The sequence below is a fragment of the Pituophis catenifer genome, unplaced genomic scaffold (genome assembly GCF_029215685.1).
Source record: "Pituophis catenifer annectens isolate HBS135680 unplaced genomic scaffold, rPitCat1.0.hap2 SCAF_2, whole genome shotgun sequence".
Lineage (NCBI taxonomy): Eukaryota > Metazoa > Chordata > Lepidosauria > Squamata > Colubridae > Pituophis > Pituophis catenifer.
Genome location: NW_027256882.1, coordinates 96,618,284 through 96,684,434, shown reverse-complemented (window position 1 = coordinate 96,684,434; position 66,151 = coordinate 96,618,284). Strand labels below are relative to the sequence as shown.

At 38.1% G+C, this 66,151-nt stretch overlaps 3 protein-coding genes across 5 annotated transcripts; 1 reads left to right on the top strand and 2 right to left on the bottom strand.

The window, feature by feature from the left end:
- The first annotated feature begins 5,697 nt into the window (after positions 1–5,697).
- On the top strand, positions 5,698–27,261 carry MYOZ3 (myozenin 3). 3 transcript variants are annotated; one of them, XM_070933869.1, is made up of 8 exons: positions 5,698–5,859; positions 12,794–12,919; positions 14,152–14,244; positions 15,765–15,919; positions 16,610–16,678; positions 18,410–18,560; positions 20,644–20,821; positions 26,232–27,261. In XM_070933869.1, exons 2-8 carry the CDS (start codon positions 12,913–12,915, stop codon positions 26,401–26,403), a joined length of 825 nt encoding a protein of 274 aa, XP_070789970.1. In that variant the 5' UTR covers positions 5,698–5,859; positions 12,794–12,912; the 3' UTR covers positions 26,404–27,261. The 3 variants fall into 3 exon arrangements, with proteins under 3 accessions (XP_070789970.1, XP_070789969.1, XP_070789971.1); XM_070933868.1 differs by having other exon boundaries at positions 12,794–12,922; XM_070933870.1 differs by lacking the exon at positions 12,794–12,919 and having other exon boundaries at positions 26,232–27,260.
- A 1,477-nt stretch (positions 27,262–28,738) lies between these two features.
- On the bottom strand, positions 28,739–39,459 carry RBM22 (RNA binding motif protein 22). Its single transcript, XM_070933867.1, has 11 exons — positions 39,396–39,459; positions 38,836–38,889; positions 38,262–38,291; positions 37,329–37,461; positions 34,398–34,498; positions 34,058–34,230; positions 33,211–33,411; positions 32,312–32,476; positions 32,080–32,168; positions 30,854–30,988; positions 28,739–29,669 (listed from the first exon to the last, which is right to left on the bottom strand). Exons 1-11 carry the CDS (start codon positions 39,447–39,449, stop codon positions 29,539–29,541), a joined length of 1,266 nt encoding a protein of 421 aa, XP_070789968.1. The 5' UTR covers positions 39,450–39,459; the 3' UTR covers positions 28,739–29,538.
- Positions 39,460–44,336: 4,877 nt separating this feature from the next.
- Positions 44,337–64,051, bottom strand: DCTN4 (dynactin subunit 4). Its single transcript, XM_070937219.1, has 13 exons — positions 63,892–64,051; positions 60,730–60,800; positions 59,689–59,867; positions 59,290–59,333; positions 57,967–58,074; positions 55,435–55,508; positions 54,906–55,018; positions 54,670–54,779; positions 53,492–53,565; positions 50,448–50,502; positions 48,740–48,847; positions 48,210–48,307; positions 44,337–46,181 (listed from the first exon to the last, which is right to left on the bottom strand). The coding sequence occupies exons 1-13, from the start codon at positions 64,024–64,026 to the stop codon at positions 45,968–45,970; spliced, it is 1,383 nt and encodes a 460-aa protein (XP_070793320.1). The 5' UTR covers positions 64,027–64,051; the 3' UTR covers positions 44,337–45,967.
- Positions 64,052–66,151: the final 2,100 nt, after the last annotated feature.

Below are 66,151 nucleotides of genomic sequence, written 5' to 3'. Positions count from 1 at the left end.
ACTCATGAGAAACTAAGCTGAATAATATATAAAATAGGATAATATTTCTCTATTTATATTACACTTGCTATTTTCTTGCACTAACATAACCATAAAATGGAAACGTAGATGTTTCTTTTTTGCCTCCATGTACTTCCTATAATATCATCATTCCCTGTAATGAAATAAAAATAATAATTAGCATTAGATGTTATGTGCTTTTAACTAAGGTAGAACTCAAAATAAAAACTTGATTGTTTCAAACATCCACCCATCTGCCCACGTAATTTTTAGTTGGAGCTTCGGAAAAATTAGCATTACATTGGCTCTTTTTAGACACAAATGTAGAGCTCTTTTAAAATGTAGTTTTTCAATCCATCTTTAGCAGATTTTTTAAAAGAATAATACACCCATCTAAAAAAAACTCTTGATATTACAGTTAATTTATTTTATGTAGTTAACAAGTGACAATTACAATTAATATATACCAAGAAATAAAAGCTAGATTCTTCTAATATTGTGTTGCTGAGTCTGTCCCAAATGAATGTGTGATTTTCTGCTGTTTCTACTAGCCAGGAGTATACTGTGGCCACACTTTCTCTTGGTTGTACTGCAAGACAAGTGCCATTTCTCCTACTTCTATATCTTTTTGAGTTCTCTATGGGGTACTTCTGGGTGCTATTGACTTATTGCCAATGCTATCACTTGCTCTCAGCTCTTATTGTTCCCTTTTCTTCAACCCATGGCCAACTAACAGGCTGCCCAGATGCTCCCTGCAAATCCTTCACCCTGCCTGTGACCAGTCATTTGGGCTGCTTTTTTGAACCAGAGGGCACGGTGGCCTAGCAGTTAAGACACTGAGCTTAGCTCCTGCCAACCTAGCAATTCGAAAGCATGCAAGTGCGAGTAGATAAATAGGTACCACTTCAGCGGAAAGGTAACAGCATTCCGTTTATCTCGGCATATAGTCTTGCTGGCCATATGCCCATGGAAATGTCTTTAGACAATGCTGTCTCCCTTGGCTAAGAAACAGAGGTGAGGACCATTCCCTAGAATCAGCATGACTGGACAAAGGAAATCTTTACCTTACCTTAGACAAGGGCTTAGCAGGTTACATACACAGGTTACACACGAGGTAGAGAAACACAAGCAGAAGTGAGTGAGAACTCTTAGGAGAATGTGTCCTGCCTACACCCCTCTTCCACATGTACTTTTGTCAAACAGGCCTCATTTTTATCTAGAAGCCTTTCAGGAGAACATTAGATGTGTGTTTAAACCTGTGTTCTTAACCGATTTATTCTCCAAAGCACCTGAGAGCAAGACAAGAAGTAACAGGTGCAAGAGCATTAAGGGGAGATCCAGCCTAGGCCTAAGGAGAAACAACAGTGAGAACAATTAATCAGTGGAACACTTGCTTCTGGAAATTGTGGGTGCTTCATCACTGGAGGTTTTCAAGAAGATACTGGACAGCCATTTGTCCAGAATGATATATAGGGTCTCCTGCTTGAGCAAGGGGTTGGACTAGATGATCTCAAGGTCTCTTGCAATCCAATTATTCTGTTTTACATTCTAAGCAGATAGCGATGGTTGTTTCCATCATTTTTATATTCTATTGTTTCTGGTGATGGTTTTTTTTTTCCTGTTGCTGTTTGCTTGCATTTTTTTAATTGATGTTTGTGGTGGGAATTTATAATCTGCCCCCAAACCTCTTCCTGAAAGCAATACATAATGCAAATAGCAGCAGTAACAAAAGCAAACTACACGCCTGAGTGCATCCATTATAGAACAAGGCCTAGATAAAACAGGGGAGGTGGGATTGGCCTCGGAATGAGCTTGAGCTGTAAATCAATCAGTCTGAAATACTTTGCATATACTGTGTTTCCCCTTCACTATTTGGCAGAAATAAGAGACATTGGAAATATTGGATCTAATCCCCAGAAGAGTTTTGGGTATTTTTAATGCATTTTTTAAATTATAGAAAATTCACAGAAATTTGAAAAGTGACTTTACCCCGGTCCAGCCCCACTTCCAATTGGAATCTAGCTGGTTTTCATATTTTTTTCCCCTTTTCCCTGGAATTAACCTGGATTTGGGAACAATCAATGATAGACATTTTAAAATCTCTCTCCAAGGCTCAAGGTTGACTCAGCCTTCCATCCTTTCTAAAGGTAGGTGAAATGAGGACCCAGTTTGTGGGGGCAATAAGCTGACTTTGTATAAAATATACAAAAGAATGAAGGCTATTGCTTAACGCATTGTAAGCCGCCCTGAGTCTCCGGAGAAGGGCGGCATATAAATCAAATTAAAAAAAAAAAAATAGCTTGGAGAAAAATATGATTTTATATTTAGATCTGATACTATTGTGGTATTTGCATAACATATTGACTCACAATTGACAAATGGTATTTTAAAGCACTGAGTCTGTATGCTCGTTTTATGATGAATCATGGAATTCCAGCAATTGAAACAAATAAACCCTGGTTTAATTAATCCTACAGTAGAGTTTCTCAACTTTAGTAATTTTGAGATGTGTGGACTTCAAGCCAGAGGTTGGTTTCAGCAGGTTCTGACCAGTTCTGGAGAACTGGTAGTGGAAATTTTGAGTAGTTCGGAGAACCAGTAGTCAAAATTCTGACTGGCTCCCAAGTCCCAGCTGATTGGGAAGAAATAGGGATTTTGCAGTATCCTTCCCCTGGACTGGGGAGGGAATGGAGATTTTACAGTATCCTTCCCCTGGAGTGGGGTGGGAATGGAGATTTTACAGTATCCTTCCCCTGCCATGCCCACCAAGACATGCCACGCCCACCAAGCTACACCCACAGAACCGGTAGTAAAAAAATTTGAACCCACCACTGCTTCAAGCTCTCTGAGGAATTCTGGGAGTTGAAGTCCACACTTCTTAACACTGCTAAGGCTGAGAAACTCTGGCCTACAGAATACTCAGATAATAAGTAGCTGAATGTTTTCACTGTGTAATTCTGCACCAGCTTTAACAGTGCATAGTACAAATGCTTCTGATTAAGGATCGGAAGCCACATCAATCTTATGGAGAACAGATCTGTCGGGTTCAAACATGTGATGGGAATAGGAGAGAATGTAGACCCAAAGACGCATTCTCCGTTTATCTCTAATCCATATGCAAGCCTGTACTTCCTTCACAACAGCTGAAGGTTTTTCTTTCCCACATTCACTTTTGGCACAAAATAATAATCAAATACATTTGGTGCAATCTCGTAGTTATTATCTCCAAAGAGAAGGGTGTAAAAACATATGCTGGTAATCCGCTCCAAAGTAGTGAATAAAAACTGTACGCTTTTTTCAAAGTATGTTTTTTTTCTTCCCCAGATGGAGAGCTTCCAATCAGACTAATCAAAAGATATTTTCTTCCAAGCAGATTTTATGTGGTAATCAAAAAAATAAAAAATAAATGGAAAAAGCAGTGGGAACATATAGAAGGAATAAAAATGGAAGATTGTCTCACTTTGATCTCCCTTAAGATGTCATGAATGATGGAAGCTAATTACACACACACTCACACGCACATGGGAGAGGGGGCACAAAGCCTAGTCTGGAAGCATCTTTAATTTTAAAAAACTCTGTACGCAATTAATTCTCAGACATTCATATCCAGAAGGCAGGAGCTGAGGCTTGGAAAGAAGAAAATAAGCCAGATCCATGCTTTTCTGAGCTGTTCCTACTTGCCTGGACTGTGAGAGCAGAATGGTAAGAAGAAAATGGAAAAACAGGAATCACAGAACGAGAAAAGAGTCCATCTTTTCCTTTGCCCACTTTAATATAGGTATGTATGTCTTTGATTTATGTAGCTACTCATCTCACACAAGTGGCTCTATAAGATTAAAAACAGACAGACCCACCAAACATAACCCCTCAGCACAGGGATGAAATCTACTTACATTCCCTACCGGTTTGGAAGTGCACTTGCCCCACGTGTGTCACGCTTTAATCATGTGTGCGTCACGTGCATGCACGGACCCTCTGTGCATGCGCAAACCCTTCTGCGCATGTGCAGAGGGTAAAAAACAGGTTACTTCCTGGTTAAAACCAGGAAGTAATGACGACCGGGTGGGTGGGCAGAGCCTCGCGCCGCCATCACTACTGGTTTGGCTGAACCGGTAGCATTTCACCCCTGCCTCAGATCCAGGAATAAATAGTTGACCCTACTCACCATTAATAGTCTCACAGCTCATCTCCCCACTGACCCAAAGGCCTGAGGAAACAGCCAGGTCTTCAATGCCTTGCAAAAAAGTTAATACAGTTGGGGCATCCAAATATCTGTGGGGGAACATTTTGTTCCATAGGCAGGTGCTGCCTTTGGAAAGGCATGCCTTCTGGTAAACAAGATCACCTTGTTTAATAGAAGGGATCCTAAATGTGTGACAACCTTCCCAGGGAGACCAGACAAGAAACATGACCAGATGAGCTCATTTTACTTTACTGTAAGACTATATTAACAGAATCGTGCAAGTCTGAATGTACTTCAGGCAGTATTTCTTTGCTCTGTCTCCCAAGGTTTTTCTCACATACTACTACTGCAATCCCTCTTTACTAGGTCTGGTGGGGCAAACCTAGAGGTTTGAATAGAAGAAAGGCAGACTGGCTATTACTCTGGTCCTATGCCATTTGGGCTCTGGAGATGGTTACTAGCACCTTGAATTGCCCCTGGGAGCCTACTGGCAACTTGCAGCTTGCAGAATATGTCTTCCGGTAGGAGCATCTCCTAGGGATAATCTGACCTACAGAGCATTTTAAAATACACCAAGTAAACACAAACTGTAGAAAATATCTATTTGGAGAGCCAATTGGGAACAGGAAATCATCCTTTTTCTACCTTGCCCCTTCTTGAGCTTGCTTGGCTCATCACATAAATAGATATATACATACACAAATACATATAGAGTCACTGCCAGAATATGTCACGTAAGAAGGAATAGATGTCATGAATGATAGAAGCTAATTGCACACACATGTGCGCGCGTGCACACACACACACGGGAAGCATCTTTCATTTAGAAAACTACGCAATTAATTCTCAGACCTTCATATCCAGAAGGAAGGAGCCAAGGCTTGGAAAGAAGAAAATAGAGATCCAGATCCATGCTTTCCTGAGCTTTTCCTACCTTCTCATACTTGTTTATAATTCAACTAAATGAAGAATATGTGCTTTATTATCTCTATTTCAAAGAAAATTTTTTAAAAAGGCAGTTTCAAAGAAAAATGATCTGTACTTGTTAGGAACGTGGCAACTCCAATTTTCTGTGCCATTTTCTGCCTAACCACATTCTGTGGCATTTATACCTGCTCCTGTGGCTGCACCCTTTTATCTGAAAATGTTTGACTATATTCAAACCGATGTAAGCATTTGAAAGCACAAATGAAATTGTGTTCATTTTGGGCTTGTTAGTGAGCCAAGCAGACAAAATCTTGAGAGAAACATGATAATTTCTTAATATTTTCTGCACCTACTGCTTTACTGTGAAAGGTACAGAACCTGTGGCCAGATGAAACACAGTGGTACTAGTTGTATAAAGGGACAGGTGGTTTCCCCTCCATGCTTCACTTGGCCTCAGCACTTGCTGCTAGTTGAGTTCCCAAAGGTTCTGCTCTGGGCTGGACACACCCCTTTTCTCAGCCAGAAATAAATGTCTGATGTAACATGGATTAGAAACTTGGCATCTCAGCGGGGCAAGATCAAAAAAAGGCACAAGAGCAAGACTTGGGACAGCTGGGAAGCATTGACTTGGAGAATCTCTTGGGTGAGAAAAAGTGCTGAGAAAACTCACACGGGGCTCTAATCCTCACCTGGGAAGCATCCGCTCTGTCAGGACATCACAACAGAGGCTCTGCTAAGAGTCTGAGCAGGTAGGGAGAACTCTTGTACCTTGCTTTGCGAGGCATTTGTGTGTGGTGTGGCTGCTATGAGAAAACTGTGGAAGATTATGCCAGTCATTTGGATAACCAGTTTTATTTAGTACGTGTATTATTGAGGATTAGACAACCCAACAGGTGTATCTCTCAGGGGGAACAGAGAAAGCCTTGTAGAGTTTAAGAGCAGATCTTTAACAATTTAAGGAATTTCAACAGCTAGTGCTGGGAAGAAGACTGGATTTAATCTCAGTACATGACTGTGAAGACCTATCCGAAGCCTACAGATGTATTAGGTTTGCTTTTCGATGCCAAGGGTTGACCTTTTGGGTGCAGAATTGTCCTCTGGCAAGACTTTGATCTGGGAATGTCAAATTGCCCAGCTCTAAGAATGTAAGGCCCAGCATTAGAAAGGGGCTGCTAGGAGATGACCTGGAAGGCAGAAGCAGGTAAGGAAGAGAATTTGTGACTGCTGGCACATCCTGATGAGAGCCCATTGATAAACACATACAATGTCCAAAAGAACAGATGAGTATATATTAAGATTCCCTAAATTCATCTAAAACTGATGGTTTCTTACTCAATTTACTAAAGAAAGGAAAAACAAAACTCAGCTCTCCATTAGTTCAGTTTCGTCTGCAATTCTGTCCATTTCTCCAGAAGACTTCCTCCGAAATAGATATATAGCTCTATAGATATGATATATGGTTGAAGTTTCACCCTTCTTTTCTGACTCCAGCACTAAATTACTTCAGTTGCTATTGGAAGAATGTCGCATGCCGCCCCCGCCCCCCACCGAGCAACAGAAGGGGAAGTGTGTGCTCTTGAACCAAGCTGATGGTCATTTGAAACCATGAAAGGTTTTTGTGGCAATGAGACACATATAGATTGACCAAAATCTTGCCCAATTTATTTCCATTGAAATATACCAGACACTCTAGCTCTTAATTGATGGTAAAAACAAGCAAGAAAATATGTGGCTTGAATCAGAACACGCCAGAGTGAGACTATACTCTCAAAATTAGGTATCTTGTGAGACAAAAAAATATTCTCCAATATATCTAATTTTTTATATTTTTGTTTAAAAGAGGGTCATGGATTTAGGTAGATATGAGGCAAATTCAATGACTCTTGTTTCTTACTTTCTACTGGGAAATGGTTCAAATATTCATATGAGATAAAAGGTAAATATTTATTTATTCATATATAAAATTTAGAAACCACCCATTTGATAATAATATGGGATAAATAAGGAACTAGAGTGAAAAAGTGGAGAAAAAGAATTAGTGGAGGGGGATTTCAAAAGGTAATAATAAAGAAATCGTTCTGCACAATGAGGAATGATAATTCTTCCTAAATTCTGACACATGGGTTAATGAGTATTCAGGCTCACAAACCTACATATAGAAAGAAGTGCAAGAGATTTTTGTCAAGCATTTTACAAGACCAAGAATAGGCACCCATGAGTGATATTTTAGATTGGGCTGATGGCATGTGTGCAAGTGATAGTAGCGGAAGTGGGTAGGGAGATGAAAAGTCCTTCATTCCTTGAAAAATCAACTTTTCTGAAATGCAGCTACAGGAATTGTTGATGATCTTGATCTCCCAATTTTGCAGTTTTTGTAATTTTAGGATTAAACCTGCCTGCTTCTTCTAACCCTTTGAGTTCATCCTTTCTTTTAAAAATGTTGCCTGCATCCTTCACAGTCCAAGATCAGGACTGCATCTCCAATATTCTCAGGTCACCAGCTAAATTTAGTGCTGGCAGATTTAAGGAAGGCTTTTCTGGGCAGAAAGAAGACATGGAGTCCCATATGAAGCCTTTTGCTGAGAAATGTAGCTCTTCCTGGCAGAACTGCCCCATTCAAAAAGCTTATACTTCTGCTTCTGCTTTGACAACAAGTATCTTAGTTTAAAACTGAAGGCCATCACCACAAATTCAGTTCTTTTCTAAGAAAGAACCTATGGATATAATCCAGTTATTACTGAATTTCCATTACAGTTCTGGGAGGAAGAGATTATTCTATAGCAACTTAGTATTGGTCAGTGGATAACTAGAAGTCCACTTTAATCTTTTTTCCCTCTGGCTAATACTAAGAGCTCAGCTGGCTTCAAAACATTCCATTCTCACAAAGACCAGTTTGGATTTGCCAAATTACAGATCAAATATGCATGATTCAGAACTTTTGTTTTAAATTCAGAAGAAAACATGCTGTTCTGCTCTGACCTCAGGAGAAAACCTGACCAATTCAACCTAAATTGTCCTGAAGAATTTGGGGAGAATGGAAAGAGAGAGAGAAAAAATATGGCTCAGCAATACTACATATTCTCTTTATGCAACCCCTGCTTTTACTAAGTTGTTCTAACTGGCAATTACATTAAGATGTAATTGAAATAACTGAAATGTTAATTAGCATTCTTTGCCTTATGTTAATATGTTGGCTGTGGGTGGGTGGGGGGGTGTTAGTTAATGAATTATACTCTATATTGAAAATCCAGAGAGGGAAGCAGATTTTTCTTATAACTGATTTAGTCAGGAAATATAATGAAATATTTTGCATTTTATTTCATCACAATGCTTCGTCCATAGCTCAGTTAATGTTACTGGAACCTTGCAGTTAAGGAATTCCCCATATACAAATTGAATTGAAAATTCAAAGAAGGCTGAAATCTTCTGAAATAAGTCAACTGGATTTTTTTTAAAGAAAATATAGTTAGAATGGAAAAAAAACTGATTAAAATACACAATTATTCCTTTTTAAGTAGATAATCTATTCAATAGATTCTATTAGATTGCAGTCAGTTTGGTGTAGTGCAGGGGTGTCAAATTTGATTTCATTGAGGGCTGCATCAGGATTGTGTATGACCTCGGGGGGGGGTGGCATGGCCAGCTTGACGTCACTCATGTCGGAGCACCTGTGGTGGCCAAGTGCTAAGGCAGGACTTCCCTCAGATCCTCCCTCCCTCTCATTATAATTCATTTCCTTCCTTCCTTCCTTCCTTCCTTCCTTCCTTCCTTCCTTCCTTCCTTCCTTCCTTCCTTCCTTCCTTCTTTCCTTCCTTCCTTCCTTCCTTTTCTTCTTTTTCCTTCCCTCTTCATTTTCCTTTCTTCTTCCTTCCCTTTTCCTTCTTTTTCCTTCCTTGCTCTCTTTCCTTCTTTTTCTTTGTCTTTCCTCTTTCCCTTTTTCCTTCCCTGTCCATTCTTGAATGCTCAAATGCATTCTCCTTTTGTTATGTTTTGCTTTTAGTTTGTTTTGCTAGTCCTCTGCCAGCGAAAATGGAGTTTGGGGGGCCACATGCACACAGACACCCAGCTCCATTTTTGCTGGCAGAGGCACCGTGGGCTAGTCCTTTGCTGGTCCTGCAGGCCAGATCTAAACACCCCATGGGCCAGATCCAGCCTATGAACCTTGTAACACCCCTGGTGTAGTGAGAAAGGCACCAAACTAGAAGACTGTAAGTTTGAGTCCCACCTTAGGTATGAAGTGAACTAGATGATTTGGGGCTAGGTACTCTTTCTCAGTCCTAGGAAAAAGGCAAAGGCAAATCACTTCCAAATGCCTTGCAAGAATACACAAGGATTTGTGCAGGCAATCATCAGGAGTCAAGATTGACTCAATGGCATCAAAGCAAGCAAAAGCCCAAGCACATGGGATAAAGCTCTATGTCTTTTCATTGTCTCCCAATATTTTATTCCCGATAACTCTGTTATTAAATCTACTCTAAAAGTATTCTGAAGCTGGAAATAGAGAATCATTAGCATATCTAACAATTTACTTCAGCCTGGCTTATCTGATATTTCTCTTGCCACACATCATCAGCAATGATGGCTGCCCTGTTTCAAGGTTCTTTCAGATGACCATCCTTTCCACCTACTAATTCTTCTGATTCCTTTTTAGGTTGAAGTTCTGATGCTTTATGAATGCTCCAGGAAATAGAGATGCTACGAGCATAGATATTAGGGCATCCTGGTTACTGTAGCTGTGGCATGATCCCACAAAATAAAGGAAACTCAAGGAGTTGCAAATAAGGAATCCGAGGTTCATCCCTGGGAGCTCTGAATCACCACTGGGTGCCTTTGAACCCCCAAACTCTGCATAGCTCTATTGGGAAGGCCTCTGAGTGTTTAGAGCTCATGAAGAAAAATAATAGGCAACTGGAATTTGCCCTTTCTGGAGAATAGTTGTTCACAAAGAACTATCAGTCAAACAGCCAAAACAGGACAGGACACGATTACTTTATTGTGTATTATATCATATATATATAATTTAAAAAGAGATTAAATTGCTGGCATCTTTTTTTTCCTATTTTACTTGTATTTCCTTAGAGCTGGAGGTGACATTTGCAAAAACTAAAAATCATGGATTCTTTAAGTGTTGTGGATTTTGAGAACCTGAACAGGGTTCTTGATGTGGCAGTCTTGTCTCTTATGAGCTAAAAACTGTCCTTCCTGGCAGCCAAGGTGGAAGTGAGGGCCCCACCATGTTAGACCATTTCTGCCTAGTGTCAAACCTTCCCTTCTTGGAGAAGATTTCATAGAAGGTGATGGGGTTTGAGCTACTAAGGATCTTGGATACAGCTGATTATCTGGTTCCCTTCATTCAAGATTCAGAAAGCATGGGATGAAAATAATATTAGTTGCTCTAGTAGATGACATCTATTGAGATTTGGATGATTGGAGTGCAGTTCCTTTAGTTGCTTTTAATACCATAGCCTTAGTATCCTTCCAGCGCACCTACATGAGTCAGTTATTAGGGATACACTGCTTTATAGTGGCTCCTTCAATGGTTGTGGATTAAATGGAGTAAATACATATCCCACAATGTACTCTAAGTGGAGCTACTTTTAAAGATCAATTGGAAACTGCAATGGATACAAAGTGAGCAGTCTATGTGGTGGAAGGTGTCAATCACCTAAAGTAGGGGTGTCAAACTGGCAGCCTGTGGGCCAGATGCATCACACATAGTCCATGTCCACGCAAAGGGAAAAAAAACATCGCTATATGTCACGTGACAGCAACGTGATGCAGCGAGTTTGACACTCATGACCTAAAGCATATGATCCTTGTGCTTAAAGACCAGCACTGTAACAGGTTTCACGTGAAATTTGAATGTTGAGTTTGACCTATATAAGCCCCTTTATAACTTGGTGCCAAGGTACCTCGGGACTGCATTCTCCAGTTATAACTGACTGGTTCAATATTATAGAACAGCCTCTCTTTGTGTATCAGATATGCCTCTAAAAAGTATTAAAACTGTATCGTTCCAGAAGACCTTGGCTGGTTTAATGCTGTCTTCCTTGGCTCATTCTTAATTGTGCAGTTTTTCTTTTATGTTATGTGTGATAAATTTACTGAAGAGGATTGTAATTGTTTTAATCTAAAACAATTTAAAGTTTTTAAAATTCTTACCATGGATAATTTAAGGTTGTAATGCTAAAGCTATTTTAGATTTACTTTGGATGTTTGTTTTAGTGTTGCTATGTTTGTTATACCATGAATCTTTTAATCCTGCTATAAGCCATCATGACAGAGTTGTTGGCATATCAGTTTAAAATCAATCAATCAACAATCAATCAACCAACTCAGGCTTGCTGCAGGCCTCAGTAATCTCTCCCACACAACTGAACCCTTGCATGAGGCTACTGAGAGACTCATTCATCAGTTTGCAGTTGACATTTGCCTAGCAACCATATGGTGGTTCTATGGCTACTTTGCTATTTTTGGTGTACTCTGTAACAGCAGGTCTTCAATTTGTAAGTCCTCTTGGATTTGCAGTTCCACTTACATCAGAAGGTAGAAACTGTAGCTCAGTTTTGTTGGTGCACAGATACAGCCCTTTTGGGAGTGGGGGTTACTTTTCAGCAATTACAAGTTCTCATCACTTATATCTAGGGCTACCTTTTGAAGATTACCCAGAGATTGAAATTGATGCAAAATGCATACTCTCCGCGGTTAAAGGTGCTGAGTTTGTCATTTGGACAGCTGACAGGCTGGGTTTGAGATCCAAGCACTGCACAACAGGGTGATCTCTTGTTACTTGCTCCAGTTCCTCCCCACCTAGCAATTCAAAAGCATGCAAATGTGAGATTAATAGGCACCCCTTCACTGGGAAGGTAACAGTGTTCCATGCATCTTTGGTGTATAGCCATGCTGGCCATATGACTGTGGAAAATGTCTTTGGACAACACTGGCTCCCTTGGGCAAAAAACAGAGATGAGCACTATGCTCTAGAATCAGACATTACTACACAGGGAAACTTTCACCTTTACCTGCAGCACTCTACATGCCAATGGGTACACACAAGTTCAGCAATATCACATCTATTTTGCTAATTCTGCAGCGGCTTTGAGTAGTGCCCAAGTATAAATCAGTGTATCCGTCTGAGGCTATAAAGGCCATCACCTCCAATCTGACTCTGGCTGATCTGGCTGTTCTACTTAGAGATTGCTGTGGTAGTCTCATTTTGGGAAGTGGAGGTAAAGACCTAAAAGCAATGTTGTTCTTTAGCTTATGATTGTAAACTGCCCAGAGTCATCCTGTGGTAAGATGGGCGACCAATAAATTTAAAATAGATAGATAGATAGATAGATAGATAGATAGATAGATAGATAGATAGACAGACAGACAAAGAGATAAATAAATAAGCAAGCAGCCAAGCAACAAGCTGTACTGAATCTATGAAATAAGCTTGCCCAAGATCTGACTGTCTCCCCAAATCAATTTTTCTGACAAGCTATTTCAGATTAACCTCTTATTATTTTCTGATCAGCGGTGGGCTACATTAAATTTTGCTTTCTCTTAGAATTATGATGTTTTGGGTGTTTATTGATTTTATTACTTGATTTGTAAACTGCCTAGAGAGATGGGTTCTTATGGTAATGTTGAAATTGTGAGAGAAATTAAAAACTAATCCCTCTATTATCTTCCAAGCTCCTGTTGGCATAACAGCTATTTTCACAGCCCTGGCAACAGACTGCTGCCATAGGAGGATCCCAGAAGCTGGAAGACAAGGAAAGCCAATCAGCTACTTCAATAAGAACCTTCTTGGAATGCAAGGCAGTATTATGCTGCTACTTCTCTCTTAACAGTCTCAGCTTGAAATAGAATGTCTGACTTTGTGGGTGACTATGATGCCATTGACACAAGAACAATCCAGGAACTGTCACAATTGTAACAATCCAGTTGTGATATTATATCATGAGTAGCGGGCTCATCTTTCTCCCTTGCCTCTCCATTTGAAATCTGAAAATGTCAATTGCCAAATGCATCACTTTATATTATTGTTTAGCTTTTCAAAGGTTCTGTCGCAGGATTGTTTTTCATTTGACATTGATATCCGCCCTCCGTGCCTTCCGCCGTGCCCTTAAAACTTTCCTTTTCCAACAAGCTGGGCTGGCCTAACAAATCCTTTAAATGATTTTAAATTTGTTTGTCTTTTTAAATTTTGGGCCAAATTGAGATATTTCCTTTTAATCTGTTCTTAATGTATTTATTATGTGTTTTTATTTGGCTGTACACCACCCTGAGTCCCTAGGGAGAAGGGTGGTATATAAATTTGAAGTAAAATAAAAAAATAAAATACAAATATCCTCATTTATAAACTTTAAAAATGTGGTTTGCATGGCATTATAGTAAAATGTGTCTATGACTAGATGTCTAATTGCTGTAAAAGAATCCACACTAATGGTTCTATATCAGGTTGGGTAGCGGTGGACAGTAGGTCCTGCAGAGATTTGACTTTTGCCCAATATCATTCAACATCTGGATTTATTAGCTGGATAATGGAGTTGATGGGCTACTTATCAAATGTGCAGATGACAGAAAGTTGAGAGGATTGGCCAACAGCCAGGATGACCAAATAAGATTGCTATCTATTGGGGGCAGGTTGAAGAGCAGGTTGAGAAGTAGATTTCTCCTTTCAATAAGGAGAAATGTAAAATATTATCTTTAAGGAGAAAAAATGTAGCTCATTTTCCAACATAGATTAGAAACATGACATTGGCATGCAATTATCACTGAGAGCAGCTAGAAGGACTAATTAAATTCTGAGCTGCATTAGATCAAAGAGTGTACCAAAGATATGCAAAGTCCTTATTTCCACTAGATACTGTTTATCTCTTTTCTTAGTAGAATTAGTTCGCTGGCAAGCTTTATTTATGTATTTATCAAACTTCTATACCTATTTCTATGTCTATTTTTGCTGGCAAGCTTTAGCACTGGAAACAAATGCAGGCGGCAGAAAAATAAGTGGGTGTGTGAAGACTGATCAAATCTTGCTTTCCTTGCAGCTGGAAATATGTTTCCCCTTCCGCGCTTGTACCTCAAAAGCAAGCAGTATGAACCAATTCAAGCCATTGTGAAAGAGATTCATGGAGAAGAGGGTAAATCAGCTTTGACTGCCATTATTTTCTAGATTATTCCTAAGTAATAGACTTCTCTAGTATTTTAGATTGCTACAGGCCCTTACAAAGCAGAAGAGATGAATAATACAGGTTTTAAAGGTTTCAGAACCTAACATAACATTCCTGTTTATGAGTATATTCTACTCAGTAGAATGTGTTGTGAAATTCAGGCAATTGTGAATTAATGTCCACCTTCAATAGATCTGAGGAGGGCCTAATTGCAGATATTCAGAGATGCCCTTGTAAAAGGCAGTTGATAGGAGAGATCTGTACTTACCAGCAACAAACAGGATGATTCTTCCCTTGCTTGCTATGGTTCTCCCTTAGCCAATATACATTTGGTGGAGACTTGTCTACACCAGAGTATGCTTGCAAAGCTATTTCTGCCCATAATATGTCCTTTCTCTGTCAACAACTGGAATATCAGCCAGGTATGCAAGGAAATGTATATCTGATACCAATCATCCCTTTATAGGTAGTCCTCGACTTATGGCCACAATTGAGCCCAACATTTCTGCTGCTAAATGAGAACATTTGTTAAATGAGTTTTGCCCCATTTTATGACCTTTCTTGCTATAATTCTTAAGTGAATCACTGCAGTGGTTAAGTAACTAACACAGTTGTTAAATGAATCTGGCTTCCCCATTGACTTTGCTTGTCAGAAGGTCACAAAAGGTGAACACATGACCCCAGGACACTGCAACCATCAGTTGTCAAGCATCCAAATTTTGATCACATTACCATGGGGATGGTGCAATGGTTGTAAGTTTGAAAAACAGCCATCAGCCATTTTTTTCCAGTGCTGTTGTAACTTCAAACAGTCACTAAATGAACTGTTGTAAATTATTGTGGAAAACCCAGTGCTAGGAATATTCCTCAAGGAATATTTGTTCTTGTTCATCTGGAAAGAGATGTGCCCATGTGTTTGTTTTTAGCTGGCCACATCCTCAGCTACAAAAGCCAAAGATCCTTCTAGGAAACAATAGGGTAAACACCAAGGAAAACAAGCAGAGAATTATGCTGAAAGTTATTTGTTGCAACAACTTCCTTCTCTAATTACACTAGGTCTAATTCAGTGGTGAAATCCAATTTTTTTTTACTACCAGTTCTGTGGGCGTGGCTTGGTGGGAGTGGTATGGCTTAGTGGGCATGGCTTGGTGGGCATGGCAGGGGAAGGGTACTGTAAAATCCCCATTCCTGTAGAAAGGATATTGTAAAATCTCCATTCTCACCCCACTCTGGGGCCAGCCAGAGGTGGTATTTGCCAGTTCTCTGAACTACTCAAAGTTTCTGCTACTGGTTCTCCAGAACCTGCTGGATTTCACCCCTGGTCTAATTCCTATACACACTTTAACTTAGTAAGCATTCTTGACTGCAGTCTTTTTGGTTAAATGTGCAAAGAGTAGCAAAGGGTGAAACAAACACACCGATATTTCTTAATCTGAATATATATGTATATGTATATGTATATGTATATATATATTTCTTTGTGTCTTCAGCTCCAGAATTAGACTTGGGAAAGAAGGTTAGCACTCCTCAAGACTTGATGATGGAGGAGTTGTCCCTGTCCATAAACAGGGGGTCGAGGCTGTATCAACAAAGGCAGAAGAGAGTGCAGCGTTTTGTGCTAGAGAATCCTACAGGCTACAAAATTGTAAGTCATATTAGCGTGCTAGGAAAAATTCTTATCGGGATGTCAGTTGGGGACAAAAACAGGAAGTGGCAAGGCAGGTACCCCGCTTAAAGCTGATCAAATCAACATTTATTTTCACTTCAGATGGTGTAATTTAATCATAATTGTTAAGTTTCTAAGCACAAGAGCCTGGATCTTTCCCATCTTGAAGCAGCTGGGGTAGATTTGTAGGAGGCAGATCAATGCAAACCATAGTAATTGCTCGGCTTGAAGCATAAGTCTCCGGGTTAAGTTTAATTACTTGATAGAATAGACTATTAGGTTAGAGTAAATCCAATTAGATTAGAGTAGAAACTCCTTGAGAAACTCTTCTGGCATGAAGAACTATAATTAAGCTTAAATTACTAGCTACTGATTAATTCTCTATCCATCTATCCATCTGCACATAAATACAATGCATGGAAGAAATTATTCCATCTCCCATATGGATTCTAAACAATTATATTAGCTTAATGTTATGGGAATGTCCATAGACCACTGTGGATCACTTAGATGTCTGCCTTATACATTCTACTAGTTTGCAAGTTTCAATATATTTAATTCACAAGCTTTTATTCAGATTATTAGCAAACCGATGTATGCTTTCTGGTTTCAAGTCTTCTCTCTGGTTCTACCTGTCCAAATATGCTATCCTTTGCTCTCTCTTTCTAGGCCTCCAACATGGCAGGTGGAGGCTCACACCCAGAATACAGTGGAATGGAAACAACCAAAGGATGGAGGGTATGCTTAGTTACTTGACCAGAACCTGGGAGTGTGTCATATGGTTGGCCTGGAGTTTAGTGGCTTAGAGTTTCCCTCTGTGGCAGTACTCCTTTTGCATGGGTGCCATTTTTGGTTTAAACAAATGAGTTTGAATGATCTTTCCAAATTAATATTTAGGTATGAATGGAAATGAGGTAATCATGTGTAAACTTATCCATTAGAACAGGGGTGTCAAACTCGTGTCATCACAGCATCGTCACATGATGTATTGTGACTTTTTCTCCCTTCGCTAAACCGGGCATGGGTGTGGCCAGCTTGTGATACATCCGGCCCATGGACCATGAGTTTGACAGCCCTGCATTAGAACATACCTGAAGCAAAATCCAATTTCACACCAGAGTATATTTGCATACATAGCAAATTCCAGCCTTACTCCAGATTTGTTCTGAAATTTGCTCTCTCTGGAGCAAATTTCATTAGCAAAAGGAACTAATTGACTATAATCCCATCATCCCTTTTCCGAATATCCTTTCTTTTAGTTGCCTTTATAAAAATAAATATAAAGTGCTGAATTTAGTACTCCCCGGATGAAAATTCTGCTAAACTAAACAACTGTTTGAAATTAGTTTGCAGCTTTCTTCTAACAGAGTCAAACATCCTAGGCTATACTTGTATATTTCCTGCATTTTCTTTTTCTCATGGAATCCTGGCAACTGTGGTGGCAGAGCCTTCTGAGGCTACACTGATCACTGGGGGTGGGGATGGTGGCTGCAAGAAGCATGGTGTCACATGAATTGTCTCACTACTGATAGGTTTAGTAAGGAGTTTCGGCAATTTCCCCTTTTTAAAAATTGATATATTTTAGTGCTTTTGTGACAGTTGTCACAAAATGGCAGGACCCTTTGATTTCACCAACTGTAGTCAGAAGGGGCTTGAAGAAACACCAAAAAGGGGCTTCAGATTGTCCACAGTTGTAAGGTTGAACATTTACCAGGCTATAATGCACCAAAAGATTCTTTGAAGGAAGCTATTATGGTGTTCCTTGACCTCCTTCATAGATGAATCTCCTTTATTGCAAATGCTATCAATAGGCAGTCCTCTATTTTTTGGCATCCTCCCCATTGTTAGTAATCTATGTTAGTTCAAAAATTTGTAAGCACATGGACAGCATTCTCACAAGGCATTCAAGTCATATGCTCCTGTATGGTGAGATATATGAAATGTTTAAATTACAGTAATTATGTCTGCATTTGCATCTGTCTATACACTTGAGCATATGCACATGTTATGCAAATCGGTGTCTTTTTGATCATACTTTTTTTTCTGTTTTGGTAATGTGTAAGTAATCGCTCTAGAAACCATGATCGCATACGGTTGCAATATATAAATATATCTTCAGCCTTTAACAATATTGTTTCAGTAGCAGGAAGTATGTGGAGTTAGTCTTGTGATTTTTATTTTTTTATTTTTGCAATTCAAAGCAAATCTGGACAGTGGGAAGAGAATAATAAACTGAAGATTAACTGGAGATATTTTGGAAGAAAATGTTTGTGTATAATGGCAATGGATGAATTTTTCTTTCCACCCGGGGGAGAATGGTTTAAAAGCAGTTACTCATCACATTGCCTGAAAAAAATTCTTTTCTCTCGCCTACATTTTTCCATTCCTTCTAGACAATCTCGTCCTAATTGGGTATTTTGTCTAATAGAAAATACTTACCTCTTATGCATGTTCTCCTTTGTCTGCCAGTCTGCTTACTCCACAAAGGGCAAAGAGAACTATCAGAGTGACATAAATCACATGGAGGCTTCCGGAAAGAGAGCACCTCCCCAAGTACCACAAAAAACAGACAAAGTCATGCGGATGAGCAAAGCCCTGAATCCCAGTGCAATTGCTCCAGGTAAGAAGCTCTTCACTACTCCAAGCTGTCCCTAACATCAAGAAAGAAAGGCTTGCTGGACTTGACTCATAGGCTTTCTAGCCTGTGGCAATTCCCACATATTGCATTGGCTGACTTAGAATCAGTGGTGGGTTGCCCCCAGTTCAGACCGGTTCGCGAGAACTGGTAATAAAACTGGCGGGAGGCCCCGCCCACTGCCCCGGATGTCATCATTGGCAATCTGCGCATGTGTGCGCGCGATCCCATTGCAAACTGGTAGTAAAGGTAAGTAGAACCCACCCCTGCTTAGAATACTTAGAAGTTGATCATTTCTGTAGGGAACCAAGTTGGAAAATGCTACACTGGTCCATCATAAACTCAAAAGTAAAAGGATAAATTGTGAGTAGCGATGGTGGAGGAGGGGGCATAAATATCCACATGATCATAACAGGGCTCACTTGAAGTATATCATCTTTACCTTATTGCAGTGGTGAAATCCAATTTTTTTTTACTACCGGTTCTGTGGGTGTGGCTTGGTGGGCATGGTGTGGTTTTGGTGGGTGTGGTTTGGTGGGCGTGGCAGGGGAAGGATACTGCAAAATCTCAATTTCCACCCCACTCCAGGAGAAAGATACTGCAAAATCACCATTCCCACCCCACTCTGGGGCCAGCCAGAGGTGGTATTTGCTGGTTCTCCGAACTACTCAAAATTTCTGCTACTGGTTCTCCAGAACCTGTCAGAACCTGCTGGATTTCACCCCTGCCTTATTGGTCATATTTTCCTAGTTCCATGATGGGGAGGTCAGTGTTATTTACACTATGAGCTACTGTTTATTAGCAGCAGACAGGGACTTACTGATCAGCCTGGAAAGGCAACTGATGGAACACCATTCTTCTCTTAACAGTAGATGATTTGATGAGGAATATAGACAGTCACCTGTGCTCAAAAACATCCAGACAGATCAGACAGTTGTCCATTTCCTTGACACTTTCATCTGTTGAAGTTCTTGTTGCTGCTGAATAAGTAGGAAGGCAGATTGATTTTGATGGAGAGAGATCCAATGATGTCCTTTTTATTTTATTTATTTTATTTTATACACACACCTTCTCCCAGTAAGGGCTACTGTAAACACTCCTAAATTGTCCCCAATTTTTTCTTATCATCTGTTCTCAAACAATTCCTTGATTATTGTCCCATCATAGAATTTATTTGCATGACAAAGGGATACTACATTTCCAACATTTTCTCTCAACAATACTGAAGTACACTCCTCATCATCCTCATAGTCCTGTTCTGATTCATCTCTAGTATAAGGTGGGAGTGTTTTTAAAACCAAAATGGAACAGAAGATCGTCCATCCATAGATGGCAAATCGTGACTGATTCGGAAATGGATGGATGAGTCACTTTTTTTTTTTTTTTTAAAAATGAAGCTTTATCTTTAATTGTAAAGAAGCCAAGGCTGATTCTCCTTCTGATACACTCATCCACTTGAGACAATGAATGAAGAGCAGATGTCAGGGGTGAAATCCAGCAGGTTCTGACAGGTTCTGGAGAACTGGTAGCAGAAATTTTGAGTGGTTCGGAGAACCGGCAAATACCACCTCTGGCTGGCCCCAGAGTGGGGTGGGAATGGAGATTTTGCAATATTCTTCCCCCAGGAGTGGGGAGGGAATGGGGATTTTGCAGTATCCTCCCCCTGCCATGCCCACCAAGCCATGCCCACCAAGCCAGACCCACAGAACCGGTAGTAAAAAAAAATGGATTTCACCACTGGCAGAAGTGCAACAGGAATGACAGCCATTAACTACTTGGTAGCAGTTGAGGTTGGATGGATTCATAAATACATAGTGCAGTGTCAAAGTACTCTAGAACCTGCAAATTGTAACAACTGTCCCTGATAACAAGGTTAAAGGAGCATGAAACTGAAGAGGCACTCTAGAAGTAGAACATGTTGCTGATGAAGATTTCACGCAACTTGGAACCAACGAAACTTATTTTTTCTCTATCACGTGTGCTAGCTTAAGCAATTTGAAACCCATCATTGAAATTTTGGCGTCACATTACTTAAAACAGTTGTTTTATTGGACAATCCCTATTGCAGGCTATTCTGGACCACTAAAAGAAGTTCCACCAGAGAAATTTAACCGAACTGCAATCCCCAAAGGTTATCGGTCTCCCTGGCGGGAATTCTTCTGCAATGCTGATTACCAGGTAGATGTGGAAAACCATTTGTCTGAGCCCAGAAAAGTGAATAATTTGGACCTTAGGAATTTCAACAGGTAAAAAGGCTTGCTCTGTTTCTTTTGGATATATATATATATATTGCATAAACTCTATAGATGGTAATCAGGTTGTTTACTCTTTTCCAATAAGACTTGATATGCATATTTTCAAATATTAGCTCTTTAAAGCATGCTAGAAAATATATATCCTTCCAGAAGCTGCTCACTTGTATCCTTCACTATGGACCACACTGATTAAGGCTGATTATGGGTATAGCTCATCAACATCTTAACTTTTTATGATTGCTGGCTTTTACAAGAGCAGATTCCTTGTTTTTCTGAGAGTCTGCTCAGCACAGAAGCCAGAGAATTTAACACTCTGAATCATTGAGAGGACTTTATGACCAGTGAGCCTTGCAGGAAGAGGAGTTTCCAGGAACATTAATGACCTGGAGTGATAGGAAGTTTGGTACTCTAGAAGACCACACTTAACACCAATGGTGAAATTTTGATTACCCTGGAATATGCATGAAACTATTGTGCTATCTTAATTAATCCTTCCTCACATTAATGCAACATTACCCAGATATATTGTAAATAACCCATATTTTGGAAACTCCATCTGGGCTATTATGCTATGGTTTCTAAGAAGGAATCATCCTGGCTTCCTGACACATTCTAAACCAGAATTGGAGCAGAACACCCCAAAATGCATGCAACCATAATTTAAAAACAATGGAAATTACTTGATGCCATGGTCTTCTTTATCTATACCACAGGGTGGGCAATTCATTTTCTCAAGGGACCATATGAGAAATGGGATTGTTGTGGAGGGCTGCTGCCACTGTTGCCCACCTGCCCTGAGGACATTTCTGCCCTCTCTCACTAAGGTTGCCTCCTTTAATACCGCAGGCCAGACAGGACAGCCGGATATATGACTCAAGAGTTGTAAAATGCCAAGGTCTGCTCCATTATGTTCTCTCTCTGCACTCAGATACATCCACCCACCTATACAAAATGTAAAAACAAAACCAATTCACAGATTTCACAGAAAGAAAAAAATAAGCTCAGTCTCCAAAGAGTGAGAAGATGCCAAAAGTTGTAAGCTTCCATTTGTAGGCATTTGGTAATACAAAACAGAAATGGCTTAAATGGCGTCAGCCTTTATATTTCTTAGAAATTTTACAGCAACTGTTTCATTTGTTGGAGCAAATTCTGCCCAATTTCACCAATTTGAGAAGTTGGCAACCTACATAATCCATGATTTTCTGCAATTTAGGATAACCAATTTGTGAGCTCTCAGATTCCTCCCAAGTAGCAAAAATGACATCAGGAAGCAAAAGATGCCTGAAATAGTATTTACGCAGAATTGAAAATACTCCATTGTTCATCCGTATAATCTACACTGTGTTATTTCACTATAGAATTAAATAACTGTTTCTCTGGATGAGGTCAAAATAAGATTTTGACAATAGACTCACTATTCTGGGTTGACTATTGTTCGAAAACAATGCGTCATTTGTTTTGTGATCATGTACAAGCATACGTGCATAAACCCACACCCACACACCAGTGTATGTTGCAGAAAACACAATGGCTATAAAACAGTATACACAAATGGTTCGAAAGAAATGTGTTTGCACTTCCCACCAAGCAGTTCACTGGCTTATCTGCGAAGCTGATTAAGAAGCTCACAGAGCAAATTACTGCAAACGAAACGTGTCCGTGATCAGTTTTGCAGCCCTAATACAACCACAGCACAATGAAACTTGCTTGTCCAGAACATTTTAAGTATTGACATGTTGTGGTCAACATCAGAGATTAAAGAAATATTAAAGAATTGGAGATAGGTACGAATGTATGGGTGACCACCATCCTATAATAATCAAATGGGCAGAGGTAAAAAAAAAAAAAAAAAAAAAAGAGCGAGATGGTCCATGAGAGCTGAATTAATGAAGGACGAGGACTTTGCTAACATGATAAAAACAGAATTACAATTCTTTTTTATGGAAAATAAAAGAGAGGACACTTCTTTACAAAATACTTGGGACACTGCTAAGGCCGTAGTGCGAGGATTGGCAATAAAATACTTAGCCCGCAAGTGGAAAGAAGAAAGATCAAAAAGAGCGGAGCTCCTATCAGAGTTAGAAAAAATGGAAGGGATGTTGCGATTAGATCCACGAAATCTTAAATCCAAAGAGAAAATAGATTTAATTAGGCACAAGATTACATTTATAGACCAAAAGGAGTTGGCAGACAAAATTAGGAAAAGCAGACAAAGACAGTTTAAGCATGCAAATAAAGCTGGGAAATGATTAAGTTATAGATTAAAAAAAGAGGCAGAAGCAAGAAAAATAGAATACTTACAGGATAAAAATGGAAATTTGGCAGTTAATAGGGATCAAAAAGTAAAAATAGCCCAGGAATTTTACGGCTCCTTATATGGAGAAGAAAGATATCAAGAAAATAAACTTGGGGAATATCTCCAGAGACTTCAATTGGAACTGATCCCCGACTCTTTTAACCACATTTTAAATAAAGAGATTACCATGGGTGAAATTGAAAGAGCTATTGAGAAGCAAACGGGGGGGAAAGACCCCTGGGCCTGATGGGCTCCCAAGTGAATTATACAAAGGTATGATTGACCTGCTGAGTTCGCAACTAAAGGATGTATTTAACGAGGCCTTAACAGATGCCAAGATACCCCAATCTTGGAGGGAAGCTTATATTTTGTTGATTCCAAAGCCTGACTCGGACTGATCACTAATTCAGAACTACAGGCCAATCTCGCTCTTAAATGTCGATTACAAGATCTTTACGACAGTCCTAGCAGAAAGACTTAAAATATTTCTTTCCCACTTCATCCACCAGGATCAAAATGGCTTTCTACCGCATAGACAACTTTGAGATAATGTAAGAGTAATTTTAAATGTAATGGAGTACTATGAAAGGTATTCAGACAAAGGTATGGCAACGGTATTCGTAGACGCCCAAAAAGCCTTCAATAGGGTCAGTTAGAATTTCATTATACAGCAGTTAAAATTTATGGAAGTTGGCTCTAAATTTATAAATGCAATTCAGGCTATATATACTAAACAGTCGGCCAGGTTGCTACTCAATGGTACAATCTCTGATGAGATTAAAATATCCAAAGATACTAGACAGGGTTGCCCTCTCTCACCGTTATTATTCGTTTTAACATTGGAACCACTTCTCAACATAATCAGGCAAGACAAGGATATTAGAGGCCTGAGGATTAGGAGAGAAGAATACAAGCTTCAAGCTTTCGCTGATGATCTTGTATTTATCTTGGAAGACCCCCTAATCTCAGGTCCGATATTGCTAAAGAGAATTGAAGAATATGGAGAAATAGCAGGATTAAAAATTAACAAAGATAAAACTAAAATGATGTCCAAAAACTTAACAGAGGATCAAAAAAATAAGGTGCAGGAAGTCATGGGACTTAAATTTACTAAGAAGGTAAAATATCTAGGGATTTGGCTGACAAACAAATGCTCTAATATTAAAGAGACTAATTACTCTAAACTATTGGTTGATACAGTAGAGGACCTAGATAGATGGAAGAATATACAGCTTTCACTTTTGGGCAGGGTTGCCGCAATTAAAGCCCATATACTCCCACAGTGGATTTTTCTATTCCAAACAGCTCCTGTAAATATGGATAAAATTTTTTTTAGGAAATTGGATCAGATAATAAGCAAATTTATTTGGCAAGGGAAAAAACCACGAATTAAAAGAAAAATGCTACAGGAGCACAAAATGAGGGGGGGCTTGGGGCTCCCAAATTGGGAGTTATATTACCAAGCCTTGTCCCTTCTTTGGGTAAGAGACTGGGTATCCCTTTCAAGAAAACGCATATTAACGGTTGAAGGATTTGATCTTCACCACGGCTGGCACTCAGCTTTGTGGGCACAAGGGAAACAATCTAAATATTTTAATAACCATTATATTAGAAGAATTTTAATAAAAGTATGGGAAAAGGTGAAGAAATAAACTTATACCCAAGTTCCTAAATGGGTTGTCCCATTGGAGATGGCAACCTACCCGACTCTTTATAATATAAAAAGAAATTGGACCTACAATATCCTGATGGATGGAGGACGGAATTTAATATCAAGAAAGGAACTTCAATTAAAAGGAATAGACATAGACTGGTGGTCATATGCTCAAATTCAAGCTAGATTCTGTAAAGACAAACAAGAATATGGTATTTACCAAACGACACAACCGTTGGATAGACTACTTCTGGATGTTGAAACAAAATTCATATCTTTTACTATCAAGGTATTTAGCCAAGGAGATAGTGAAAGATATGATAATTGCCTGGGGGAAAAACTTAGGAAGACCGATGCAATTTGGGGAATGGCAGGGAATATGGAATAGATCAATGAAATTGACGTTATCAGCGGCATTTAAAGAGAACTTTGACAAAATGATTTATAAGTGGTACCTCCCACCAGCTAGGATAGCTAAAATGTTCCCTGGATCATCGGACAAATATTGGAAGTGTAATTCGGCCAGGGGTACTTTTTTCCACCAGTGGTGGACCTGCCCTCAGATTAGGAAATTTTGGGAAAAGATTCAAAAATGGTTGAACGAGATAACAGGTGCAAGCTTCCCTCTAATTCCAGATTCTTACTTACTTGGAATTAAACTAAAAGACGTGGGCAAACAAGATTGGCACTTATTCATCCATATTACAACAGCAGTAAGGATGGCACTTGCCCAGCAATGGAAAAATGCAAATACACCATCAGATCAACTTATAATAAATAAATATTGAATTGTGCCAAATTGGACAAACTAACATATATCCTAAGAGAGAAAAAAGAATCCATATACTACAGTAACTGGGAACGCTGGTATATATGGCTAAAGAAAAGGACAAATATAGAGTAAATAATATAGTATTAAATATATATTTGTTTATAATTAGATAGCGTTTGATATTTAAAACAGTCAATGTTATCTGAACAAAAAGATTTACCGGGATGTAACTATGAATAGATATCTGGGGGATCGTTACGATTCCCAGTTAGTCCTTCCTTGTAGTTGTCTTTATGTGTTGTGTTGTCTATACATATATAACTTATATTGATTTGATAATTATAGTATATGTTTTTTTATTTGTAAATAATTAATAAAGATCATAAAAAAAAAGCTCACAGAACAAATCTGGCATTAGAAATTATTGCAAACGAAACGTGTCTGTGATCAGTTTTGCAACCCTAATACAAACACAGCGCAATGAAACTTGCTTGTCCAGAACATTTTAAGTATTGACTAGCAAAACATGAGGAACATTTTAATTGTGGCTTAATTTGTTAATGGCTAGCTTCATTCGACACCTGCAGATTGTGTGGTATCAGCAGCAAATATTTTCCACAATTACGTTTTCAGAATGCTTTGCTTGCCAATGGTTTTGAACTTCTCATCCTCCTTATAGGACTCCTACACCATTTGGTGGGCCGTTATTGATTGATGCGTTCCCTGGGTTTGATGGAATTGTGCTTCCTGCAGATGCCATGAATGATGTGGTGCTACTTTCAGAGAGACCCAGCTTCAACAGAACACCTCAAGGATGGATACAGGTTATGCCTGAATCAGAGGATCTGTAGAGACTGCCTCATAAGTTGTATCTCTTATCCCAAAATCAATGCCTGCTTGACACCCAGTTATTAACAAATAATTGCCAGAAGAGAAAATTTTTAGTATAAAATAGACAAATCTTCTCACATCACGAAAATAAAAATAGCAGCTTTGGCTTATTGCTTATTGTTAAATGCTCCCGCCTGGTGCCATTTTGACTACAAACTGTAACAAACCATGTAGTTCATAGTAGGATGGTTGCTTAAAGCACTGAAACAAGGAGTGGAAGTGATTATTAAATCTAACGAGAAAAAAACCCAAAACATTTTTAAAATAAACATATATCTATGAATATGAGAAGATATAGTGGTATAAAAGTATGCAGGACATATAAAGCCTCTCTCTGGTTGTGTTTACCTGCCCTCTCAGATCTAGCAGAAGAGGCAAGCTGCAGGCCCCTATTAGAGTGCCATCTGGCAAGACCCAGGAAAAGAGCTTTTCTCTCAAGGTGACTTGAGATTAGATTTGCCCCAACGTTGGTGACCTTTCATACAGCTTTCATGTCCTGGTTATTCCAGGGTTGGAATATATGACGGAGCCTGTAGAATGGTTCTAATGATGGCAAATCTTGCTACCATTTACAGATTTATTGAGGTGTTATTTTTCTTTTTTGTGATCTGCTGATTGCCACTCAGATCCATTTCATTAGATGGGTAGCCATCTAAATTAAACTTAAACTTAAAATAAAATAAAGCAGGTTGAAATTAACTGAATTTCATGTTGTTGTTGTTTTGAAAAAAATGATAGGTCAAATGTGGATTTATGTTTATGTCTAGTTTATGTCTAATTAAACGCCCAGATTTTTTTTGAGAGATCGAAGCTAGATTGTTTTAAGAGTTGCTAGAAAATAAAAAAATATCACATCTATTACAACTGTTTTTTCTTATCTTTGCAACTCCTTTCTCTGAATTGTCGATGTTCAGCCTCCTTTATAAAGTCTGGAAACTGAAATTGCCAGAGTAAGAACATGAATATTATAACGCTACGATTTGAGTTTCAGCTATGTCAACAGGCTTAAAAGTCAAAATGCGTGGTAGGATAGGTTTACTATCTTTCCACCAGTCTGGATTATGAGGAAAGCGTTGAAGAATATATATTCATTTTGGACAGCTGCAATTATGCAACTGTGGACATTTCTCACCTGGTCTACTGCAATGCACTCTGTAAGGGGCTTGAAGTCCATTTGGAAGCTTCAGTTGATGCAAAGCGGGGAAACGGAAGCAGTCTTGGTGTCCCTAAGGATGGCCCATATTGCATCTCAGCTCTGCAAATTTCACTGGCTATCAATCAGTTTCCGAATACAGTTCAAGGTTAAGTTATGGACTTTAAAGCCCTTAATGTCAAAGGTCCAGGCTATCTGATGAACTGCCTTGTCCCACTAGGACAAGCCAATCCTACTCATGTCGGCAGAGGGACTATTCAGATCCTGTTGGCCAAAGAACTGATTCTCGAGATCCAGAACAGCCTTCTCTGCTATAGAGCTGAGGTGGCGCGGTGGTTAGAGTGCAGTACTGCAGCTACTTCAGCTGCTAGTTCAGCAGATCAAATCTCACCAGCTCAAGGTTGACTCAGCCTTCCATCCTTCCGAGGTGGGTAAAATGAGGACCCAGATTGTTAGGGGGCAATATACTATTTAGTATACTGTCTTTGGTGTAAGCTGCCCAGAGTCCTTGGAGAGTGGGCGGTATAGAAATATGACAAATAAATAAATAAATATAGCATCTGCCTTTGGAACATCTTTCTTTTTAAAGTATGATTCCCTCCCCACCCCCAATCCTTCTGCAAGAGCCTGAAGACCTGGCTCTGCCAGTTGGTCTGGGAACCCAATGGGGCCCTTCCACAGTGGAGGTGGTGCTGGACTGATGGCAGACTCCACCTCCCCTCCCCTTGCTGTCTGCTCTCCATCCATCCATTTTGGATGTTGTTTTGATTATCATGGATTGTTTTGATTATCATGGATCGACATCAGCAATTATTGAGGGCCCAATTAGCAAAAGAAAGCTCAGGACCGTATTGGTTGGAAACATGCAGAAGAGGTCTTCATCCTACAGTGGAAGACAGCACCTAAGATGATGATGATGATTCTTGTTGTGTTCCTTGTTTATTTTATTGTTTTACTTCTGTTTACATTCCTTTCATTTTCTTCCTTTTTATTATTGTAAGCCAGGTAGAGTAGCCTCATGGCAGGATAGGCAGCAACTTAATTTAACAAATAAATAAACTAAAGGCTAAATCCAAACATCACTGAGAAAACCAATCAGGAATATTTTTAAAAAATAAATAAATAATGAACCTTGAGAATAGTAAAAAATATGATTTTCTTTACTAAGACACATTACAGACCAAAGGCAAAGAAAGATGGTACAAAGTAAATAATGAAACATATCTAAAACCACCATCAGTAATCAAACATTTGGATCAGGAATAAACCAGACAAGTTATAGTAACAAATGAAGGCCATGGAACTTTTACTCCGGGTCGCTCCCTCTGTAACAGAGGATTAGCAAGCATGCAGAACTGCTGTCTCAACATTTCGATAACATGTATTACAGCCAAGATCATGAATGACAGAAACAGCTTTGATACAAAGTGGCACACCATCTGCATGATCTTGATGGGAGTCTGCTGGGACCTTCTACGTTATGCCAGTCCAGCTCAGGGCAAGGAGGAATCTGAATCTAATTTCAACAGTGATAGAGTAACTGAGCTGTGAAGGTGTGTCCAAGACCTGAGCAGGTTTGGGTCAGTTCCACTGTTGACTGACTGGCAATCAGCAGACTTAAAAGTAACAATAAGCCAAAAAGACTTATCAGGGGTGTGCAAAATGGAATACATGTACGGTGTTTGTAACTCTAGCAAAATTGTTTTTTTAAAAAAAAATCATAGCTATGCTTCTTTTTTTCTTTTTTAAACACCCTTTTCTCCCCCCGGTTAAGAATTCTGGTTATTATACAAAGGATCTGTTTTTGCTGTTGTGAAACACAATAATAAGATTAAATCTGTGCTGGGTGCACAGAAAAAAGGGAGATTTATTGTAACTGCATGTGATATGGTACAAATTTAAATGTCTTGTCAAAAGAAAAATAAGAAAGGAGTCAGCGGGGTTAGGGGTTATTGTGTTTTCCTGCATGTGCACCCATTCTTTGTGGATCTTGAGAAGGATAATGTATGGGGCCTGGAGCCCTCATGAAAGGAGGTGGAGGTCCCATTGCATGAAACATGTGTGGCCCAAAACCTGCAGGATAAAAAGAAAGAAAGAAAGATTATCTATGGACGATTCATTTCCCATGTAAAAGCAAGATTTTTACAAATAAAGGCAAGACTTAACAGCTCCTCTGGAATGTACTGAAATGATTGGATTCTGAGCCTTAATATTTTTTATTTACCAGCTATCGTTAATTAGCTGCATTTTTACTTATAGTTTTATCATTATTTCAAGCGTACATTACCTGATGAGTTTTGCATGGTTTATAATTCACAAATTCAAAACAAAATTCATTTCAAAACAAAAGCATCACAAATGTATTTTAAAAAAAAGAATTATGGTGGCAATTATATACCGGTACTCCTCGACTTACAACCACAATTGAGCCCCAAATATCTGTTGTTAAGCACGACATTTAAGTGAATTTTGCCCCATTTTATGACCTTTCTTGCCATAGTTAAGTGAAGCACTGCAGTTTTTAAGTTAGCAACTTGTTTGTTAAGTGAATCCAGCTTCCCCACTGACTTTGCTTATCAGAAGGTCGCAAAAGGTGATGACACGACCCCGGGACATTGCAATCATCATAAATATGCATCAGTTGCCAAGCATCTGAATTTTGATCATATGACCATGGGGATGTTGCAACTGTCATAACTATGAAAAATAGTCACAAATCACTTTTTTCAGTGCTGTTTTAAGTTTGAACAGTCCCTAAATGAATGGTTGTAAGTCAAGGACTATCTATATAGATTTATATGGTAGTCTGAAAATCGTCTAGGACAGTGCTTCTCAACCTGTGGGTCGCAACCCCTTTAGGGTTCGAACGACCCTTTCACAGGGATCGCCTAAGACCATCGGAAAACACATATTTTCAATGGTTTTAGGAATAATTTTATGGTTGGGGGTCACCACAACATGAGGAACTGCATTAAAGGGTCGCTGCGTCAGGAAGGTTGAGAACCACTGGTCTAGGAAAATATATAATTTAGATGTCTTATTTCCTTATACCCTGAGGTTTGTTTTGCAAAGTTTTTTTCTTCTGGAAATGAAGAAAGTAAAAACTTGCTGAAATAACAAAGAGTTTCTAAGTGATAATACTGTCCCACACTCTTCAGCAATTTCTGAAGATGTTCAGACAACAGAATATACTATTCTATTCGTTTAAAGAACAGTAATCAAGCATCTGCTTCTCCAGGATCAGAATTAATAATTACCTGGTGGTGGCGGCGGCGCGATGCCAGGTGGTGGCGGAAGGGCAATGTTTACAACAGCTGGAGGGCCACTGGGAGATAGATTGAAATAGTTTGCAGAAGCTGCTTCCTCTTCTGCTGCAGGAGGAGGTGGAAGAGCTGCAGGGCATAACGTTTCAGTTAGTTGTAAAACTTTCCAATGACCATAGTACCCACCTGTCTGAACAGATTAGATCAAGAAAGCATCACCTTAACCTGTTTTCACAACAGTGTCTTCATTCCACTAGAAGAGAATAGCTGTAGCTCAGGGCTGAATTGTGGAATTATTGCTAGTCTCTGAGCCTTGGCTGTCTGCAGATGGTTCAATACCCTACTACCCTAAGAGCCGTGGTGGCGGAATGGTTAGAATGCAGTACTGCAGGCTACTTCTACTGACTGCTGTCTGACTGCAATTTAGCAGTTCGAATCTCACCAGGCTCAAGGTTGACTCAGCTTTCCATCCTTCCGAGGTCAGTAAAATGAGGACCCAGATTGTTGGGGACAATAGGCTGACTCTGTAAACCGTTTAGAGAGGACTGTAAAGCACTGTGAAGCGGTATATAAGTCTAAGTGCTATTGCTATTGCTACTATGTAGCATCATCAATGTGACTTATGTGGGGTTTCCTATCTGTTTATAGGTAGTTTGCCCTGCCAGCAAATCTCACTCACAGCAATGATGCTATTTCGTTGTGTAAGGAAGTATCTGCTAACAAACAACGAAGCTCAGGGGGGAAATCAAAAATCTCACAACATCTTCATTATTTACTAGGGATTCAAAATGGATTGGGAGATGGGAGAGGCAGTGCGCTGTAGCCGTACAGTCACTCTCTCATCCCAGATTACTTCACAGACCTGTTGTTATGGAAAACCCTATGTGAAATAAACAACCTATATCTCTTGAAAGATTTCAGTAGCACTAAAATAAATAAAAATATTGAGGTATCAAAAGCACTTGAATATGACCCTAGCTCTTTATCCTTCCAAGAACTAAATTAATAGGCTTCAAATAACAATCCAGGCCTTCATTCACAGACTTGTTCTAATTCTTTATTCAATTGCCAATCAAACAAAACTCAAGACGTTCTACTTGTTTCATTCCCTTTTGGGGACATAACTGCTTTCCAAGGTTAGATCAAGAAAACCAAATATCTCTGTATCTTCCCTTTGCTAAGGCTGTCATAACAGCTTTGGCAGAAGAGAACTGCCTTACCTCCAGGTAGACCAGGAACTGGTTCCAGTTTTAGACCAGATTCTGTAGTCCCTTCTCGTTCCTTCTCTTTCCCCCTGGCTGCTTGAGACCTGAAATCCAAGAAAAGATGCTATAATTATCATCAATTGGTAAATTATAAATAATTAACTTCAAAGTTAACAACTGTACTGGATGAAAGAGTGGAAGAAAAATGTGTATTGCTTTCACTCTTTTTTCCCGACCACTTACTCACCTGCCCCACTTCACATTAAGCCTGCGGCCATTCACAATGAGTTTGTTGAAGGATTTTTCTGCTGCTACTTCTGCAGCTTGTCGAGTAGCAAATTGGATAAATGCACACTGCTGCCTCTGGACCACTGTTATTGTCCGGATCTCACCAAACTGATAGAAGTGATTCCTGAAGAGGAAACATTCTGATACTGTAATACAGGGTCTCTCACACACACACCTATGTCACACAAAACTGAATTGATTTTTATAGCCAGTAAAGAAAGTTTGCCTCTAAATAGTTCAACAATTAGTTATATATATATAAAATGCTATTTAAAATGCTAAAAAGAAAATCAATCTAAAATAATTTGTTACTATATATATAAAACATAAAGTAACAGATTAATAAAATTAAATATTAATAATATTTCACTCTGATGACTCAAGAATACTTTATAATTTGCTAATATTGCCAAAGAATCATTAGTAAATAGAATAGTAAGATGCTGATAAAACTTTAACCTCTATCTTACTTAAAGCCTTCATTTGGCATCCCTTCTCATTGCCACTGTTGGCTTGTATTATTTCGGAGCAACAAGACACATAAACATGATAAACATCTTCTCAAAAAACAACGTTCTAGGATGATTTGAAGATGGGCCAGTTTATTACATGGAAAAAGTCAAGGATGGGATATAGTGTTTCTTCCCTCAGTTCAAGCATGAGAACGCCATAAAAAAATAATAGATGTCAAATGCACATGAAAGCTAAAAATGAAGCCTTGAGAAGCAAATTATGGATGCTGATATCTATTGCTTTCCATACATTTTTGACCAAATCTGGAAGAATCACTTATGATTGACAATCTCAAAAAAACAGTTATAACGCTGACAAGAAATGAAGCAAACAATAGAGACATACCTAAGATCAGACTCAGTGATAGTATCGCCTAGACCACCGACGTACAGGGTTGTAATGGTCTTGTCATCAGGGGGGTCTAGTCGAGGCATTGTAGAAGCTCGCTTGAGAAGCTTGTCAGCCACAGGATCATTTATACCATAGTAGCGATCTTTAATGTTCTGATCTGCAAGAGGATCATCCGGATCTGTAGGCTTTTCATGTCTAAAGGGTCAGAACCAATATTGTACGATATGTGGTTAAAGATTGTTAAATTCATTTGATTCAGAGCCTTCTAAACCGTGGCACTAATTTGGCAACATAACATCCAGAGAACTTAAAAGGAAGCTAGGTGATTAATTATATAATATGCAAATATTGGAAATTTTATAATATGCAATTATTGGATATTTTTCAAAATCACCATTGCTACAATTTCAAGAGCTTCTCAGTCATCAGAGTTAATTACTTAGTAAGCATTATCTAAAGATTACAACTATTGTCTCAGCAGGAGTAGCACGAAACCCACTGGAATGATTATGATGTTGCCATAGAAGCAAGGAAACCCAGATTCTATTAGACCCTTAGTCCACAGTCACTTTTGCAATAGTGAAAATTAAAAGGAAATATTCCCTTGAGCTGCTAAATGAATAGAATAGAAACCCAATAAACAATGTTTCCATTTTGATATTTCTGGATTTGTTGATGCAAATGCATTATTTTCTTTCAGGTAACTGCCTGAACTTTTGAAACCTTCCTTCTGTTTGTCCTTCCTCATCCATCCATCTATCCATCCATTCATCCAATTTTGCCACCCACTTGTCAGCAATTTAAAATTGTAAAATTAATAAATTTCTGCACTATGTTGTACCTGTAAGGACACTCTTCTCCCCTTTTACATTCTCCTTTAACCCAGAATGAACAAATATGAGGGCGATTGCGCTTGTAATAAGGGGTGGTCCGTGCCAATTTTAGCAGCATGTCACTGGTAGATGTTGCCTTTCCAAGAGCACCAACAGGTCGAGTGCCATCTGAATTCATGATCTAGAAAAGCAGACAGATAGGGGTGGTTATTTATTTTAGTCAGTTTACATGCCACCCCTCTCATGGTTCGAGGAGCGTACAGTATATAGTAATACCAAGAAGGTTCCTGTCCAAATATTGGGCTCATTTAATTTACTACTCCACCAAAAAGAATATCATTTCTTCACCTCTCTTTCCATATTTTGAGTGTAATATTCTTTATTAACATCAGACTTGGGCATATCATCTTTAAGTGAGAGTCCAGCATCACGAACCTGAATAGGTAAACCTAATATTGAGGAACAAAACACACAATTGATACAAAGCGAAAACAAAAGGAATTTTTCCAAATAATAAATTACCTCTTTCATCATGACACTATTCATTCTCTAATCTATTTTATCTAATAATCAGACACCATAAATCATAACTATATAATCTGTACATTTACATATTACACTCATTCTTTTTCTATTTCAAATTTCAATAAAAGTTTATACATTTGGTAATTACATGTTCATCATTAGTACAAAATTCTATTTCAAAATCAGTCCTACAATATTCAATACCATGAACTTTTTTACATACTTTAAATCCTTCTGATAAATGTAAATAAGAGAATCACTGGCAACTAGATCCATCTGCCACCAACTGTTTCCTTTTATTTTATTTTGTATTTGGATACAATTTTGGATAATTTAGCCATTTGTGTTTGCCTCTAATTTCTTATCTATGTTTCTTGTGCTGAGAGCTACAAAGGTGTTTTCTGACACAACCTGGATTTGTATCTATCCCATATTATCAATATGGCCTATCTAACATACTTTTTAAAGTCCACATTAATGTTGATTATACTGTATCACAAATATCCGTGGCACTCAAATCTCAGGTAGGTCCTGTAGAAATCTACACTATTAACATTGTAAGAGGTCTTCATTTAATGCCCACACATTCAGCAACCAAACTTACGATGCTGAATGAGTATAGTTACAACTGGACCTTATATTAACAACTATTGTAGAATCTCTATAGTTACATGATTGCGATTCCTAAGCATGGGGAATTTGGCAGAAAATTGGAAGTTGCACACATGGGACCCTCACTTAAGGATGATCCTCATTTAACAACAGCACTGCACTGCTGGAACTACTGTCACTAAGCAGCACAGTTTTTCAACTTCCAATCGTGCTGCTTAACAATAATAATAATAAATAATAATAATAATTTTATTTCTATACCGCCCTTCTCCCGAAGGACTCAGGGCGGTGTACAGCCTGTTTAAAAACACAAACAAAACAACAATATAAAATTTAAAATAATTAAATAAAGTGGCTCAGATTTAAAACCCCAATAAATTTAAATATCCCAATTTAAAAGCTATTGTGTTGTTAGTCCGGCCTGGCGGAATAATAGGGTCTTCAGTGAGCAGTGAAACGCCCGGAGGTCGGAGATCTTACGAATTTCCGGGGGCAGTTCGTTCCACAGGGATGGGGCTCCCACAGAGAAGGCCCTCCCCCTGGGCGCCGCCAGTCGACATAACTTGGTTGACGGCACCCTGAGGAGACCCTCCCTGTGGGAACGGACTGGTCGGTGGGAGGCTATTGGTGGCAGGAGACGGTCTCGGAGGTACCCGGATCCTATGCCATGGAGTGCTTTAAAGGTGGTAACTAACACCTTGAATCGCACCCGGAAGACCACTGGGAGCCAGTGCAGCTCGCGCAGGAGGGGTGTCACATGGGCACAACGAGTTGTGCCCATAACCACCCGCGCGGCAGCATTCTGGATAGAATAGAATTTCTGGTCCCAATTAGCATTGTTAAATGAGGGATATCTATATTTGGATAACAGCCATCACATGAATTTCCTTCATCCGTTTTTTACAAAATTATTTCTCCCCTCTGAGACATTGAGATTTTATTCCATGTGGCTATATTCCAGTTCTCTTAACTCATGTTCAGCTACGTAACATCATATTGGGGCTGTGCAGCACTTCAAGTTCAAAGATTAAAAAGATGCTAAATATAGGTACAGTAATACAGGTAGTCCTCGATTTACAACAGTTCACTTAGTGATCAAAGTTACAATAGTACTGAAAAAAATTACTTATGACCATTTTTCACACTTATGACTGTTGCAGCATCCCCGTGATCATGTGATTTACATTCGGTTGCTTGACAATGGACTCACATTTATGATGGTTGCAGTGTCCTGGGGTCATGTGATCACCTTTTGCAACCTTCTGACAAGCAAAATCAATGGGGAAGCCAGATTCACTTAACAACCGTATTACTAATTTAACAACTGCGGTGTTTCACTTAAAGAATGTGGCAAGAAAAGTTGTAACATGGGGCAAAACTCATTTAATGAATTTCTCACTCAGCAACATAAATTTTGGGCTCAATTGTGGTTGTAAGTTGAGGACCAACTGTACATCATTCTGAAACACATATAATATCTACGGTATTAAGACAGAAATGCCTTAAGTTGTAATAACCATTTAAAAAATGATCAAGCTTTGGAGCAGATACGAATACTGTACAAAGTAACCTTGAGCAAACTGTGGGAAAACAAAACTGATTTATCCGATCTACAATTACTACTCACACAGACGTCACTAAAAATATTCAACCTAAACCATTTTCTTACAGGACTTCAAAACTAATTGCAATTCCTCAAAGAGAAAAAGACTAGAGAGACCAGGATATTAAAAGAACTGTATGTGAAGATTAATTACATATTTTTCTGGACTCTCCACCATTTATTAGTGAGATGAAGTAGGGAGAAAAACATTAAAACTACTGTTTCTGATTTCAGTCAGAGTTTTGAGTATTGACTTATTCAAAACAGTGGAATATGGATTGACTTTACCTAGTAATTTATATGACAAACCCTTCTTTATTTTCACTATTAAGTACTATCAGCCATTTCAAGAAAGGGAATGCCAGACTCATTTCTCCAAACTGATAAATTAGTGCTATTTATGTCATCGTTTTTCATCTTGCAGAACTTCAGGTATGCAGATTCTGATCTCCAGTAACAGCAGCTCATTGTTAGTGCACTGGAATAATAATATGCTAATTTTGTATTCATTGATTTAATGTAAAATGATAACTACAAACCATATTCCAAGTCAAGAAGGCAAGTCTGACAAACGTTCTTCAGCTTGCTGCATGTTTGGCACACTTCAGTCTTCTTAAAACGCATACGAACACCAGGGCACCAACGAAAAACTGTGAATGGCCTGGCACAGATCTGAAACAATTATTACATTAATGTACATCATCCTAACCAAAATCCATTTTAATGCATTTTTATTTAAAATATTTATATCATGCCTATACTCTATGCGATTTTAGCTGGCTGACATATTGCACATCCAAATAAATTCCTATATTAAGTCAGTCTCTCAATTTAGGCATGCACACATTTTTCATTATTAATGGGATATACTGTGGTTTGATAGATCTGTTTTGAGAGATTCAGTCTTACTTGTTGAAATAAATAAGAGGTAAACATTGAAGATAGTATCACATTTCCTAAAAAGAACATATCATACTATTCAAAGATTGAGAGTTTCTGGATACGTTGCTCTGGGTTTTTTTTATCACATACACATTCCACATTTCATAAGTATCCTTATGATTGAAATCAGGGGTGTCAAACTCACGGGCCGCAGGCCAGACGCGTCATGCACTGGCCACGCCCACCCCCATTTTAGGGAAGGGGGAAAAGTTGCAATACATCATGTGATTTAAATGCTGACCTTTAGAACCAAGATACTTAAGTTTAAAGAAAAACAGCTAATTTATGTTTTGATAATAACACTGACAAACTGGATTTACACATCCAAATTAAGTTATAAGTATGTAAGTTATACTTAGGATTCACATAATATTCTAAGTTCCAGCAAATAATGTTAGTTTAAGATGATGGCCAAGTTTATAAAATTTCCTAAGTAACAGCAAAATTACTGCAATTCACGGAACACAAACTACTTCTTGTGTGCCATTCTTTACAATTATGTAAGGTTTTTTTTCAAATGGAAAACCTACCTTGCATTCTTTTCCATATTTTTCTTTGGTCTAAAATACAGGAAGGAAGGAAGGTATTACAATAGATAATTATCCCAAGACAATATATTTCAAAAATCAAGATTTGTTTTTCATCACGTTTTATCCAAGAAATTTGTTTGTATTTTGTACATGCCTTCCATCTGTCAGATGGAAGAACAGAAGACAATGCATACCAGTCTCCAATCACTACTAAAATCAAAACAATAACATGCAAGAAATCATCATTCTTCATCTTCCAAAAGAGTCTAGATATCAAAGTCCTATCTGAAATCTATTCCTTGATCTCCAAGAAATTTTACATCGTCTTCAAAGTTAGAGCTTGCTTTTAATGTACCAAAAATGATACATATATATACAAATAAATCTCTTCATTAATGTACTTGAAAAATTCATGCATGGTGAGTATATAGATCATTTGCCAGGCTAAACATGAAGAACTATGAAATGAAGTTCTAGTTTGCTTTAATCTTGCCTTTATGCACCCAGCTAAATTAAAGTTTTCCTTTTATCTTTATTATGTGTTTTAAGTATCATTCCCTCACAAACAACATACCATTCGGATATAGGGGTTTTCTCCAAGGCAGGTCTGGCACAAAATAGGGAAATCCTAAGAGAGAAAAAAAGTGTAATTATTCCAAGACCAAGATAAAAGCACACCTCATCACTACCCTGTTGTACACCAAAAGGGGCTGTAGATGAAAAAAGAAAAAGAAAATGACACAACTCTTCCAATCACACATGGTTGAACAGCTACAGGATCTCAAGGAACTAAGTGCTCTAAGCTTGCCTAAATTAAGCGAAAGGGAAGGAAGCCACACACGATTCATTCCTCCGGGGAAACTGATCAAGGTACGGGATCGGCCCGGTCCCTCCGTGTGACCCGGGGAGGAAGGTAGCCTTGCTCCAGAGACCTCGGCTTCTCTATCCCTGCCGCAAGGAAGCTCAGAGCAGCACCGGCCTCGGCACGCTTTCCAACATCCCTTCTCGAGCAAACGGATCGAAGCCTCTTCGGCCACGAAGCAGGACGATTGTCAACGGACCGGCCGATTCAGAGCCGCCCTCTCCCCTCCTACCAAAGCCAAGGCACCCAAACCCAAAGGACAACATGGTTACCGCATCCTCCCAGTTCTGCCGATTGTACGTGTTGGATCCCAGAGACGTCGCCATTTTATTGTGCTTAAAGTATTATTAAAAAAAAAAAAAAAAAAGAGCAGGCTCGGAAGTAGACGCTCTGCATTCCGGAAGTACCTTTCCATAGTCCAGGTTCTTGACCAATGGCTGTAAGGGGCGGGTTTATTTTTTTTTTTCATGCCCTATTAGATGGGGTCGCTCGCTTTTGATCGGTTGAAGCGGAAGCGCCTCTCCTGGGCTTGTCACCAGACCTGACCTCCAAGCGCGGGCTGACTTAACTGCTAACGTGGGCGAAGCGGAGGCGACTTCCACTAACTATAGTACTTAGTTGCAGATTTCTGCTTTTAAGACGAGGGGGGGGGGAAGAATCGCAATGGGCACTTAAGAGAAAATAACCGGTGCATAGCACCATTGACAACCCCTAGATCAGGGGTGGGCAACTGTGGCCCTTTTACAACCTGTGGACTTCAACTCCCAGAATTCCTGAGACAGACTCAGGAATTCTGGGAGTTGAAGTCCACAGGTTGTAAAAGGGCCACAGTTGCCTACCCCCGCCCTAGATCGTTAGGATACTCATAAGTACAGCATCGTATTTCAGGGCGAATCACAACTCGGCTTCAACGCACCGCCTACTCCGCACGTATTACTTAAAACTCAGCTGCTATCTAGAACAGGGGTCTCCAACCTTGGCAACTTTAAGCCTGGCGGACTTCAACTCCTAGAATTCCCCAACCAGGTGGGTTGGGGAATTCTGGGAATTGAAGTCCACCAGGCTTAAAGTTGATAAGGTTGGAGACCCCTGATCTAGCAGACTCACTGACTAAAGTGGAGCTTGCTTCCGAATATATTTATATGATGGATCTATTATGCATACTTTTCTGAACGTGAAACTCCAGAAAAACACACTTAAGTCTTTTTTGTTTTAACCCTCCCCACCAAATAATAAAGGCATTTTACTATAAGGTGGGCAGACCTATAAATTGTTTGAATACTACTAGTACGCTAATAACCATTGCTTGTTTTATTGATTTAAGATCATTGACCTTCATCAGGAGATACTTCTGGGGTGTTTTTTTAAGTAAATTGTGGAATACTGTAAAGTAAATGTGCTCAACAATTAGCTCCTATTCCAGTTATAACATTGATTTTGTGCCATCAAGTTGATATTGATTCTTAGTGACCACATAGATTTTCTACATGACAAGCTATCCCTAATCTCGTATTTCAGATCTTTTAACAATGTAGCTATCATCACTGTAACTAAGTCCATCCATTTCGCTGCTAGTTGTCCTCTTCCAGTTTCCAAGAATCAGAGCTTTTTCCAGAGCTAGGTCTTTCCACAATGTATCTAAAGTAGGATAACTTCAGCTTGGTCATTTGTCTTCAGTGACAATTTAACAGTTCATATTAACATGGTCTACATCATTTATTTTCTTTACAAAACTCTAGTCCTAAATCTCTTTCAATATCATCCTCTTTCCAATATCATCCTCTTTCAATATCATCCTTTTTTTTTTCTTTTTATTGGTTCGATTTATATGCTGCCCTTCTCCGGAGACTCAGGACGGCTTACAATGTGTTAAGCAATAGTTTTCATACTTTTGTATATACCTGCTTAGTAGGGCTTTCGCCCCCTCCCCCAAAAGCGGTGTTCTTTTTTTTATACGAAGTCAGCTTATTGCCCCCACAAACCGGGTCCTCATTTTACCTACCTCGAAAGGATGGAAGGCTGAGTCAACCTTGAGCCTGGTGAGATTTGAACTTGCAGTAATTGCAGGCAGCTGGTGTTACTTAACAGCACTTTAGTCTGCTGCGCCACCAAGGCTCAAATATTTAAAGTATTTGTATTTTAAATATAATTTTTGTCCCTTAAAAATGTTTCCTCTTCAAAATATGTGATATATGAGAAAGAAGGTAGAAGTGTTGATGAGAACCAGAATATGGGAAACAGTTAAATATGGGTAGTCGTCAACTTACAACAGTTCATTTAGTAATCGTTCAGTTATAATGGCACTGAAAAAAGTGACTTATGACCATTTTTCACACTTATGCCCGTATCAGCCTCCCCAAGGTCATGTGATCTAAATTCAGATGCTTGACAAATGATTCATATTTATGATGGTTGCAATGTCCCCTGGTCATGTGATCCTCTTTTGTAACCTGACAAGCAAAGTCAATGGGGAAGCCAGATTCATTTAACTATGTTACTAACTTAACAAGTGCAGTAATTCACTTAATAACTGTGGCAAGAAAGGTAATAAAATTCACTTAAACGTTTCGCATAGCAACAGAATTTTGGGCTCAATTGTGCTTGTAAGTCAAGCAATTTTATCAGGGATCTATCTGAAATCACAATCAAATAAGAAATCATGTCTGCCAGCATGAAGTACATCCTAGTCATAGTTCTCTTTAATACCACAAAAATGGGGATTCAAGACACAGATCCTTTTGATTTCATATTATTTTTATATAGCATTCAAATAGTATCAGGGAAGACATTTAACTGCATGCAATAAAACATCACAATCACAAATTCAATATATTTTGGACAAACTTGTAATGCAGAAACATGGATTCAGATTAGATCCCACAATTGTTGGCACTGCTGTGTTAAATCTGGGATACAGAGCACAGATGTTTGATTTTGCCTGATGTTTGCTCTCAGGAGTAACCATCATGAAATCACAGCTGTCTGCACAAGCCATCATATGAAATTGCATTTTGTTTTGCATTGACTCATTGCAAAACAAAAATGTGGATCCAAGGTATAGATCTGTATAGATCAATGATTTTTACTTGAGATCCAATTGAAACTCTGCATAAAACACCGAACACCAACTTCTGTGTAAAAAGCCTGTGATAGAAGTCCTAATGGATGCTCTTGATTTATACAATCAATCTGCCTGAAAATTATAAAGCGTAGTCATATTATTCTCAGTGAGAGAATAATGTGTTGATGTGGTGAAAAATCAAATGACCTCTATTATTTTTCTTTTAGAAAGTCTAATTGGTATATGGAAACTAATACATTCTATTACAAATAAATATGGTCCCAAACACACAGCCATAAAATTCAGATTTGGCAATTCAGGCAATTTATTTCCACTCAGATTGCCCACCTCCGCGGCCCAGGTGCATGATGGCTTTCAGAAATATTTTGCAGATGCTATTTTCAGCAAATGTTTTCTTAGAATCAGACACTAGCTTTCAGTGTTATTGCCTAGTATAATTCTTCAGCTGAAGAATGCTTTACAGTACTCCATTTTTTATTAATATTTTTTTACAACTTGATTTATCCTCCAGCTCTAAGGTTGAAAGGATTTTAAAATAGATGGCAGTTTTTAAATTTAGAACGTAATTGGCAGACAAAATTTAAATTTAGAACATAATTGGCAGACAAAATTTTCTGTTCATCTTGGACAAAACACAATCCAAAGCATTCTGAATTTTTGTTTTCTTAACAGACCCTATGCCAAGTATCTCAAGGTTTTTCGTTGTACCATATGGGCAGGTGGCAGGAAGAGAAATAATATGAAAATTAATTATCAGGAAGTTATTTTTGAAGTTTTTAAAAACCTATGATCTTGGTGGAATAGAATAAATATCAATTGCAAATGAACAATTTGGAGAACCTGGGAGTTATAGAGTCTTAAATATATGGTATTATATTGTAAATTACTCTATACAAGAACTCTAAATGTTTCTATAGCCCACTGATATGTTTAGAAGTTTATTTATCTACAGTGCTATTTGCTGTTGGTGCTGGTTCTGAATTGAGAGCATTCCCAAGACCTCATCTAAAGATCTTCTGTGTGGTCTACTCTTATCCCTCGAGAACACATTGTGTTATAGAGCCCCAATTCTCAGCTGTCTTGTGTTCGAAGTAAATACACCCTAGTAGTTCTATAGCATTTATCAGTTCCTCCCTATTGCCAGTCTTACCCTTTTGATTGCCGCTACAAAGCATCTGGCATAGCACTTTAATTTCAGTTCTAATTTGCTAAAGGACAGTTAACATTTCTACTTGCAAGAAGTGTTTTCACAACAGACATCACCACAAAATAGATTTTCACAGAGAAAAGTAAATAATTTTACTAAAATAGTGTTTGCTATTTGCTTTCTTATTGGTTAGATGAGTGGGATGTACATAAGATGGATGAATGCTTTCAACTAATCTTACTCTAATCATGCCTATAAGTGCAATACATGTTTCACAAGTGACAGAAACCAAAGGATAGTAATGTAAGTTAGATAATAGTTTCAATTAACCTTTTTTATAGAAGCAGCATTGATCAGATTCACATTTGTGAATGTTAAAAAATCGCACAAGTTTCCGCTTTTTATGGAGTACAGGTAGTCCTCAACCCACAACAGTTCATTTAGTGACTGGCACTGAAAAAAGGGACTGATTACCATTTTTCACACATACAGCCATTGCAGTATCCCCATAGTCAGGTGATCAAAATTCAGATGCTTGGCAATTGGTTTATATTTATGACAGTTGCAGTGTTCCGGGGTCATGTGATCCCCTTTTGGCACCTTCTGACAAGCCAAGTCAATGGGGAAGCTAGATTCATTTTACAACCTGGTTACTAAATTAACAACTACATTAACAATTGTTCACTTAACAATTGTGGCAGAAAAGGTCATAAAATGGAGCAAAACTCTCTTAACATATGTTTCACTTTGCAACAGAAATTTTGGGCTCAATTATAGTCGTAATTCAAGGACTATCTGTAATTCAAAATTTGGGACTTTTGCATGCCTTGTAAAAGATGTGCAAAAGTAATTCATCGGTCCAGTATTACAAATCATGATGTTATGCTAGCATTGCCAAAAGAAATGTAGGCTACCGTAGTTATTTCTAGTCATACAAATATGACAAAAAAATCTTAAATATGATAAAGGAAAAATACATGAAAGCAGCTTTGTCTGCTTATTTATTTGAAGTTCACTAAATTATACAATAAGGCAACAAAGTTATCCTAATACTGATAAAGGCAGAATGTCCCTCCAGTGAGATATTTTTACAGATATGTGAAGTGGGATATGTACAAGTATTCCTATATTCTAAGAGGTTAAAAGGAGAAAAGACTTTTCAAGTATGTCCCAATTTTGTATGTGTTTACAAGAAATCTTAAATATATATTAGTTCATTACAATATTAGTTTATTAATTGGACTTTTAATTAGCGTGGGGAGTTAAATCATAATGTATAAATTTGAGAGCAGCAGACATTAATATTGTACTACACATTGAATAGATATTGCCTAGATGCCTTAAATTCATGCTGCACAATGTATATAATCTACATCAAACTTTTTACATCAATTGCACAAAATACAAAGGTGAAACTTTTATTTAAATAGTGCTAAACAAATTAAAACTGTTTAAATATACTTTCTAACAAATTAGAAATATATTTCCAAGGGCCTTAAGTACATCTTCCAATTATACATTTCTGTTCATCTTCTCCATTCCAATCTTGGACTACATGATAAATATTCATACTGTAATGAGTGCCCATGGCCACCAGTCTGCAATCAGATTTTTTCACTTTCCCATTACATACAATGTGTATGCAGTGCTACAATATTAAATTTCAAATCATTAAAATTCAAGACCCAAAACTTGGGAATTATACTTTATAATAGGAGAATAAGATTTTATACCTTTGGTGCAAAATTGCACTATAGTGATGGTACTACTTTTCCAAGAGGTCTTAAAAGTTCAAATTTACATACTAAATGTAATTAAAATCATAATGAGCTATCTTTGGTCAGTATCCTGTTCATAAAGGAATAATTTAACAAAAACACTAGTGCTTCTCCTAATTGGATTCTTGCTTCAATAAATGCAATACATCAGCAAATACAAGTATTCTAAATTGCATTTCCTTTAAATAAGCATTCTCCAGCCTAAGAAGTTAAATCTTCCAACAATATAGTATTGATTCATGTGCTAGTTTCTTAATAGTCTTCCTTTCAGGAATTGTCCATAACAAAACAATGAAATGCCACAAATGGTACAATAAAAAATATTAACTTAGCAGTTAATATTTGAGATGGCTGACAGATCGTGAAAGCAAGACATGTCATGCTGCTGTGCTGATTATTGCTTTACTGAAAAATCTAGTTGACGTAATTACTACTATCAGTAATCCAGTTATCAGAAAATGTACCAGAGAAGGAAAGAGATTTTGTCCAATTCTAGCTTGGTTAAATTGGTGCAAGGAAAGCTACTAAAAGGTTTTGCAAGGAACTAGTGTGTGACTTTTTTTTAAGGAAGAGAGAAGATAACTACAATCATGCACACTAAGCCTGTACTGTCACATTGACTATGCATGTGGTATAGTGACAGAATCACTAATTCATGTAATGAATATGAAGAGAAGGAGGAAAAAAAAGTATCTTTTTTCTGTTTCAACTCTACCTTTTTTGGCTGAAATTTCACTTTCCAAGGCATCTCTGTAGAACCAGCATTTTATCAGAATGCATTTTCAAAGCACAGTATAACAGGCAACTATCATTTAGCAACCAATTAAAACACAAACTTCAAGGAAGCAGGGGGCCCAGGCTAAGCTCCACATGATGGGTGAGCCAAATGACTTCACAACTCTGATCACATTCCTCTGTGGGGCGGATTGGAGCGGCAAGATTTTTGAATTCATGTCTCATCTTAAAGCTTACGGTAACTTTCCCTTCTTCTTTCTGTGGAGTAACTGTGATGAATATCCCAACTTTGTTAGCCTTCCGGAAAGCTATGATGCTACAAAACAGGAATCATCATCATCATCATCATCATCATCATCATCATCATCATCATCAAGAAATTGCAGCTTCCTGCAATAACACCAGCGGAACTGCAAAAAACTGTGCTACTGGAACATCATATATTTTAAGAAGATACTTGGTTGATACCTAGAGCGCTGGCAGCAACCCGTATCAATCATTAGCACCAGTCAATCATATCTGTGACACATTTTTAAATGTTCAATTGACTGAGTTTCATGTTTAATGAATAAAAGAATAATAACAACAACAACAATAATAATAATACTGAAATAGTTTTTTGTTCAAGTAAATAACTGCCAATTCAATTTCCCAAATCTTGCAAACTTTCAATGCTGCTCCGGGGTCTCTCATTTCTCAGGAGCAAATAATGTCATCCATTTTTTCATCAGGAAAACCTTTACTAGAATAATTACCGTAATTACCATAAATGGAAGAAGAGCTAGATGCAGTCCTTATACTTATACAGTCCTTATATCTTGCTTTATTAGTTAAAAGCTATAAAAGCTATACAAATTTATACTGCAAGAACAATCCTAGCAATACTCTCAACCTCATATAGGTGATGCTTGTCCAGGATCTGTTATATTGTCTGGGATGCTACACATCCTCTTCATGATCTGTTTTCCTTGTTATTTTCTGGGAGGAGGCTTTGCAGTATCCAAAGCAGAACAATCAGATTCAATCATAGTTTTGTTCCATATAGTATCAACCTAGTAAACACTCAAGCTTCCTCTTTCAGATATGTATTCAAGATGGACAGTGATTAGTATGTATGTATATATGTATGTATGTATGTATGTATGTGGGGCACAGTGATGAAATCTGAACCGGTTTGCTACCGGTTTGCTGGCTGCACATGCGCGCCATGTGCCAAACACACGCTCCACGTGCATGCGCAATGCACACCAAATGCGCACTGTGTGCCCGCATGCACAATACGTACCAAAAGGAGGCTTGGGAAGGTAAGTAGAAGCGGGGGGGGGGGAGATCAGCTGTGGCACACAATTTTGCTAGAAAGCAGGATTTTCTGCTTTCTAGCAAAGCTAAACCCGCTGCACAGCTGACAGTTGGAAATACTGGTTCAGAGGAACCAGTAGCTTTTTTTTTAGTACCAGTTCGCCCAAACCGGTAGTTTTTATCACTACCGGTTCGCCTGAACCGGAGCAAACCGTTAGCATTTCACCCCTGGTTTGGGGGGTGGGGCTGGGGGTGAAGGGCTATGAGTGTGGATATATGTTTGTATATAGTAAGTGAATATATGTGTTATGTATGGGTATGAGTATACTTTCTTCTGAGAGTAGGCAACAATTTCATTTTTAATCTGTGCCAATGTTCTCACAGTAAAAAAATTACAATAAAAATTTTATCTTATCTTTAGGATTACTGAACATAAGATAGGTAGTCCTCGAGATAGGGGGAAACGGGCCTAAATAGTTACATTACTCAAGAAATGGCTACAAAACAAATTTGGAGCTGGGTTAGAGAAAAGATTAAGTCCATCATCTTGCTTCCAACAGTAGCCACCCAAATGCCTTTGGGATGCTCACAAAAAGGGCCTTAACCTTGCTACTTACTCCCTAGCAATGTCTATGAGAATACTACCTCCCTGGCAAGTAGTGCCCAGTGGCATTCTGTCTTTAAATCTGGAGATTTTTCAGCTGCATTGCCAACAGTGATAGATCTATCTTCCATAAATGTATTTAATTCCTTTTGCAAGGTATCCAAACTAATGTCTATGGCTGCATCTGCTGCTGATGTTTGCCAGAACTAAAATCACTGATGCAGTAGGTTCATCCTTCCTGCTAAGCATATCGAAATATAGATGTAGAAAATTCCATTGGCATTTTATGAAATATATTATTTAGTCTATTTAGGATCTACTGCTACTAGGAGAAAAAAAAAAATTTTTTTAATTTCGCCCTAGAAAAAGTCAGGGTAGCATTGGTCAATTTTCAACAGTTGGTAAATGCAAGTCTATAATTGTGAAAACAGACAAACTTACTCAGGGTCATCCTGAAAATCTTGAGATTCTGCCAAGTCATCATATTCTGCTGCTGCATCCTTGCCAGCCAAGATTAGTTCCTTGGAAGGAACCATCACCTGAAAAGAGATATAGAAAAAAAAAGGCATTATTTATATGCATTTATGTTCTCTGTTTTGTTGTTTTGTTTTGTTATATGTGTGGTGCGTTGTCTTCTTTTTTAACTATAAATGTAAATAAAGATTTATTTTAATAGAAAAAAAAAGGTTTCATAACAAATATGAAAACAACTGTAATCGCTAATGAACTTTGAACTACCATGGAAACTTCTCATATCCAAAAGATCTTCTCACAAGATCTAATACCCATGCTAATCATGGGCATTAAAAGCCTCCTCTCCTTTTTTAAAAATAACACATTGTTGTAGTAAGGCAGAAAACCATTCTAAACCTAAAAAAGGACTATGCAGATATTCACAATTCATATATTTTTAGCACAGTATCAGAGTATATATCATTATCTTATACACGTAAGATGATAAACTATACTACCTTTGCAGTGCTATTAATATCCTCAGGATCATTTTCCTCACATTCTTTTAAGGTCACATGGGTAAGGTTTTCCACTGGATTGGTTAGAGTTAGAAGAACTTGACTTTCCTATGAATGACAGAAATATATAAGAGACAAAATATTCATGAAGGTTCTATATGGTTCTATATAACCATTTTTGTCGTACGATGCCCTTTTAGGAAGTGCTAACCTTCTAAATAGCAACATGAACCATTATCCCATTCATTTTTCTAAACTATAAATATCCAATTCATATTGAAAATTATGAGTTGGTTTGCAGTCAACCAAACCAAAATCAAACACAAAAATCTGAAATAGCAAGCAGCCACCCTACAGCAGAACAAAACTTTAGGAGATTCACTGTTTCACCCTCACTCAGCTTATTACCCCAGGCAACCAGTTCATACATACACTTCTCAACCAGACCTTTTTCTTGATAGAAGGTGCTTCCTGAGGCATGGCTGAGAACAAACAGCAAAAGTCTAATTGCCTCCCCACAAACTCTTTCCTCTTTGATAGAGAAAAAAAAAAGTCTCTTTTCCCAGAGACTTCTGGGAGAAAGAAGCAAGAAATTGTGGGGCTGGGTTGGAGGAAGTCAAGATTCACTTCTAACCTCAAATCTAAGACTGAAAGTTCCAGCAAGGATAGGTAAAAGGAATCTGAGTCAAGGAATTACTACTTTAAGAAATATTAGTATGTGCCTAGTTATCACTACATTGAAATTTTTGAGGGGGCTGTCTGGTTTTAATTTTCTATCTCTGGTTATTGTCTCTATTATAAACACAGTCCTGTCTGATAGAAAGTAGCATCTCTTTCCCCCAGAGTTGCTTTTATATTGTAGAATCTTTCAAAAAAACATGTATATTGAGGGATTTTTTCCCCAGTGGGAGATTTCTATAAAGTGTTTATGATAATCGCAGCACTGTATACTTTAATATCTTTGTCCACTGAATGTTTCACTTTATTTTTAATAAAGCAATTTTCTTTTCAAATTATAACTTGTAATCATGCTCTAGCTTCCCAAAGGAAAGTAGGGGGGGGGGGGGCTATTTTCCATAAGTATACACCTCAATGCTGCAGAGCCCAAAGAATAGCACCTTTACATTTTTTTTCCCCCAATCTTTTTCCCTGCCTTTTACCACAAGCCAAAGCACTTGCAAGATTAGTGAAAGGGCATCAAGCAAAGGCATTCCAGGAAGTCACATGATGAACATAATAATTAACAAGTACTACCCTGATGCTAGGAAAGTGGGCCATGGCTTCTAAAACTATAGGGCTTCTGGGAGAGGTTTGACACCTCAGTTTTCAGGTTTTCAGGTTTGGCATTATCACTATACCTAGTCTTTCCTACATGAAAGAAAAGGGGGAAATGTTTCAAGATTTATAATTCTCAAAAGCACATATTAAACTTCTAACATTACGTTGTCATGTATTCCTTATGGGCATCCTTTTCAATTGCTTCATCCTGATAGGCTTTTGAATCCAATTTAAAAACAGTGGATTGTGAAACCATGAATTAAAGCCATGCCCTCACTGAACCAATATTATTAAATATAACATGTTAGCTTTCCAAGCCTCTGTCACATTTTAAACAAAACAAAAGATTTAATAGCCACTTATATGCAGCCACTTATATGAAGCTTGGAAGGTTCATCTCAAAAGAGGGTTAAAGTAAACAATTACTAACCTTCATATAGCGCAGATTGGGAATAGACATGATTCTCACTTCTGGAATGTAATTGCTATAAATACAAATAAAAAACACCAACAGGAAATATATGAATGGCATTGTGTCTAGTCTTTTTGCTATGCTTTATAATTTTAAATTCCTCATTTTTTCAACTATGCAGTTTTCAAATTACCCATATTTTTTGGACTATTAAGACACACTGGAGTATAAGACGCACCAAGATTTTGAAGAGTTAAACCAGAAAAAAAATTTTTTTTTGCCCTCCCCGGCCCCCAGGAGCACGTTGCAGGCCTCCCAAACCAGGGGTGAAATCCAGCAGATTCTGACAGGTTCTGGAAAACTGGTAGCGGAAATTTTGAGCAGTTTGGAGAACCGGTAGCAGAAATTTTGAGTAGTTCAGAGAACCGGCAAATACCACCTTTGGCTGACCCGAGAGTGGGGTGGGAATGGAGATTTTGCAGTATCCTTCCCCCAGGAGTGGGGAGGGAATGAGGATTTTGCAGTATTGTTCCCCTGGAGTGGAGTGGGAATGGAGATTTTGCAGTATCCTTCCCCTGCCACACTCACCAAGCCACACCACACCCACCAAGCCACGCCCACAGAACCGGTAGTTTAAAAAAATTGGATTTCACCAGTCCCAAACCCTCTGTGTGTCCCATTTTTGGGAAAAATGAGCCCGTTTTTCACAAAAACAGGATGCGCAGAGGGTTTGGGAGGCTTGCAGAGTGCTCCTGGGGGCTGGGGAGGCAAAAATGCAACACGTGGGGGGTTTGGGAGGCCAAAAACGGGCCCGTTTTTCACAAAAATGGGCCCAGTTTTCGCAAAATTGGGGTCTGCAGAGTCTTTGGGAGGCCTGCAGTGTGTTCCTGGGGGCTGGGGAAGGCAAAAAACACTGTTTTCACAAAAAACGCGCCCGTTTTTGGCATCCCTAACCCCCATGTGTCACGTTTTTGCCCTCCCCAGCCCCCAGGAGCACTCTGCAGGCCTCCCGAGCCCTCTGCAGGCCCCATTTGTGCGAAAAACGGGCATGTTTTTGGCGAAAACAGGACACACAGGCTGGGGTTTTAGGAGGCCAAAAATGGCTGTATTCGGTGTATAAGACGCACCAACATTTCCACCTTCTTTTAGGGGGGGAAAAAGTGTGTTTTATACTCAGACAAGTATGGTATTCTCAACAATGAAGCATTTTTAAAAACTGACAAAATATATGATTGGGAAACAGTTTTTTAAAAGGAGATTATATTGTAATTTATAGCTTCCAGTTTGGTTTTTCATACAATACAGTAATTGGGCTTACTGTGAATTTCCTTTCTCTATTCACAGAAAGATGGACCTCACAGGAAAGAGTTAATTTCATTTCTTTCAACTAGTAGGCAGGACTAGAAGACATTTTCTTACGCCATGAAGGAAATAACCTCCCTTCAGTAGCATGCACTAATTTCAGCTGAAAATCAGAAGTCTGGTAGCACCTTTCCAGGCTTACACATTTTATGACTTGTGAGCTAGTAAAGTGATACAGGATTCAAATTAGGATAAGGGGAGGGGGAAACAGTTCATTTATGCAGGTTACATATTACATAGATTATAGTGTTAATTGTGATGTTAAAAACCATTATGTTCCTTGAAACCTTTTGATGTATATGAAATCAACTACCTTTCACTCAATTGTGCCATTAGAAGTTTTGGGTTTGCTTGTTTTCCAAATGGTAAGCATCTTCCTCTCCCTTCTGATTTTAAATCTACTACCATAGATTTAACATGGGTCTCCTACAATTATTTCAGCAGGATAGTTTAACTTCTTTCTAGAAAGAAAGCCACTGCTTTCTTAAACATCTCTATCTTTCCATATCCTGTAGGGTGGGAGCTGTTGAGTCTATCAATAAACATGTGCCTCTCTCCTCGTGGGATAAGGGATTCTTGCATCATTTCATGAACTTATCTCAAAATATAAGCAACTCTCTCTTTCCTGTTATAGATTCTTTATCTCTGATGCTGTCAGGATGGCCGCTTCCTATGTCATCCTTTTTTCCTCTTTTCTGTTGAGCATGAAAGAGCCTATGCATTATAAGCAACTATTTCAGTATTGGTTACAACTAAGATCTAAAGACTGGCTTGCTCAGGCAGTAGGAGGTTGAGCTAGTTATAGCTACCATGGCCTGCATGGGAAGATTATTCGGCTGTACTATAGAGGTGTTCAATATTAACACTGGTGCTCGTTTCCTCTGTTATGTTCCACTGCTTTGGAGACCAATTCTCCACAATTCAGTCCAATCTCTGAATGTGCAATGCAATGCTAATCACTGATCATCAGGTGTGATCTCTTTTCAGAGTGGCGAGTGATGCTTGCCAGAATCACTTAGCTTGATTACTCACACTTCATGATGTTAGCACCAACTTTTCACTATTTATTTATTAATCTATTTATTAAATTTATATGCCGCCCATCTCACTGATAAAGCGACTAAGCATGGCTTTTCCCAATCCCTTTTATTTATTTTTTCTTTTTCAACCCTTACCGTAGAGCTGAAAAGACAGCTGTCTTTTTTTAGAAATCAAGGCTAAAGACTGAAGGAAGCAGTTTCCTCCATGCGATTTATGTCATCTTATCTTCTGGCTAGGATAAGTAGAATAAATCTTACCTGCCAGTTAGCATTGTCAATGAGTAATACTAATTTTCAATTTGCTAGAGCAGAAACCAACTGAACTATTAGAAGCACTATTAGAATTAAATGGGCATTACAGCCTTTTATCAAAGAAAAACATAATATTTAACATAATGTCTAGCCGATTGCACTGCATTGTTTAATAAAACTGGAATTTTAAAAACTATATTTTCAGACATTTATTGTATCTATATTCAGAAGAAAAGCTAAAGTAGGACGTCTGCTACTAGCACACTATTTTTTTGCATGCTGGAACTTGGATTGTGAGAACCTTTATTTGCTAGAAGAAACTGTATACAGCAGATATAGATTTGTCCCAACCATGAGAATTTGCTTCAAGTCTTTTGATTTCTTGCAGTCAGTTTCCATAATACTTACACAGCAGCCAATTGAATTTTGAATTTTATCGATGTGGGGTTGAACTCTGGTTTACTCAAATTGTGTTCACATTTCTACAAACAAAAGAAAAAAAATGATAATAAGAAGTTTGAAAAGCTATGCTCAAGAATTACAAATATCACTGCAGAATCATTTTATTTTACTCAATTCACTAAACAGAATGTAAGGGGCTCCAAGAGTGGCTGTTGACAGTAGAATCTCAAATCTGCTACAGAGAACCCAATGTTCTCCAGAATAGATATGAAGGAAGGAAGTGGCACGAGCATATGGGGGGGGGGGGGGGGACGGACCAAGGGCATTCATCCATATGAACAAAAAGCATTTCCTTAACAATGGAAGTAGCCTATAAAAATGTTGAAAGATTTTATTCAGACATTAAAAAAAAAACTTTTGTTTCCTAAAAAGAATCTGCTCTATTGTCAGGCCTAGCCCAAGACGGATGTAAAAATAGTCAGTCAATCTTCAATTCTTTATTTGCATAACACCGTATAGACCGAATCTTGCCAGATTAAACCATTTTATACCAACTTTTATTTTTTGCTGATAAAGACAGAATCTTGCCAGATAAAACCTATGCTACTCCAACCTAATGGAGATACCCTGGGAAATTCTAGGGAGGAATTGCCTATCCTAAATATATCTTCCTCTTCTCACAATCCTGCTCCAAACTGTGCTTCCTCTTGTCCCACCCTTGGAATGTGTATCTTTTAGGGTAAGATTCTTTACCTCTTTGGAGCTTAGTCTTTTATTAGTCTTTCCTTAGGTCGTTAGTTCTCATATTTCAAATAAGAACTAAAGAACTAATTCAGCTCAATATGCTTGTAGTTGAAATAAAGCACTTAGTGTCTATCTCATTCAATTTATTTAGCATGCATTGCCTGGAATTTTCAGTATTCCATTTTACTCCTTATCACTATTATCAGTAGCCACTGGAATGAAACAGGGAAAGTTGCATCTTTGTGACCTCACAACGCAAAATAAGATGAACTTGGTATCATGAAAGATCAAGCTACACTTGCTACACTTTTAGCAGTATAAATTTACAACTACAAAATCGGAACAATTCCAGGATGGGAAATTCTGGAATTTGCGTATAATCTCTAATTTTGTCAAAAGTGACTGTGATGGCAGTATAGTTTTTTATAGTGACTACATACCCTGCATCGCAGTGAGCGTTTGATCAGAAGGTGCTTATGACGTGGGTAAAGTTGAGAAGCACAAATGGGCTGAAAATCTGGCTGCAGGAGGCGCTGCTTTAAGGTTGTCACTGTTCACAACACAGGAAGTTCAGAAAATTCACAATCTCAGTTAATGATTTTGAATAATAATAACAAACATCATTTGAATCACTCAGCTTGGACAGAAATGTGACAAAGACAAGCTAAACTATTACCTTCTGTTAGATTGACTGGCCTTGTGTAATAATCCTCAGGTAAAGGTTCTACTTCTTCCACAGCCTGAGCTAGTTCAATTTTTATCTCCTTGTGGTCTTCCCCTTCTTTTAGCCTGAGGCAAAGGAAATGGATTGATTGCTTTTAAAAGAAACCATAAAAACCTGAGTAGTACTAAATTCCTGGTTCAAATGAAGCAGTATAGAGCTGCTAGAGATCAATTCTTTATTTATGTTCAGATATTCTTGCAGCACTTGGAATAGTAGTACCAAGCTGTAACGCAACCTAATTTATATTTTAATCACTGAATTAACATAGATAATAGCAAATTTTAGAGGTAAGAACATGAGCTGATTTTTTTTAATAAAATGACACTTTAGACAAGTTCGCAGGTATAGCTTAGATGTCCACACACCGATTCTGAAGGAAGATCTAGAATTATCCTTGATTCTGAGGCTATTTCTATTTTATATGATTGGATTAAGCAATGTAACTTTAATCAATCACTGATAAGAAAGAACTAGTACTCACGAAAGTCCAGTTAGGGCGCTGATAGGGGCCCCAGGCCTCTGACGTTGGAGCCTGGTTCCAAGGCCATATTTGTCCTACAAAAGATACAGATAATCCTTGATTTATGTCTGGTTGCTTAACAAGCCTTCAAAGTAACGAAACTGGGGGGGAAAGTTATATATGACCCATCCTTGAAGTTATGATTGCCACACCATCCCCATAGTCATGCGTTTCAGGCAGTTGGCAGTCAGCTCACATTTACAATCAGCTTGCAGTGTCCCACAGTCATATTATCACATTTTGCTACTTTTTTGCCATTTTTCAGAAAAAAATATGTCCATTGGATAAAGTGGTTTCACCCTTACAACCACGTGGTTCGCTTTAACTACCAGTGACTCATTCAATGACTGTCGTAAAAGCAGTCATAAAAGCGAGTCTGATCACATGGTGCCTCAACTTACAACCACAATTACTTAAAACCAAAATTCTGGTCCCAACTGTGGTTGTCAGTCAAGGATTACCTGTCAACAACCAGAGGTGAGTCGGCAAATGAAAACATACCATTTTGGGGTTTGGGGGCAGCTTAAAAACAAGATGAATCAATTACAAGAAAAGCAAATCTGGTAGTTTTCTCTGTTCAGAGAAAGTTTTCAGAGTTTGATGAACAGAAATCAAACATACAAAAGCTTAAAAAAAGGAGCAAGCCCTTCAATCACAGTTTATTCTACTTAAAAGTATTTTAAGTTTAAATTTAAACTTAAACATTTAAATTTCAATTGATGATTAAGTCTTCTAGCTCAGAACATAAATATTTATTTATTAAATGTATTTTCTGCCTATCTTGTATCCAATGACTCTGGGCAACTTACAACATAAATAGTTAAAATTCTAGGAGGAAAAGTACTTTTGTGGCCAAATACCCCCTACTGCAACAGACCTGAAGAAGATCTAGAAATGAAAAATACATAATGACTATAATGGTATGAAATCATATCATTACACCACACTTGAGTTAACAACAGTCAGCTGAGGTACTTGCTAACAAATTAACAGAGTTGTGACAGCAGATATCAAAACTGAAAGTTGTCAATTTCTAAAGAAAAGTAGGCTAGATTCAAAAGTTTTAGTTTAAAGGGAAAGAAAAGCTATTTCATTTATCTACATGGCATATCAGATATAATCTATATTAAAGTTTCTATTCAGGATTGCTATTTAAAAGGACTTATGGTTTTTAACAGGGAAAGAAATATTTAAGTGGCAAAGTTGTAGACAGGGAGTAATGTATTTATAGGCAGTCTATAGTTCAAGAGGACTAAACTGTGTCAAAGAATCATACCTGTCCAGGCAAAATCTATCCAATGTTCTTAACAGCACTCAAGTTCATCAAAGATTGGGACCTTACAGTACATTTATAGGGTCTTACACTGAACAATTTTGGTTTTATGTAAAAAAAATATTAAGAATACACTGCGTTATATGACTACTAAACTCAAATGTGTATTAATTCATTCAGATTGAATGTGAACTTTCCTATTATGAGCATGTTAGTCATCCAAATGCAATAAAGACAATTTGACTAGCTGAATCCAGCTAATGGAACCAACTAAAGGAACTTACCACTACATGTATAGTATGTTGCTGTGGAGAGCCCCAAATTAGCGGCAGGTAGCAACGGAGATAAAAAAAAATGCACCAATAAAGACAAAAGCAATGCACAGAGCAAGCAGGTTATACAGTTATCCAAAAGGCAGCAAGCATATGTAAAATTATTTAGCCAAGAAAAAAAATAAGCTTTTCATTTGACACTGAATGATAGCTGAAAATTAAAACAAAATACATATTTAAATCTAAATATCTCTGACATTACATTTGTGCCAACTCTGAGCTAAATCACTGTATAAAGAATAACAGTAATCCAGCATTTGAAAATCGAAGGTATTGGGGCGCATTTCCAAATCTGAACCTATACTGTAAAATTCAAGCCAAGTCACTTTGATTTCAAGCGTAGGATGAATGCCTACAGTTATGTCAAATACAGGTAGTCTTCAATTTACGAGTACATTTCAGCACAAATTTCTGTTGCTAAACGAGACAGTTAAGTATATTTTGCCCCATTTTATGACCTTTCTTTCTTCTGGCTTCCCCATTGACTTTGCATGTCAAAAGGTAGCAAAAGGGAATCACACGACTCCAGAACACTGTAACTGTCATAAATATGAGAATTATCAAGCATCTGCATTTTGATCACAAGATCATGGGGATGGTGCAATGGTCATTAGTGTGAAAAATGCTCATAAGTCACATTTTTCAGTGCCATTGTAATGTCAAACAGTCACTAAATGAATTGTAAGTTGAGAACTAACTGCAGACGATACCCGTTAATAAAATATAAGCTATGAAAACTTCAGATAAGCTCCAATTATTATTTTTTAAATTTTCTTGCTTCAGTTTTAAAAATGTCAGCTACAACGATTATATCACTGCACTTTAGAATGTTACATCTGATTCTCACTGTGTGATCTCATCAATTTCTGTGCTGTTTTCCTAGCTTACCGAAAAAGCCAGTGGCATGTACGGTCGACGGCGAACTAATTTTTTTCTATCTCTTTCCATCTTCTCCTTCTGAGCCAACTGTTGATAGTATTCCACCAGTTTATTAACCTATATAAAAAGAAACATTTAAGCTATTCATGAGAAAGCATATTCTTTACAAGAATTTTTTTTCCTGAATTCACTCTGTATTTTTTTTAAAAAAAACTTTCACTGCATTTACAAACTTTCACATAGTGGAGTTTAAGATTTACTCTCTCTCTTCTTAGCAACTCTTTCTCCCCCTATTTATTTTTTTTATAGAATAATTTGTGCCACTATTCTACATAACTACATATTTACTCATTTGAACGGATGTTAGTGTTCTTTTGTAGAGGCTAAACATAGAGAAAGGGGACAAATCAATATATTCCTGATTTATTTCACTTTCACATTCCTAGTAAATTAATTTATTCCTGAATAAACCTGCAGTGTTAAAACTATGTTAAAAAATGTTTCAAGATATATATTCCAAAATATATTTTAACATTCTGGCATGTGGTAGCTTATATTTTTGTTCTTTTTAAACGGCATCATGTTTTATTAAAACAATAGGATATGCATGTGCACGCACATGCTACTTATATAGACTAAGCTATACCCAGACCAGTTTTATCTTCATTCTTGGACTAACTACTGCTGTGACTTTACCTGAACAGGAATTAAGCTGATCTGGAGCAGGATTCTATCTATCAAGCTTTGTCACCTGGCTTAATTAATCTGTTAATTCCAAGATCATCCTAATAACTGCATCAGAAAGCGAAACTGAAAGAAAACTTTGAATTACCAATGTCTTTCCCTTGTATGGGTTTTTTACTTAAGTGATATTCAGTACTCAAAGGTTAAATCAGGTTCATACCGGAGAAATCCAGAAATGTTCTAAGCTTTTGCTTTCCAAAACTTATTACACACATCAATGACTAGAAGCTATCTAGTTGTTTGTAGGAAGGCAATTGATCTGAGAAGAAAAACTGACCTGAGGAAAAGGTAAACCTTCTTCTAAAAGTGATACAGGGACTGTGATCTTCCCTGTATATATCATAGCTGTCCCTATTGCATTTCCAAAGCTAATAAGATCAGTGCAGGAAGGCAGAGTCTCAAAGAAGGGCAGCTATGGAAAAATATATGGACTTGATGCTTTTTCCACCAATACACTTTCATACCTAGGCCGATAATTATATTACACTGCTAAATCAGTTGGGGGAAGATTGTGAATAACACTTGAGACGTATTCTCTCAAACTTAAATTACTAGATTTTTTTTGGGGGGGGAGGGGGGGTTAGTTACCTTTTGTGTATAAGGATTTTCAGGTTCCTGCCAACCTCCACTGGCTGCAATATAACAAAAAATAACATCAACAATTAAAAAGAAGAAAATCATGAAACACATGTTCTGGTCAAAAATAAACTAGATAGAAAGTAACTCGGCTAAATCTATCACTGGGCTAATACTGTATATTTATTGTTTAGAATGATATAATATTGTGTGCTTCATCACTGTATAATGTGAGTCAGAAAACAGCTTGTGTTTCTAGTCTAGTAACTGACTGTTGGTTAACGTGAACATAGGAACATAAAATATCAATCAGCAAACCAAAGACAGATGTTCCTCTTTTGACAGATAACTTTTAGAGTTAAAAGTTTTTTAAGCCATCCTAGACCCATTTATTTTAGATATGATACTCACCAACTGATTTATCTGCCATGCCAACATCTCTGGATGTCCAGCGGCAAAATCCACAGGCCAGATAATAAGCTTTTTTCATTGTAGTCTTAGCTGGATCATCAGGCAATGGAGCAGGAATACTTGTTGCTCGAGTAGAAAGGGTGTGCATACAGCAAGGACAATCAAAACAGTTAGCACACCTAAGCAAGAAGATACCAGTATTAGCTTTTTAAATTGAATGGATTTGATTGTATTTACCTACAGTGACAATGCTCATTATTATGTAAACCATATTGATTTCTTGAAATTAAAAAGGGGTATATAAATTGGACTAAGGTTCTTGGTTTATAAATGTACATATAATTCCAAAACCACTCTTAACAATAAGTTTTAAAATAATTTTATTGCTCAGAATAATTCATTGAGGCAACCAACAGGAAGCAAATTCATGTATCTATTCCTTTATAAAAAGACAAAAATCCTGTCATGAATATTCCTTCAGATTTTATAATAATCAGTCTGTTAAGATTCTATATGTTGTAAATCCTCAGCTTAAAACAGTTCATTTAATGACCTTTTGAACTTTCACAGCACTGAAAAAGTGATTTATGGCTGTTTTTCATACGACCATTGCAGCATCCCCATGGTCACGTGATCAAAATTCAAATGCTAGGCAACTGACTCATATTTATGACAGTTGCAGTGTCCCAGGGTCATGTGACCACATTTTGTAACCTTCTAACAAGCAAAGTCAATGAGGAAATCAGATTCACTTAACTGTATGGCAACCATGTTACTAACTTAACAAATGCAGTGATTCACTTAACAACTGTGGCAAGAAAGGTCTCAAAATGAGACAAAACTCACTTAACAAACATCTCTCTTAGCAACAAAAATTTTGGGTCCAATTATGGTCATAAATCGAGGATTACCTGTACTATTAAATTCAAAGTGGGCTTCAAATTAATAAGTATGTGGTTAAATATACTGTAAAGAGATTATGCAAAATACAAAAGAAAAGCTTTAGCAAAAGAAAAAAGGGGGGAGGAATGTAAGCCTTACCTATTTTTTTTCAGCTTGGCTTCAGCTGAAGGCATATTCTCCAAGCAGCTGGGACAATAGTGAGAATCCACCTATAGAATAATTTTAAAAAGTCATTCTTTACTACTATACTTGAACTAAAGCTGCTTCTTAAATTTGGAACAAAAAAGACATTTGGATTTTCAGGAGCTGGGACTGGATAATATCCAAAAGACTGATTTATAAACCACAAAACCTTAATTTGATTATTGTTATTTCAGATTTTGCTCTCAAAGATCAGATAGGTATTTTAATTGTAGAGGTAAAATCCAATACCAGAAAAAACTTTGTAAGACTTCTGCCTCTCCTTTACTAGTTCCAAATATACACCTTGATGCTTGTGGAGAAAATTTATCCCATTTTAAAATGAAATATTAAAATGTAACGTCAAATGTAATGCTCAGGAGACATAAGGTGATTCAGAAGGGCTGACAATTAAATGAAGGGAAAAGGTTGTTCTCCAAAACTGCAGAATTTCTTTCTATTCTAGATATTATTATTGAGAGGAAATTTAGATCTGTACCAGAAAAGTAGTCAGCATCCTTATTAAACAATCCCCAGGATTATTAATGACAATTAAAATTGGCATTATACCTGGGATGAAAAACAAACATAATCAGAAGTGATTCCATTAATTTTCTAGCAGGTATTTTTCTCATTTTCAGCTATTAATATTTTGAACAGGAGATGTCAAAAACCAAATTTGGAATTTGTCCTGTCATGAACCAATTCTTAAAATTTATTTTCTATCCAACTGAGTTCCAATAGCTTGTTACCTTCTTTAACTACTCTTTAGGGTTTTTTTCAGAGCTGAACAACTGAAAAATAAGTAATTCAAAAACTAATACTTCAGATTAAGACCATTTAATCATAATGACTAAGGTATTTCTTGTTCAGTGCTTATAGACCAGGGGTTTCAAACCTGATCACATCGCGGGTCGTATTATGACGTATCAGGATTGTTTTTGCCCTTGCGGAACCAGGGTTGACTGTTTTAAAATGGAAATTGGTTCACATTCAAAGACATATATAGTAACAGAGTAAGATTTAAAAAGTAAAATATTCCTCTTCATTCATATTCATACAGAACAAAACTGAGTCAATCAATCAAAACAGAGCTGGGACCTTGGAGATATTCTAGTCCAACCCCCTGCTCAAGCAGAAGACTCTATACCATTTCAGACAAGTGACTGTCCAGTCTCTTCTTAAAAACCTCCAGTGATGAAGCACCCACAACTTCTGACAGCAAGCTGTTCCACTGGTTAACTGTCCTCACTGTTAGGAAGTTTCCCCTTAGTTCTAGATTACTTCTCTCCTTGATTACTTTCCATCCACTGTTTCTTGTCCTACCTACAGGTACTTTGGTAAATAAGGTGACACACACACACACCCCATCCTCTTTGTGGCAACCTCTCAAATGCTGGAATACTGCTATCATGTCACCCCTAGTCCTTCATTTCTCCAGACTAACCAAACCCAAATCCTGCAACCTTTCTTTGTATGTTTTAGTCTCCAGGCCTTTAATCATCTTACTTCCTCTTCTTTGCACTTTTTCCAGTATCTCAACATCTTTTTTGTAATGTGGTGACCAAAACTGAATACAGTAATTCAGGTGTGGTCTTACTAATGCTTTATAAAACATATACTTCATGTGATTTTGATTCTATGCCTCTGTTTATAGAACCAAGGATTGTATTAACTTTTTTGGCTGCTGCCACACACTGCTGGCTCATATTTAAATGATTGTCCACTAGTAAATACTTATTTTACTAGTAAATAAAAGCTAGTAAATAGTAAAATAACTTTCAAAAACAGTTTATTTACAATCTTGAGACTGCAACCCAAACAATATCAAAATTAGATTCAGGAAGGAGTGTCTCATCTTTGACACTTCTAGAATGTTTGGAGCAAGCAGAGTTCCTTTAATATTTTGTGTTTAACCAATGGAAATTGTTTAAAATTTGGGAGCCCCCGTTAAATCTGAAGAAAAGTTACATGTATTTATTGGTGCACTCACTTCTCTGCAGATCAAAAGACTAACACTAAATTGTAATTGAATAAGGTTGTTTAATAAATTGGTTTTCAGTATTACAAAATACAGTACTGAATTCCAAGTGTCCCGTAGCTTGGCAAACTGGACAGCACATCTGGTGAAAATATCATGGGAATTCCTCCAAAAAGATGGCCACTCTGAATGCTCACACAAAAATCAATGTACTAACTAGTCTTTCAGGTTACTCTATGATATGTGTGTATTTCTATCCTTTTCTGGACACATGGACATTCTTCAAAACAAAACACTGAAGTGAGTCCTCAATCATTTTCATTTTTTAAAAAATGCCTCCAGAATATATTTGGAGACCAGGAGCATTCTTTGGAATACTTTTTCGTGCTTTGCAGCACCCTACTGTTCCATTTAAAAAAAAAAAAATCTAAAATTAAAATGAAGTGGGGCATTTTTCTCCGCAGCGTATCACAAAACACGTCCCCAAGAATGTTGCAATTTACAGGCGCCACAATATGAATCAAGTCTGTAGCCCACTCCTAACTGCCCATTGTGTTTTTTTGCAAATACAAGTTTCATATAGTTAGATGGGTTAACAGTACCTGATTATCAACATTACTACCTAGAATCCAATTGGATTCAGGCAGGCAGGCACCCAGGACATAAATATATAAATATAAATATATAGGGGAGGGAGGAGACAGAATAAGGATGAGGCTGAAACTGTCTCAGGATACAACAGTAACCTACTGGGAGGCATAGCATATGATGACGTCTGAACAGGGAGTGATGGCAATTTACACAGGAAAAGCAACAACTTCATGGGAAGAAATGTTATTTCAAATACATATGCTAAAAGATTTCCCTCCACCCTTCCTATAAATCTCTTCCTCGCTTGCCTGCCCAGAATTTACTCCCTTGCAACTAGCCAAGGCAGCACAAAGGGACACTGACACGCGCCCCAATCGAGGTTCTGTCCTCGAGCTCCAAACCAGAAAAACGGGGAACGTTGGCACACAATCCCTCTTAGCCAATTGGATGAAGGGGGGGGTTAAGATTGCGAGTGGCAGCAGGGTTAGCCAATCCACACCGCTGCTGTGCGATTAAACTCCCCAGCCTCTCTAACACAGCCAATTTACCTCATGCGAGACACACTCGAGGGACCGGAGTTCGCTGCAGTAGCGGCAGAAATACAGCTGCGAAAGCGGCATGCGGATCTCCTTTTCGCCGCGCACCAGGTAGGAGACGCGGTCTGACTGAAGAAGGGACGCCATCTTGTCAGAACAGAAGCCGGCCCCACAGCTCTTCGGCGCGCCGCCGCACCCAACTCTCCCGATTTCCGCCACGTGACCCGGAAACATTCGGTCTCGTGCAATGGGCCGCTGTAGTCCAACGCGTCGTCATTTCCGCCAGTTCTCTATAGTGAGGTCGGACAGAAGGGCATAAAATAGAGGAATGTCGAAATGTAACGTTGAGGTTGTGTTGGGTTTCCTGAATCGACGCATTGAGAACTGCTTGTCAAATTTAAAATTAGCCCGTCTTACGGCAAATTTGATACATTTATCTTCTCCAGTTTGTGTACTAGACACCTTAGACCAGTGTTTCTCAACCTTGGTAGTTTGAAGATGGAGGGACTTCAACTCCCAGAATCCCCCAGCCAACAGCACTGTCTGGGGGATTCTGGGAGTTGAAGTCCACCCATCTTCAAGCTTCCAAGGTTGAGAAACAGTGCCTTAGACTAAAACCCATTTTCCGACTGATGTTTGTTGTAATCAATCAGAATAGAGCTGGGAGGCACTTTGGAGCAGTGGTGAAATCCAAATTTTTTTGCTACTGGTTCTGTGGGCGGGGTGTGGTGGGCGTGGCTTGGCGGGCATGGCAGAGAAAGGATATTGAAAAATCTCCATTCCCACCCCACTCCTGGGGCCAGACAGAGGTGGCATTTGCCAGTTCTCCGAACTACTCAAAATTTCCGCTGCCGGTTCTCCAGAACCTGCTGGATTTCACCCCTGCTTCGGAAGTGATCTAGTCCAGCCCCCGGCTCAAGCGGACCTCCGGGCCGCAAACCCAAAAAGGTTAGGGAATTCTGCACTATATCATTTCAGATAGATAGTTGTCTGGTCTTTTCTTAAAAACCTCCAGTGATCCATTCCCTCGGGAGGCAAAGAAGTTGGGGGGAGGTTAGTTGCAATTTTGGTAACTATGATAAAAATATTGCAGGTTATTATTATTATATACTTTATTCATTAAACATGAAACTCAGTATTGTTATTAGTTGCGAAGTTGTGTCGCAACCCCATGGACAACGTTTCTCCACGCTGACTCCATCCACCCACCTCATTCTCTGTCGTCCCCTTCCTCTTTTACCCTCAATCTTACCCAACATCAGGCTCTTCTCCAGTGAGTCCTTCCTTCTCATTAGGTGGCCAAAGTATTTGAATGAAACTCAGTATATAATAATGATAATAAATAAAAATTCTTATTTTATTGTGATAGAGCTTCTTTAAATAGAAGACTTTAAGTTAATATCAGGCTCCCGCAAGAAAATATATCTCTTAAACAGTTTTATAGCAGTAAAATGTGTAGCTGTTTTGATAATTGTTTGGCTTATTGTCATCAATTACTAGCTCAAGCAACAATTCACTCTTGTTTCAAATTATATAGGAGAGGAAGCTGAACAAATGGAAATTAGAAAGGCAATATTGTTGCTCTTTTCATTACACAGTGGTTAGATGAATATATTGCCTTCATATTACTTACCTGACAAGTCACATTAAAACATCTGTAGTGTGTCTATCATAGTCTTTGACTTGTATAATTGGGACTCATGTTTTCAAAAACGAAAGAAATAAAAAGTGAGCTGTGCTTCAAACCAATTCAAAAGTGTTGCTTTTTTCCTCCAAGAAAAGAAGATAACCTCTAAACCTCTAAGAGCAACTTCTCGTCTAACAAATTGATTTATTCAATAGCAAAATAATCATTGTGTAACAGTGCTAAAGTAAATACTGTAATTTCATATTTTCAAACAGATTTACTATATTTTAGTTATTATAACTGTTCTGTATCATGTCCATTTTGCCCAGGAGTTAAAACAGAAAAATGGTTTACCTTAAAACATAACCAATTACCATAATTCACGGCCAGAAGGTGGTTTTAACAAGAACCGTCTAATTTATGGTTCATATTCCTATTACTAAATGGGAAATCCAGATATGTGTGCTTTAACCCGCTTTTACTATCAATGGATAAAATATATCTAACCTTCTCTTCAACAGCCACCCAAAAATAGGTTAGAATAAGACGGATGCTCTGCTGTTAGTAGCTTAAGACTTGTGGCACTGACACTGCTGTCAGAAGAAAATATAGGTAGCTCTGGGATAAACTGTGGTGTTCTTGGTG

Bases quoted from the DNA above. Each gene is read 5' to 3' on its own strand.
- MYOZ3 (XM_070933868.1), top strand. The intron at 16,679-18,409 runs GTATGCTTAGTT...TTTGTCTGCCAG, and splicing joins AAACAACCAAAGGATGGAGG to TCTGCTTACTCCACAAAGGG. The intron at 18,561-20,643 runs GTAAGAAGCTCT...TCCCTATTGCAG, and splicing joins TCCCAGTGCAATTGCTCCAG to GCTATTCTGGACCACTAAAA.
- DCTN4 (XM_070937219.1), bottom strand. From the start codon at position 64,026: ATGGCGTCCCTTCTTCAGTCAGACCGCGTCTCCTACCTGGTGCGCGGC. The intron at 48,308-48,739 runs GTAGTATAGTTT...ATCTCTTTTCAG, and splicing joins ATATTAATAGCACTGCAAAG to GTGATGGTTCCTTCCAAGGA. The intron at 46,182-48,209 runs GTAAGTTTGTCT...CCTGTTTTGTAG, and splicing joins GATTTTCAGGATGACCCTGA to CATCATAGCTTTCCGGAAGG.
- RBM22 (XM_070933867.1), bottom strand. From the start codon at position 39,449: ATGGCGACGTCTCTGGGATCCAACACGTACAATCGGCAGAACTGGGAG. The intron at 30,989-32,079 runs GTAAGGCAGTTC...TATGCCCTGCAG, and splicing joins AGTTCCTGGTCTACCTGGAG to CTCTTCCACCTCCTCCTGCA. The intron at 29,670-30,853 runs GTAATTATTAAT...TTTATCCTGCAG, and splicing joins CGCGCCGCCGCCACCACCAG to GTTTTGGGCCACACATGTTT.